This window comes from Trichomycterus rosablanca, chromosome 19 (genome assembly GCF_030014385.1).
Source record: "Trichomycterus rosablanca isolate fTriRos1 chromosome 19, fTriRos1.hap1, whole genome shotgun sequence".
NCBI classification, from domain to species: domain Eukaryota; kingdom Metazoa; phylum Chordata; class Actinopteri; order Siluriformes; family Trichomycteridae; genus Trichomycterus; species Trichomycterus rosablanca.
The window spans coordinates 13,087,034-13,147,981 of record NC_086006.1 but is presented as its reverse complement, the minus strand read 5'-3'; the positions used below and the strand labels follow the sequence as shown (position 1 = coordinate 13,147,981).

Genomic DNA, 60,948 nt, shown 5'->3' with positions numbered 1-60,948 from the left:
TACCTTACTTTAATGCTAAAACCTTGCACCTTACAAACCTAAAATATTCCATAAATTGAAACTCTGTTTTAAACAGGTATGATTATGATTCATGCAGGCATGTGTCACTGAAAAATGATTAAGTAAAATTTAGCACATATAAAATTTGTCCATATTTATTTATTTTAAGCCTGGTGTTTTCTGTTTTATCTAATTTTAATGACGATGTATATATAAGTAGGAATCAAATAAAAATAAAACAAGTTGAAATACAATAAAATTTAACACAGTGATTTAAAATTAATAACCATTCATTAGAAGCTTATAAAACTGTTACAAACTATAAAGATTCTTGGTGTCAGAAAGGAATTGAGAAAGGAAGGTGTATTGAGAAAGGAATATAAGGAGTGTATTGAAGTGGAAAGTGTGAGCATATTCATGACTTTTTGTGGAGTAGTTATGAGAAGTTAACATCAGGGGTTTGGACCACTCACCATGTACCCCCTTTTTTCCATTTCAGCCAAGGAGTGACTCAAGGCTGGTAGCCACAGCGAAACTTCAGTGGGGCTGGTTTCTGGGGCAGTGAGGAAAATACATACCAGTTAAACAAAAGGTCACAGTCATCAATTTATTATATGTAAATACTATACTGATTGTTTTTTGAACTATCCTTAATTGTCATGGCACTCTCAGTTGTCAGTTTAACTTTCTTTGGACTCAGATTTTCAGGTATCAACTACCATATAGATGTATTTTTCACCAATATGCTTTCTTAAAGGTGCATCCATAAACTAAAAATGTGAAACACTTAAATGGTTTTACCGTTGAGCAGCAAGAGGTAGTTAGATGTCTATTAAACAAGAATAGGGTTAGTAAACACGCAGTAGTGAAGAGTGAAAGTGCACAATTTCCCCATTTTTTCCTTCTTTTGCATTTTCCCAATTTGTGTGTATGCAATGTTTCTCTTTCCACATGTGTCAAGCTGGCAGCCATTTCTTTAAACAAACTGGCATTGGATTTTTTGTATTAAAATGAAAAAGATCTAAAACAATTAATTGTGACAATCAACTGGTACAAGATTGTCACAGCCATTAACACATCTTTTCTGTGTAAGTGAAGTTTTGAGGTGCTTCTTGTTCATGATCTTTTTTGCCTTTTTGTCAGTCAAAAAGTAATTAACAAATGTAAGAACAGTGGTATATAGCAGCTGTAATATATACACTTGCCAACCACCCATCTGCTGCTATGCAAAATTTGTGAGCCTTCTCCTTATTCCCATCCATCAATAAAAATGGACCACTATAGTACCACATTACTTAAGTGGTAGACCATTCTTAGCACTGGTGTGACTCATGATTTATAACTCATAAGTTATGATGTATTAGTTTGTGTTGTATTTGTATGTGTGTAGCAGATACAGCAGCATATCTGGAGTTGGTATATCTGGTTTTAATTCAATGTACCTACATTATTGGTCACTTTAACAGACACGCCTATCTTGTAATAGTAGGTTTTGTTTTTCTCATGCACCACATATGTTAATGTTCCTCTGGCCCTTCAGTATCAGTATCTCATCAATGAACCACTATTAGTTTAAATTTTAGTAAATTTTTAGTTAACTCTTCTTAACCCGGAGTCAAACACATAACTATAACACCATAATAACAAATAAAAATAATTGTTTATTTATATGAACAAGACTTTATATTTTTATATGAACTGCACTTTTACTATTGCTGTAATACTGAATAAGAACTGTGATGCATCATATGCAACTAAAGTACATGTTGAGAATATATGCAGAAAACAGGTTTTGGTGTTGCTAGCTTAGTCCTTTTAATGTTGTCTTTTTCAGTCTCCTACCTTAAGCTCTCCTTCCATGTTAGAAACCCTCTTCTCCAATGCCTGTTTTTCCTAAGCAAAAAACAGCTTTAGTTTACAGCTTCAAATTAAAATAATTTATCAGATGGTTTATGTATAGTTGCTAAACATGATGAAAAATACAAAAATATTAATGGGACTTTTTTAATGCAAGGTTTTGTATTACACAGATTCATATTAGAATAAGATATAGTTAATATAGACAAAAATACCCATTTCTCCGATTCGCATGCACAGGATTTTTCTGATATTCTGTTCTGCGTCTGAAACAAAATGCAAAGTGTATGATTGTAAAACAGCATAATATAAACAGTCAATTGTAGAATTACTAACACTTTTTTTAAATGAGCAAAAAAAATTAATATTTTTTGCTTAAATGGCTATGCAGGCCATACAGGCTTTTAAACATTTTTATACTTTTTTTCTCAAAACATTGTTTTTACAGTTATTAGCACTTTTACAATTATGATTTGGAGGGGAAAAACCTCTGGGAGGAATAATGTAGTGTCTTACAAGGTTAATGGACACTTGTAGTGGTACTTTGGACCACTCCTCAATAAAAAAAATGTAAGATTTGTTTAATACTGAAAAATGAACCAATAATGATGATTTAATTTAGCCTCAAAAACATTAATTGGGTAGGGCACTGGTTTTGAGCCTGGCTCAGGGTTGTCATTTTAGTTTACCACTGGATTGGAATAAGAACTTTATAACGGCAGTGAACTATTTCCACTCTAAACTCAGTTCATTGCTATGACTCGTTTTTCATCAAAACAAACATTTTATTAGATATTGTTATACACCTGTTAACCGTGGTTGTGCTAAAACATTGCAAATTAAGTAACAATAGACAGGGAGGGGATGCAGGACAAGTGTGCAGAGGTTAAAAGCATATTTAGATTTAGATTAAACAAACAAAACTAGAACACAGAACTAACAAAGATGACAAGAAATGAAGATAACAGAAAAATAACACAGGAACACAAATCAATGAACACTAAGAACATGACATGAATACACAATGGAACAGGGAAGCAAGGCCGAGCCATCCACAGGTGGAAGCAAGGATTTAGGTGAGCCATCCAGAGGCGGTGACAGGAGTTCATGTGAGAAAAGGCCATGAGTCCTCTGGAGTGCATCCGGAGGCAGCGGCAAGATCTCTTGAGAGCCGTCTGGAGGCAGCAGCAAGATCTCTGGAGAGCCATCCTGACGCGACAGCAGGGACCAGCTGTACCAGCCAAGGGACCACCCGGAACCAGCTAGGGATCCAGAGGACCCCCCGAACCAGCAAGGGAGCCAGGGGACAGGCTAGAACCAGCACTGGACACAGGAACTCGAGCAACATCCCTACCTCAATTCTTAAACCTGTTCTCACTTGGGAACCACGGGGTCTTAAATGGATTTTATTTCTGATCTCCTGTTGCACCATATCCTCTCAGCCCCTTGTGTGCTGTGCCCATTGGGAAAGTGGTAGCCTAGTGGGTAGAGGTTTGGACTATTAGTCAGAAGATTGTCGGTTTAAATCCAGGCTTTGCTATGCAACCACTGTTGGGCCCATGAGCAAAGCCTTTAGCCCTCACTGTTCCAGGGGTGCTGTACAATGGCTGACCCTGCGCTCTAATCCCAGCTTTACAACATGCTGGGATATGTGAAAAAAGAATTTCATTGTACATGTGTACAGTGCCTTGCAAAAGTATTCAGCCCCCTTAAACTTTTCAACCTTTTGCCACATTTCAGGCTTCAAACATAACGATATGAAATTGTAATTTTTTGTGAAGAATCAACAACAAGTGGGACACAATCGTGAAGTGGAACGAAATTTATTGGATATTTTAAACTTTTTTTAGAAATAAAAAACTGAAAAGTGGGGCGTGCAATATTATTCAGCCCCCTTGCGTTAATACTTTGTAGCGCCACCTTTTGCTGCGATTACAGCTGCAAGTCGCTTGGGGTATGTCTCTATCAGTTTTGCACATCGAGAGAGAAATTTTTGCCCATTCTTCCTTGCAAAACAGCTCGAGCTCAGTGAGGTTGGATGGAGAGCGTTTGTGAACAGCAGTTTTCAGCTCTTTCCACAGATTCTCGATGGGATTCAGGTCTGGACTTTGACTTGGCCATTCTAACACCTGGATACGTTTATTTGTGAACCATTCCATTGTAGATTTTGCTTTATGTTTTGGATCATTGTCTTGTTGGAAGATAAATCTCCGTCCCAGTCTCAGGTCTTTTGCAGACTGCAACAGGTTTTCTTCCAGAATGGTCCTGTATTTGGCTCCATCCATCTTCCCATCAATTTTAACCATCTTCCCTGTCCCTGCTGAAGAAAAGCAGGCCCAAACCATGATGCTGCCACCACCATGTTTGACAGTGGGGATGGTGTGTTCAGGGTGATGAGCTGTGTTGCTTTTACGCCAAACATAACGTTTTGCATTGTGGCCAAAAAGTTCGATTTTGGTTTCATCTGACCAGAGCACCTTCTTCCACATGTTTGGTGTGTCTCCCAGGTGACTTTTTATAGATATCTTTCAGAAATGGCTTTCTTCTTGCCACTCTTCCATAAAGGCCAGATTTGTGCAGTGTATGACTGATTGTGTCCTATGGACAGAGTCTCCCACCTCAGCTGTAGATCTCTGCAGTTCATTCAGAGTGATCATGGGCCTCTTGGCTGCATCTCTGATCAGTCTTCTCCTTGTTTGAGCTGAAAGTTTAGAGGGACGGCCGGGTCTTGGTAGATTTGCAGTGGTCTGATACTCCTTCCATTTCAATATGATCGCTTGCACAGTGCTCCTTGAGATGTTTAAAGCTTGGGAAATCTTTTTGTATCCAAATCCGGCTTTAAACTTCTCCACAACAGTATCTCGGACCTGCCTGGTGTGTTCCTTGGTCTTCATGATGCTCTCTGCGCTTTAAACAGAACTCTGAGACTGTCACAGAGCAGGTGCATTTATACGGAGACTTGATTACACACAGGTGGATTCTATTTATCACCATCAGTCATTTAGGTCAACATTGGATCATTCAGAGATCCTCACTGAACTTCTGGAGTGAGTTTGCTGCACTGAAAGTAAAGGGGCTGAATAATATTGCACGCCCCACTTTTTAGTTTTTTATTTCTAAAAAAAGTTTAAAATATCCAATAAATTTCGTTCCACTTCACGATTGTGTCCCACTTGTTGTTGATTCTTCACAAAAAATTACAATTTCATATCGTTATGTTTGAAGCCTGAAATGTGGCAAAAGGTTGAAAAGTTCAAGGGGGCTGAATACTTTTGCAAGGCACTGTATATGTACATTTGACAAAGGCATTCTTCTTCATTAGTAGGAACATCATAAACAGTCATTTTTCAGTTTCAGCAGACAGGGGGGTCACAAAGATACTGGAGGTAGTGACGAGACATCTAGAGAACCATTCGGAGGTGGTATCGAGACCACTGGAGAGCTGTTTAGAGGCAGCAATGAAACCTCTAAAGAGCCATCCAAGGGAGCCAGTGGACTGGCTGGAAACAGCTGGAACCGGCAAGGGAGCCAGGGTACCATCTGGAACTGGTAAGAGAGCCAGAAGTCTGTCTAGAACCAGCAGGGGAGCAACTAATTATGGATGCATGGAGAACATCCTTATAATCTTAGTTGTGCGCTAGTGCTGGGCGGTATGATGGTAATTTCGGTATACCAGCTTTGATTCCTAGTACAATATGGATTTTTCATATACCGCCATAGCATAGTTAATACAACAGCAGTAGGCTTCAATAGGACGCAAATCATGTTTTTAAAATACAACTCCAAATCAGAAAAAGTTGATACAGTATGGAAAATGCAAATAAAATAAAAATACAGTGTTCCTTACAATTACTTTTTGTTTATATATCTCTATATAGACCTGCAACACATTCCAAAAAAAGTTGGGACGAGGGCAATTTAGGGCTAGTAATGAGGTGAAAAAATTAAATAATGATGTGATTCCAAACAGATTATGTTAGCAGGTGACTGTACTCATGGTTTGGTACCAAAGCAGCATCCAAGAAAGGCTCTTTGGAAAGGAGTCTTTGATGAGCGAAGATCTCCAGTTTGTCAACAAATGTATGACAAAATTATTTAAATGTTTAAAAACAGTGTACCTCAAAAAAAGATTGGAAGGGATTTGCATATTTGTCCCTCTACAGTGCATAATATCATTAAATAATTCATCAAGGAATCGGGAGGAATTTCAGCACGTAAAGGCCAAGGGTGCAAGCTTAAGCTAAACGCCTGTGATCTTCGATCCCTCAGACGGCACTGCATCAAGAACCGCCACTCAACAATAGCTGATATAACCACATGGGCAAGGGATTACTTTGGCAAATAGTGCTTCAAGCACTACAATACAGAGTTACATGAACAAATGCCACTTAAAACTTTACTGTTTAAAAAAAATTAAGCCTTATGTTAACCATGTCCAGAAGCGGCGTCGACTTCTCTGGGCTCTGAGGCATCTAGGATGGACCATCACACAGTGGAAACGTGTATTGTGTTCAAATGAATCAGCATTCCAGGTCTTTTGGGGGAAAAAATTGACACCTTGTGCTCCAGATCAAAGACGAAAAGGACCATCCAGACTGTTATCAGCAACAAGTCCAAAAGCCAGGGTCTGTCATGGTATGGGGCTGTGTCAGTGCCCTTGGCAAAGGTAATTTACACTTCTGTGATGGCAGCATTAATGCAGAAAAGTACATTGAGATCTTAAAGCAACATATTCTGCCTTTAAGACGTCATCTTTTCCAGGGACGTCCATGCATTTTTCAACAAGACAATGCAAAACCACATGCTGCACACATTACAAAGGCATTGCTGAGTAAGAAGAGGGTACAGGTACTGGACTGGCCTGCCTGCAGTCTTGACCTGTCTTCAATAGAGAATGTGTGGAGAATTCTGAAATGAAAAATGCGACAACGACGACCCCATACTGTTGCACATCTTAAGACGTGTTTGCAGGAAGAATGGAACAAAATAAAACCTGAAACACTAAATCGCTTGGTATTCTCTGTGCCAAAACGTCTTTTAAGTGTGGTGAAAAGGAATGGCAACATTACAAAGTGGTAAATGCTTTACTGTCCCAACTTTATTTGGAATGTGTTGCAGGCCTGAAATGCAGGAATGGATGTTTATTAATAAATGAAATGAAGTTGACCAGACAAAACATGAACTATCTCAGGATCATCCTGTCTGCAATGAAATCAAAGTCAAAGTAAATGTAAGAAACTCTGTGTTTTTTTATTATTTGCATTTTCCATGCCATCCCAACTTTTTCTGATTTTTAAAAATTATATATAAATATATAACACTATATTGCCAAAAGTTTTCGCTCGTCTGCCTTCACACGCATATGAACTTGAGTGACATCTCATTCTTAATCCATAGGGTTTAATATGATGTCGGCCCACCCTTTGCAGCTATAACAGCTTCAACTCTTCTGGAAAGGCTTTCCACTAGGTTTAAGAGTGTGTTTATGGGAATTTTTGACCATTCTTCCAAAAGCGCATTTGTGAGATCAGACACTGATGTTGGACGAGAAGGCCTGGCTTGCAGGCTTGCAGTCTCCGCTCTAATTCATCCCAAAGGTGTTCTATCGGGTTGAGGTCAGGACTCTGTGCAGGCCAGTCAAGTTCTTCCACACCAAACTCACTCATAAGATAAGATAAGAGATAAGATAACACTTTATTGATCCCAAAGGAAATTGCAGTGTCACAGTACTTTACAAATAACACAAGGGAAGACATAAGGGAAGACATTCAACACAATTAGACATAACAGGGCATAGGCAAAAGACAAGACATGAGCAAAAACAGCAGCATATGTAATTTTTTTATATTATTTTACAAAAATATATTGCACTAAAAGAGATATTGCACAGAAATAAAAAAATCAGTCAACACTGTTTGGGCGGCAGGAGATCCGTAGTGTTCCTGGAATAAGGAGAGGGCGGCACGGTGGCTAAGTGGGTAACACTGTCGCCTCACAGCAAGAAGGTCCTGGGTTCGATCCCCAGGTGGGGCGGTCCGGGTCCTTTCTGTGTGGAGTTTGCATGTTCTCCCCGTGTCTGCGTGGGTTTCCTCCGGGTGCTCCGGTTTCCTCCCACAGTCCAAAGACATGCAAGTGAGGTGAATTGGAGATACTAAATTGTCCATGACTCTGTTCGATATAACCTTGTGAACTGATTAACCTTGTGTATAAGTAACTACCGTTCCTGTCATGAATGTAACCAAAAAGTGTAAAAACATGACGTTAAAATCCTAATAAACAAACAAACAAATGAATAAGGAGAGACATTGTCTTACTGCAGTGGGAAGGAAAGATCTCACACTGCGCTCTTTAGAACAGCGCAGCTGTATCAGTCTACCACTGAACGTGCTTCTCTGTTTCTCCACTGTAGTGTGCAGGGGGTGTGATGTATTGTCCATAATGGTAAGCAGCTTATTGAGTGTCCGTTTTTCTGCCACTTCTTCCAGAGAATCCAGTTTGACTCCTACAACAGAGCCAGCCTTCTTAATTAGTTTGTTCATTTAGTTCATTTAGCACACAACAGCATAGAATATGGCACTAGCAACAATAGACTGGTAGAATGTCCATAGGAGTTTAGTGCACATTCCAAAGGACCTGTTTCCTGAGAAAGTACATACGACTCTGTCCTTTCTTGAACACTGCACAGGTGTTAAAACTCCAGCCCAGTTTATTGTCCAAGTGCACACCCAGGTACTTGTAAGTGTCAACCACCTCCACTTCCGCTCCATTGATAGTGACTAGTGACAGAGAAGGTCTGAGTTTCCTGAAGTCCACCACCATCTCCATATTTTGTTTATTGCACTTTTGTTGATGCTGTTGCCCCAGCACACAACAGCATAGAATATGGCACTAGCAACAATAGACTGGTAGAATGTCCATAGGAGTTTAGTGCACACTCCAAAGGACCTCAGTTTCCTGAGAAAGTACAAACGACTCTGTCCTTTCTTGAACACTGCACAGGTGTTAAAACTCCAGTCCAGTTTATTGTCCAAGTGCACACCCAGGTACTTGTGTCAACCACCTCCACTTCCGCTCCATTGATAGTGACTGGTGACAGGGGAGTTTCCTGAAGTCCACCACCATCTCCTTGGTCTTACTTACGTTGAGCTGCAGTTTGTTCAGTGTACACCAGTCAACAGAGTCTGAAACCAGCTTCCTGTATTCAGCCTCCTGCCCATTCCTGATACACCCCACGATGGCCGTGTCATCGGAGAATTTCTGCAGATGGCATGTGCCAGAGTTGTATCTGAAATCTGAGGTGTAGATGTTAAACAGGAACGGTGCTAATACAGTCCCCTGGGGAGCCCCCGTACTGCACATGACCATGTCTGAAACACAGCCCTGCAATCGCACAAACTGGGGTCGACCAGTCATGGGTCCATTACCCATGAGATGATAGACCCATCCACCTTTATCTGCCGAAGTTTCTCCCCAAGTAAGACAGGCTGTAAGGTGTTGAACGCACTGGAGAAATCAAAAAACATAATCCTCACAGTGCTGTCTGTAGTATCCAGATGGGAGTACATTCTGTCCAGCAGATAGACAACAGCATCATCCGCTCCAATGCCATCCTGATATGCAAACTGCAGGGGGTCCAGGTCAGCTCCTACCAGTGATCTCAGGTGGCCCAGCATCAGTCTTTCCAGTGTCTTCATCAGGTGGGAGGTCAGAGCAACAGGACAGTAGTCATTTAGCGCCACTGGTTGCTTCTTCTTGGGGACAGGAACCACACAAGAAGTTTTCCACCCGAGTGGGACCTTTCCTAGGCTGCAGCTCAGGTTGAAGATGTGCTGAAGGACTCCACACAGCTGCTCAGCACATAGTTTTAACACCTTAGGCTGAATGCCATCCGGTCCAGCCGCTTTACACTGCTTGAGTTTCTTCAGCTCTTTCTTCACCTGGTCAGCAGTAAAAGTTGGTACCCTGCCGCTTGACTGGTCCGGAGTGTGGTTGGGGGAAGGAACATTCATGTCAGGTGAGGTGTAAATGTTCGGTAAGGTGGAGTATGGGCTGTGAATGATGATGGCTGTTGTTGTGCTGGGGTGTTAAGGTGCAACATGGCTGGAGACAATGGACAATGGGGCAGAAGGGGAGTCGTTGTCAAACCTTAGAAAGAACTGGTTTAACTCATTCGCCCATTCATGACTGCCCTCAGTGGATGTTAATGTTCCCGAGCTCCGTTGATTAAAGCCTGTGATGTTTCTCAGGCCTCTCCACACCTCACGAGTATTGTTTTTCTCCAAATTGGCCTCCAGCTTAGCCCTATACTCGTCCTTGGCCTCCTTAATCCTTATTTTGAGCTCTGCTTGCACCCTCTTTAGCTCATCCTTGTCCCCTTTAGCTCATCCACGTCTTTATGGACCTTGCTTTGTGCACTGGTGCGCAGTCATGTTGTAACATGAAGGGAAGCATGAAATTGTCCAAAATCTCTTGGTATACTGAAGCATTAAGAGTTCCTTTCACTGGAACTAAGGGGTGGTGCCCAACTCCTGAAAAACAACCCCACACCATAATCCCCCCTCCACCAAACTTTACACTTGGCACAACGCAGTCAGACAAGTACCGCCAAACCCAGACTCGTTCATCGGATTACCAGACGGAGAAGCGTGATTCGTCACTCCAGAGAACACGTCTCCACTGCTCTAGAGTCCAGTGGCGGCGTGCTTTACAACACTGCATCCGACGCTTTGCATTGCGCTTGATAATGAAGGCTTGGATGTAGCTGCTCGGCTATGGAAACCCATTCCATGAAGCTCTGTATGCACTGTTCTTGAGATAATCTGAAGGCCACATGAAGTTTGGAGGTCTGTAGCGATTGACTGCAGAAAGTTGGCAATCTCTGCGCACTATGCGCCTCAGCATCCGCTGACCCCACTCTGTCATTTTACGTGGCCTACCACTTTGTGGCTGAGTTGCTGTCGTTCCCAGTCACTTCCACTTTGTTATAATACCACTGACAGTTGACTGTGAAATATTTAGTAGTGAGGAAATTTCACGACTGGACTTGTTACACAGGTGTCATTCTATCACGGTACCATGCTGGAATTCACTGAGCTCCTGAGAGAGACCCATTCTTTCACTAATGTTTGTAGAAGCAGTCTGCATGCCTAGGTGCTTGGTTTTATACACCTGTGGCCATGGAAGTGATTGGAACACCAGAATTCAATGATTTGAATGGGTAAGTGAATACTTTTGGCAATATATATATATTAGGGCTGTCACACGATTAAAAATTTTAATCGAGATCAATCGCAATTAAAGAACAAAATTAATCTAGATTAATCTCGATTAAATTTTTTAATCGTGTGACAGCCCTAAATATATATGTATTCATCTCAATTAATCGCAAACTAATAATTAAGCAAAATTTGAACAGTTATGCACATTGTTATTGCAAGAACGTGTTTACCAATAAAACATTCATAAAATATGATAGAATTATTAAATCTAAATTCATTGTAGAAAGCACATTATTTGACAAAAGTGAGGATCTTTTCCTGTTCATGACCCTGACACTGAAAACAGGTGCACCAATCATAATGTTTTGAACTAATATAAGGCATCAATAAAGCATCAAAACACAGATATGATTATTTCATAGATCTAGTAAGAAAACCCTTTAATACTGTGTTTGTGCAGAAAGAATACTGGGAAATACTGTTCTAAATTACCATTTAAACATCTATAAATACCTGAAACAGTCAAGTTAGCAGACATTATCTATAAGTAATTGACTGTAGCTATATAAAAAAAAGTGTTAATTAAAACAGTCCATGTAAACGCTTAGTCCATATAAATATCAGATACGAATGTGTTTTTAGAAAACTACAAACATCACAAATATAAATCATGTTTATAACCACGTGATAGAATAACCTGAATGACCTGTAGAGATGAAACATCACGCAGAGTTTTACTTTTTACCGGAGGGGGAGGAGGCGGAGCTACGCGGTTTTGATAGACAGCGCTAATGCAGCCAATGGAGATACTCGTTACAAAGCTTGCGTGATTTAATTCATCTTTTCAACACGTAAAAAAAGTGAAAACCGCTAAAAGTACTTTATCATCGGACAGTTCATGTGCTTTACATCCTAATTCATCTGAAATACAGATAATTACCACAGAGACACACATGTATATGCCAAATAAAAATAGTTAGATTAAAAATTTTAATCTTGATTAATTTTTTTAATCGCGATTACAATTTTAACGCGTTAATCGCGTTAATTAACGTGATTAACGACAGCTCTAATATATATATATATATATATATATATATATATATATATATATATACAGTGTATCACAAAAGTGAGTACACCCCTCACATTTCTGCAAATATTTCATTATATCTTTTCATGGGACAACACTATAGACATGAAACTTGGATATAACTTAGAGTAGTCAGTGTACAACTTGTATAGCAGTGTAGATTTACTGTCTTCTGAAAATAACTCAACACACAGCCATTAATGTCTAAATAGCTGGCAACATAAGTGAGTACACCCCACAGTGAACATGTCCAAATTGTGCCCAAATGTGTCGTTGTCCCTCCCTGGTGTCATGTGTCAAGGTCCCAGGTGTAAATGGGGAGCAGGGCTGTTAAATTTGGTGTTTTGGGTACAATTCTCTCATACTGGCCACTGGATATTCAACATGGCACCTCATGGCAAAGAACTCTCTGAGGATGTGAGAAATAGAATTGTTGCTCTCCACAAAGATGGCCTGGGCTATAAGAAGATTGCTAACACCCTGAAACTGAGTCATGGTGGCCAAGGTCATACAGCGGTTTTCCAGGACAGGTTCCACTCGGAACAGGCTTCGCCAGGGTCGACCAAAGAAGTTGAGTCCACGTGTTCGGCGTCATATCCAGAGGTTGGCTTTAAATAATAGACACATGAGTGCTGCCAGCATTGCTGCAGAGGTTGAAGACGTGGGAGGTCAGCCTGTCAGTGCTCAGACCATACACCGCACACTGCATCAACTCGGTCTGCATGGTCGTCATCCCAGAAGGAAGCTGACGCACAAGAAAGCCAGCAAACAGTTTGCTGAAGACAAGCAGTCCAAGAACATGGATTACTGGAATGCCCTGTGGTCTGACGAGACCAAGATAAACTTGTTTGGCTCAGATGGTGTCCAGCATGTGTGGCGGCGCCCTGGTGAGAAGTACCAAGACAACTGTATCTTGCCTACAGTCAAGCATGGTGGTGGTAGCATCATGGTCTTGGGCTGCATGAGTGTTGCTGGCACTGGGGAGCTGCAGTTCATTGAGGGAAACATGAATTCCAACATGTACTGTGACATTCTGAAACAGAGCATGATCCCCTCCCTTTGAAAACTGGGCCTCATGGCAGTTTTCCAACAGGATAACGACCCCAAACACAACCTCCAAGATGACAACTGCCTTGCTGAGGAAGCTGAAGGTAAAGGTGATGGACTAAACCCAATTGAGCACCTGTGGCACATCCTCAAGTGGAAGGTGGAGGAGTTCAAGGTGTCTAACATCCACCAGCTCCGTGATGTCATCATGGAGGAGTGGAAGAGGATTCCAGTAGCAACCTGTGCAGCTCTGGTGAATTCCATGCCCAGGAGGGTTAAGGCAGTGCTGGATAATAATGGTGGTCACACAAAATATTGACACTTTGGGCACAATTTGGACATGTTCACTGTGGGGTGTACTCACTTATGTTGCCAGCCATTTAGACATTAATGGCTGTGTGTTGAGTTATTTTCAGAAGACAGTAAATCTACACTGCTATACAAGCTGTACACTGACTACTCTAAGTTATATCCAAGTTTTATTTCTATAGTGTTGTCCCATGAAAAGATATAATAAAATATTTGCAGAAATGTGAGGGGTGTACTCACTTTTGTGATACACTGTATATATATACAGTGTATCACAAAAGTGAGTACACCCCTCACATTTCTGCAGATATTTAAGTATATCTTTTCATGGGACAACACTGACAAAATGACACTTTGACACAATGAAAAGTAGTCTGTGTGCAGCTTATATAACAGTGTAAATTTATTCTTCCCTTAAAATAACTCAATATACAGCCATTAATGTCTAAACCACCGGCAACAAAAGTAAATACACCCCTAAGAGACTACACCCCTAAATGTCCAAATTGAGCACTGCTTGTCATTTTCCCTCCAAAATGTCATGTGACTTGTTAGTGTTACTAGGTCTCAGGTGTGCATAGGGAGCAGGTGTGTTCAATTTAGTAGTACAGCTCTCACACTCTCTCATACTGGTCACTGAAAGTTCCAACATGGCACCTCATGGCAAAGAACTCTCTGAGGATCTCAAAAGACGAATTGTTGCGCTACATGAAGATGGCCAAGGCTACAAGAAGATTTGCCAACACCCTGAAACTGAGCTGCAGCACAGTGGCCAAGATCATCCAGCGTTTTAAAAGAGCAGGGTCCACTCAGAACAGACTTCGCGTTGGTCGTCCAAAGAAGCTGAGTGCACGTGCTCAGCGTCACATCCAACTGCTGTCTTTGAAAGATAGGCGCAGGAGTGCTGTCAGCATTGCTGCAGAGATTGAAAAGGTGGGGGATCAGCCTGTCAGTGCTCAGACCATACGCCGCACACTACATCAAATTGGTCTGCATGGCTGTCACCCCAGAAGGAAGCCTCTTCTGAAGTCTCTACACAAGAAAGCCCGCAAACAGTTTGCTGAAGACATGTCAACAAAGGACATGGATTACTGGAACCATGTCCTATGGTCTGATGAGACCAAGATTAATTTGTTTGGTTCAGATGGTCTCAAGCATGTGTGGCGGCAATCAGGTGAGGAGTACAAAGATAAGTGTGTCATGCCTACAGTCAAGCATGGTGGTGGGAATGCCATGGTCTGGGGCTGCATGAGTGCAGCAGGTGTTGGGAAGTTACATTTCATTGAGGGACACATGAACTCCAATATGTACTGTGAAATACTGAAGCAGAGCATGATCCCCTCCCTCCGGAAACTGGGTCGCAGGGCAGTGTTCCAGCATGATAATGACCCCAAACACACCTCTAAGACGACCACTGCTTTATTGAAGAGGCTGAGGGTAAAGGTGATGGACTGGCCAAGCATGTTTCCAGACCTAAACCCAATAGAACATCTTTGGGGCATCCTCAAGCGGAAGGTGGAGGAGCGCAAAGCCTCGAATATCCGCCAGCTCCGTGATGTCGTCATGGAGGAGTGGAAAAGCATTCCAGTGGCAACCTGTGAAGCTCTGGTAAACTCCATGCCCAGGAGAGTTAAGGCAGTTCTGGGAAATAATGGTGGCCACACAAAATATTGACACTTCAGGAACTTTCACTAAGGGGTGTACTCACTTTTGTTGCCGGTGGTTTAGACATTAATGGCTGTATATTGAGTTATTTTGAGGGAAGAATAAATTTACACTGTTATATAAGCTGCACACAGACTACTTTTCATTGTGTCAAAGTGTCATTTTGTCAGTGTTGTCCCATGAAAAGATATACTTAAATATCTGCAGAAATGTGAGGGGTGTACTCACTTTTGTGATACACTGTATATATATATATATATATATATATATATATATATATATATATATATATATACTGTATATATATATATATATATATGTGTGTGTGTGTGTGTGTGTATATATATATATATATTTTTTTTTAATATATTTTTTTTTTTTTATTATTATTATTTTATTATTATTTGTTATTATTATTGTTTGTTATTATTATTTGTTATATTGTGCACTGAATTTTAAGTGTTTGCTTATTGGTGAGGGTGTCCTGGGTGGAATTCCACCCCTTTTCACATTTCCTACACAGGCGGACAAAGGAAATATTAGGACAAACATCCATAATGAAAGTGTGGCATGGTGTACATTTATAAAATCTTTTATAAAATATTTACAAATTCTTTGCCTAAAATCTTTGTTTTATGATTATAGCATGCATTTAAGACCAGATTTCCTGAACAGTTCATACAAATAGAGAAATGACACAACTGTGAAATATATAAAAAGACATTGTAAAGCCTAGGGAGTAATGAATGTCCTGTAAAGTTTCTTTGATTCAGATTTTAAACAGAAATTGTTTTAGATGGTATTGCTTATACCACAGTTCATTTGTGTCTTTTCCAGAGATTCTTTATATATATTTTGACAAACACAGCTTCATACAGTATATAACCCACAGTGAAATGTACAATGAGGCCCAATTCCTTAGATATTCCTTAGAAATTTCTAAAATAAAAAGACAAATAGGTAAGAAACACATAATGGGAAAGAAAATTTAACGAATCAGTACAGTACAATAAAATAAATCTGATCAGTGTGCAAAACTTAAATATACAACGGAATATGAAAGTGCATGTGCAAATGACAGCAGAACAGCCACATCAGTCCAAAGAATGATGTGTATAAAATTGATGTGGTCAGCATGTCTGTGTTAATGAGTCCTGGGGAAAGAAGCTCCTTCTGAGCCTCTCATTTTATTAATTAGGCTGCCAAAGTGCTTGCCTAATAGCAGAAGGCTTAGCAAGCAGGGATAGGTGGAGTCCTTGATCATTTTTATTGCTCTTGTTCTGCATCACCTGATGCAAATATCATGAAGATAAGTTATTTGTGGTCTTAAAAAAAGTTTAAGTTGAAAAATTTAATTCACGGGGTGAGTAGAATGGTTTACAGCTAATAGTAAGAGTTTCTAGGTCTTTATAAAGTCAAGGAGAGCATGTCCTGGCCAAAACAGTCAAGTCCCTGCACCATCCATGGTTAATATAAAAACACACTCCTCCGCCTTTAGTTTTCTGACTGAGAACAGGTTGGCGGTCTGTGCAGTGATAAGCTGGGAATCTCCACCGCAGCGTCGGGAATTGCGTTGTTTAACCACGTCTCACTGAAGCATTAGATAAGTCTTTAGTCATTCTTAGCAGCAGTTTTAATTCGTCAAGGAAACGATGGTCTAAAGTCACACAAGTGCACCGCCCTCATCTTCCGCCAGCTCTCTGTTGCCGCAGCTCATTGTAAAGAACGATCTTTTTCAACTTAAGGTACAAACAAATTTCGGATTAAGAACAGAAATTCGCGAAACACGTGACGTCACGAACAAGTTGACTCCAACCGTCTCTCTCTCTCTCTCTCTCTCTCTATATATATACAGTATATATACAGTGTATCACAAAAGAGAGTACACCCCTCACATTTCTGCAGATATTTAAGTATATCTTTTCATGGGACAACACTGACAAAATGACACTTTGACACAATGAAAAGTAGTCTGTGTGCAGCTTATATAACAGTGTAAATTTATTCTTCCCTCAAAATAACTCAATATACAGCCATTAATGTCTAAACCACCGGCAACAAAAGTGAGTACACCCCTAAGAGACTACACCCCTAAATGTCCAAATTGAGCACTGCTTGTCATTTTCCCTCCAAAATGTCATGTGATTTGTTAGTGTTACTAGGTCTCAGGTGTGCATAGGGAGCAGGTGTGTTCAATTTAGTAGTACAGCTCTCACACTCTCTCATACTGGTCACTGAAAGTTCCAACATGGCACCTCATGGCAAAGAACTCTCTGAGGATCTTAAAAGACGAATTGTTGCGCTACATGAAGATGGCCAAGGCTACAAGAAGATTGCCAACACCCTGAAACTGAGCTGCAGCACAGTGGCCAAGATCATCCAGCGTTTTAAAAGAGCAGGGTCCACTTGTCAATGATCTCAAGGGAGCTGGGAGCAGAGAAATGCTGGATATGACCCCAAGAACACCATCCCCACTGGGCATTTCTCTGCCTCCAAACACGGAGAGTGGAGTTGATGCCAAAGAGCTCAATTTTGGTATCATCTGACCATATCACATTCTCCCAAGCTTTCTCTGAATCATTCAGGTGTTCATTGGCAAACTTCAGACGGGCCTGTACATGAGCCTTCTTGAGCAGAGGGACTTTTCCGGCACTGCAGGATCTCAATCCATTACAGCGAAGTGTGTTACTAATGGTTTTCTTGGTGACTGTGCTCCCAGCTCCCTTGAGATCATTGACAAGCTCCTCCCGTGTAATTCTGGACTGACCTCACCTTTCTCAGAATCATTCTTACCCCACGAGGTGAGATCTTGCATGGAGCTCCAGAGCGAGGGTGATTGACTGTGATTTTGTATTTCTTCCATTTTCGAATGATCGTGCCAACAGTGGTCTCTTTCTCACCAAGCTTCTTGCTGATGGTCTTGTAGCCCATTCCAGCCTTGTGCAGGTCTACAATCTTGTCCCTGACGTCCTTTGATAGCTCTTTGGTCTTGCCCATGGTGGTCGAGAGATTTGAACGAAAGACAGGTGACAGGTGTCTTTTATACAGGGACAGGACTAATTTGTGTTCCTTTTGTGCACATAACCCTTCTATGGGGGTCAGAATTCTTGCTGGTTGGTAGGGGATCAAATACTTCTTTCCCTTAATTAAATACAAATTAATTTATAACTTTTATTTAATGTTTTTTTTCTGGATTTTTTGTTGATATTCTGTCTCTCTCTGTTAAAATAAACCTTCCATAAAAATTATAGACTGTTCAAGTCTTTGTAAGGGGGTAAACTTACAAAATCAGCAGGGGATCAAATACTTATTTTCCCCTTACAAAGACTTAAAACATTAAATAAGTATTTCATCCCTTACCAACCAGCAAGAATTCTGACCCCCACAGACCGGTTATGTGCCCATGAGGCACACAAATTAGTCCTGTCCCTGTATAAAAGACACCTGTCACAGAATCAGTTTCTTCCATTCAAATCTCTCGACCACCATGGGCAAGACCAAAGAGCTATCAAAGGATGTCAGGGACAAGATTGTAGACCTGCACAAGGCTGGAATGGGCTACAAGGCCATCAGCAAGAAGCTTGGTGAGAAAGAGACCACTGTTGGTGCGATAATTCGAAAATGAAAGAAATACAAGATCACAGTCAATCGCCCTCGCTCTGGAGCTCCATGCAAGATCTCGCCTCGTGGGGTAAGAATGATTCTGAGAAAGGTGAGGTCAGCCCAGAATTACACGGGAGGAGCTTGTCAATGATCTCAAGGGAGCTGGGAGCACAGTCACCAAGAAAACCATTAGTAACACACTTCGCCGTAATGGATTGAGATCCTGCAGTGCCCGCAAAGTCCCTTTGCTCAAGAAGGCTCATGTACAGGCCCGTCTGAAGTTTGCCAATGAACACCTGAATGATTCAGAGAAAGCTTGGGAGAATGTGATATGGTCAGATGAGACCAAAATTGAGCTCTTTGGCATCAACTCCACTCGCCGTGTTTGGAGGCAGAGAAATGCCCGGTGGGGATGGTGTTCTTGGGGTCATATCCAGCATTTCTCTGCTCCCAGCTCCCTTGAGATCATTGACAAGCTCCTCCCGTGCAGGGGCGCCGCCCCCCTTAAAATTATTAAGATGTTAAAACAAGCAAATTATATACTGCAAAATAGTTATGAAATTAATTAGTCTGTTTATCTAATGGTCTAATTAACTGTTTGTCTAATGGTCATGATAGCATTTTTAAAATAAATAAATATTTGTATTTAATTGTTTACATCGTGCACACGTCCCATGCGCGGGGCGCCGGTCTAACGAGTGTCTATGTACGTGCACGAACTTTTGGCAAGCACGTGGTCTGAGGCTGCTCTTTAATTGGTTGTTTTAAATTTTCCACAGGGGCGCAGCTCTCTGCGCCCCGTATCAACCCACTCTTATTAGAAGTGTGTCACTACTGGCTTATTTTTTTTAAACGCCGTGTGATTGGACAATCCCCGAGTCGACTCATTAACTGATTCATTCAGCTGCGGCTCCTCAGCTCGGTTCACGTTAAACAGTTAGTTGCAGATTGGAGCAGCATTTCTTCCAAAATGAGAGATAATTCAGTCTTGTCTTTACAAAAAAACGCTTTCACAAGGCGTTCACTTAAAGAAAAAAAGGAAAAAATGGCAAAATTCATGTTCAAATAGTGCTACTTTTAAAGGCTTGTTTTTTTATTATTGTTTTGTTTTTAATTTGTTGTTTTGTTTGCGCCCCCCTCAAATTTTTTAGCACCAGCCGCCACTGCTTATATCTCTATTCACAATACAGTGAGACCACAACAGGACAGTTAGGTGATTTATTTTTTTATTTTTTTTCTGTCAAGAGTATGCTTTCATCTAGTAGTTGTAGCTCATGCTGACACGAGGGCTGCGTCTGAAATCGCATACTTCCATACTAAACATTACATGAAAGCAATATGTATGAGTGGGTAGTGTGTCTGAATACATAGTATTAATCGAAAAGTACCAGGATGACAGCTTGCTTAGGCAGCCATTTTGAGTATGCAAACTAAGCACACTTAGCTCGTGTCAGCATGGGCTACAACTAATATTTGAAAGAATACTCCAACAGAAAAACGAATTCAAATTGCAGGACTGGAATATGGATTCAAGTTTTAGACTTGAAGACCTCTGCATTATAAACGCTGCTTTAAAGTCTGTAAATTAGAGCACAACAATGAACTGACAGAGAAGTGTTAGGTTACGTCCACACTAATGTGTTTTAGTTTTAGCTCCTTAAATGAAGATTTGAAAATGCTGTTTTTGTCATGGAGGGAAAACAACTGGCATTTTGCTGATATGCTTGTTGCCGGCATAGGTGCTTGGGTTGCTGACTAATTTCCCTGACTGTAATGTGTCTGCTGAGCTTTCCAAAATTGTTGAAATATTTTCCTGAATGACGGTTTAAAAATATGTTGTTTTGTGTAGTCCTCAGATTTTCTGTACATGTGGACAAGCAAATGTAATATTTTAGAGTTTGTTTAGGTTCTACAAATGTATTATGAGTGTAAAATATGAAGCTGTCTGATTGATTTAAAGCAATTTTTTCAGGTGCATGAAGAATCTTTGAAATCTCAGTTTATCAGACAGGTATGTGTCACACACTACAAAATATGCAGAGATAGAGATTTCATGTACATTATATGTGTAAAAGTTTGTACACAGTTAGTTTACAAATTTAGATGAGTTAGAAAAAAGATTTTGGTGATTTTCAACCTGAATTTAAAATTAAAGCAACAACTGATTGCATATTATTTATATACAAAATTGTGTGATGCACAGTTTGAACATAATTCACCATACCTAATTTTCCATTTACTTGAATTTCATCATGTTGACATTAAGTCAGTGATATCAGGCCTGTTACAGGATCAGTGATTTCTCAGGTGAACAGCTACAGATCTAAACTTGGACTCCAAATAAAGTGAATTATATTTATGCAGTTAATTAAAAGTCTCTTGATCATCTACTGGTGCTTCAATGCTGCTACATTATTGATATGTTGTTGATATGTGACTAAGAGTCTAATGAGCATTTATTTCATCTATAAAGAACCACTCAACATAAAGTATCAGTGCAGAGCCAATGGATAATTATAATTTTTTGTAATTTCAGGCTTCAAGCAATCCTATCATCGACATGTCAAGAGAAGTTGTCATTCGATGTTTGATGGTGTATCTTGGGGATTTTATAGATCACCTCTTAAAAGAGTATAATGTAAGTTGAAGCACATGCTAAAAAAGTGATCTCTCTTTCACCTTTCCTTAACCTACCTAATGGGAAGGTCGAATTACACAATCAGTAATAACTACAATACATTTGGAAAGTCTTCAGACTCTTTTACTTTTTTCACATTATGTTATGTAGATGCCTTGTTCTAAAATAAAGTGTGAAGGCACAGATCTGGTAAAGGCTACAAAAAATGTCTGCTTACTTGTATTATCAAGACCCTTCTCCCTGATTGCTTAGGTTGCTTAGGGGGCAGCCAGCTCTAAGAAGAGTCCTGATTGTTCCAAACCTCTTCCACTACTGCTACTATTTTTTTCTGTGTAATTCCTGTACTGTTTGTGTGTAAAATCTGTTTTTGTTTTCCCTTAAGGATTTTTTTTATTTTATTTTACTACAGCAAATATACATGTTTTTTTGTTCAAACAGTTTCATAGTCCAAACCTTTGTCTTTACAGTCTGAGGTACATAATGTTTTTATTCTTGCTGTTTCAGGACAATGATGGAGACACAGAACCTTGCTGAAGAAAGGATAAAAATCTACAAAATCATAAATGAAATGTCAGCAGGACCTGACAACATTGGTTTTCTTCCTGCTCTGGGTAATTTTGCAAGGGTGTGTAAGTGTTAGTGTGTATTGTGCTGGTATGAGTGGATCAGACACAGCAGCACTGATGGAGGTTTTAAACACCTCACTGTCACTGCTGGACTGAGAATCATCCACCAACCAAAAATATCCAGCCAACAGCGCCCCGTGGGCAGCGTCCTGTGACCACTGATGAAGGTCTAGAAGATGACCAACTCCAACAGCAGCAATAGATGAGCGATCGTCTCTGACTTTACATCTACAAGGTGGACCAACTAGGTAGGAGTGTCTAATAGAGTGGACAGTGAGTGGACATGGTATTTAAAAACTCCTGCAGTGCTGCTGTGTCTGATCCACTCATACACACTACACACAACCACCATGCACAACACACACTAACACACCACCACCATGTCAGTGTCACTGCAGTGCTGAGAATCATCCACCACCTGAATAATACCTGCTCTGTAGTGGTCCTGTGGGGGTTCTGACCATTGAAGAACAGGGTGAAAGCAGGCTATAAATGTATGTAGAGAAATGGATGGACTACAGTCAGTAATTGTAGAACTACAAAGTGCTTCTATATGGTAAGTGGAGCTGATCAAATGGACAGTGAGTGTAGAACCAAGGAGGTGGTTTTAATGTTGTGGCTGATCAGTGTAGTTGCACTTGTCTTTTAGAAGAACACATTGCAATGTTTGTTGGTGCATGTAATAAATAAAAGTGTTAATATAAAAATAGAAAAAGTTTTGCATTTGTCATTGTTGTTATTAAATGCCCCAGTGTGTCTGTAATGCCAGTAGTTGATGGACAGAGATCGTAGGTTCTTCATGCAGTTTTGGCACTTTTTTACTGTCTTTTTTTAATTACAAAAGAGCATATACAGTGCTGGCCAAAAGTATTGGCACCCCTGCAATTCTGTCAGATAATACTCAATTTCTTCCAGAAAATGATTGCAATTACAAATGCTTTGATATTAAAATGTTCATTTAATTTGTCTTCAATGGAAAACCACAAAAAGAATTGTCAAAAAGCCAAATTGGATATAATTCCACACCAAACATAAAAAAGGGGGTGGACAAAAGTATTGGCACCCTTTGAAAAATCATGTGATGCTTCTCTAATTTGTGTAATTAACAGCACCTGTTACTTACCTGTGGCACATAACAGGTGGTGGCAATAACTAAATCACACTTGCAGCCAGTTAAAATGGATTAAAGTTGACTCAACCTCTGTCCTGTGTCCTTGTGTGTACCACATTGAGCATGGAGAAAAGAAAGAAGACCAAAGAACTGTCTGAGGACTTGAGAAGCAAAATTGTGAGGAAGCATGGGCAATCTCAAGGCTACAAGTCCATCTCCAAAGACCTGAATGTTCCTGTGTCTACCGTGCGCAGTGTCATCAAGAAGTTTAAAGCCCATGGCACTGTGGCTAACCTCCCTAGATGTGGACGGAAAAGAAAAATTGACGAGAGATTTCAACGAAAGATTGTGCGGATGGTGGATAAAGAACCTCGACTAACATCCAAACAAGTTCAAGCTGCCCTGCAGTCCGAGGGTACAACAGTGTCAACCCGTACTATCCGTCGGCGTCTGAATGAAAAGGGACTCTATGGTAGGATACCCAGGAAGACCCCACTTCTGACCCAGAGACATAAAAAAGCCAGGCTGGAGTTTGCCAAAACTTACCTGAGAAAGACAAAAACGTTTTGGAAGAATGTTCTCTGGTCAGATGAGACAAAAGTAGAGCTTTTTGGGAAAAGGCATCAACATAGAGTTTACAGGAAAAAAAACGAGGCCTTCAAAGAAAAGAACACGGTCCCTACAGTCAAACATGGCGGAGGTTCCCTGATGTTTTGGGGTTGCTTTGCTGCCTCTGGCACTGGACTGCTTGACCGTGTGCATGGCATTATGAAGTCTGAAGACTACCAACAAATTTTGCAGCATAATGTAGGGCCCAGTGTGAGAAAGCTGGGTCTCCCTCAGAGGTCATGGGTCTTCCAGCAGGACAATGACCCAAAACACACTTCAAAAAGCACTAGAAAATGGTTTGAGAGAAAGCACTGGAGACTTCTAAAGTGGCCAGCAATGAGTCCAGACCTGAATCCCATAGAACACCTGTGGAGAGATCTCAAAATGGCAGTTTGGAGAAGGCACCCTTCAAATCTCAGGGACCTGGAGCAGTTTGCCAAAGAAGAATGGTCTAAAATTCCAGCAGGGCATTGTAAGACACTCATTGATGGTTACCGGAAGTGGTTGTTCGCAGTTATTTTGTCTAAAGGTTGTGCTACCAAGTATTAGGCTGAGGGTGCCAATACTTTTGTCCGGCCCATTTTTGGAGTTTTGTGTAAAATGATAATTGATTTGACTTTTTTTTCATTCTCTTTTGTGTTTTTTCATTGCAAGCAAAATAAATGAAGATATTAATACCAAAGCATTTGTGATTGCAATCATTTTCTGGAAGAAATTGAGTATTATCTGACAGAATTGCAGGGGTGCCAATACTTTTGGCCAGCACTGTACGTAGTCTGTCAGGTAGAAAAAAAGTTAACAATTTAAGCACTATGATCAAACCTTTATTAACATGGATGACTAATAGATTGTCACTTAAAAAAAGATTTGTTTTATGCATGGCAATCTGTTATAAAAAAAATAAATCTTGCCACAAAGAAGAGATATTATTGGGTATAAAGTTAGTGAAAACATTTAGTCATGTGATACCAATTAAAACTTAAATTTACACAATTTAGGTAGGATAAAAAGGAATTGCAATGTAAATGTGTTCAGTTATGTAACAGTTTGCTAAATTTGGTTTAAATAATTATTTAATTTAATGAATCCAAACCATCTTTATCCAGACATTTAATAAACTTAATTAAATTTAACTCAGAATATTAATAAATATAAATCAAATTTTACTATAAAAATGTTTAAACATGGATCAGTTTTTCTAGATATTTATTATATTTAAATTAATTCCTCCTAAATATTTGAGTAAATCTAAATTAATTTTTATCAGAATCTTACTAAATGTTTATACACTTTCCTTGTGAAATTGATTTCTATTTACTAAATATTTTTAACTATGTTAACTCAAACAAGCCATTCTATTGCTGAATTCAACACATTTTACCTGTTTCTTTTACTAACATCTACTTAATTTTTTTGTCTAATTTTAGTTGACCTATTCAGTAGATTTTACTTAAAGCTTAAGAAATTAAAATCTACTCAATTGTATTACGTGTCACTTTGTTGCCATAATTTTTTTACCAAGTAACCATTTTTTTACAGTGTAGGTGAGGACTGTTTTGAGCTCTTTCCAAAACAAAATCTCAATTTTAAGACTGCACGTAGTTTAATAGACTATCCAATTAAATCAATCTCGATGGCAACTTGCTCTACATCTTCTAAACGCAAAACTGACATCTTTCAACCACCTACTAAATCTCCACTGAAAAAGAAAGGGAAAATGGAGAAGGAGACGGCAGACAACATAATCGCTACTTTGAGAACTGCAATCCAGAAGCAGGTAGCCCCACTCAAAAGTAAATTGATTAGGGAGAAAAAGCTTGCTCCATGGTACAATGACCACACGTGCGCTTAAACAAGCAGCATGAAAATTAGAACGCAAGTGGCGGCACACTACACTGGAAGTGTATAAGATAGCATGGAAAGATGCTCTAACTGAGTGTAAACATGCACTCATGAAAGCTAAATCTTTATATTATTCTTCCCTAATAGAGAAAAAAAAGAATAATCCTAGATTCCTTTTCGAGATTGGTGTCCAAACTAATTAAAAATGTCAATAAAACTGAATCCTATATACCACCTGACTTTACCAGCGATGATTTTTTGAAAATTCTTTAATGACAAGATAGAAAGAAAACGACTTCAAAGTCAGAGTGTATCACATGTTAAGTATGAACTCACTCTGAGCAGCACTGGTGATAAGTGACTTATCTAACAAGGTAATCCAACTAAATTCCTTTAATCCAATCTCCCAAAATGAACTAACTGCGTTGATTAAATCATCAAAGTCATCATCGTGTATACTCGATCCTGTTCCAACTTGTTTACTTAAAAGATTTACTCCCAGCCATTGTAGAGCCCCTGCTTACATTAATTAATGCATCTCTTATTGGGTATGTACCTAAATTGTTTAAAAGTGCTGTTATTAAACCCCTGATTAAAAAACCTAATCTTGATCCACATGTTCTATCTAATTATAGAATTGATGAATATATAGAATATGATAATGGATGTGTCTCTTTTCTTGTTCTATTAGATCTTAGTGCAGCGTTTGATATGGTCGATCATAACATTTTACTGGATAGGCTAGAAAATACAGTAGGTGTTAAAGGAGTCGCGCTCTCTTGGTTTAAATCCTATTTGAGTGACCGCTCTCAATTCGTTTATGTAAATAATAAATGCTCGGAAACTACAAAAGTAAAATATGGTGTTCCACAGGGGTCAGTACTGGGACCTCTATTATTTACACTCTACATGCTTCCATTAGGAAAAATTATTCATAAACACGGTATAAATTTTCACTGCTATGCATACGACACACAGCTGTATATATCAGCCAAACCAAATGATACTGACACAATCAGTAAGATAGAAGATTGTGTAAACGACATAAAAAACTGGATGTCGTGTAACTTTCTTTTACTAAATTCAGATAAAACAGAGGTCTTACTTGTTGGATCTAAAGCTACAAGTTGTCTAACCTGGTGCTAAACCTAAACACTTTCTCTGTTACTCCCAGCTCAGATGTAAAAACTTGGGTGTCACAATAGATTCAGATCTCTCCTTTGATATACACGTTAATAATATTACTAGAATTGCTTTCTTTCACCTGTGTAATATCTCTAAAATAAGAAATATACTATCTGTAAATGACGCTGATAAACTGATCCATGCATTTATAACTTCTCGGTTAGATTTTTGTAATGCTCTTCTCACTGGATGCTCTGGTAGATCCATAAACAAACTCCAGTTAGTTCAAAATGCAGCAGCTCGAGTGCTAACTAGAACTAGAAAGTTTGATCATATTAGTCCTGTTCTATCATCTCTACACTGGCTGCCAGTTAAATTCCGCATTGATTACAAAATACTTTTAATAACTTATAAAGCGCTACAGGGTCTGGCTCCACAGTATTTGAGTGAGCTTATTGATCATTACAACCCAGCACGTCCACTTTGTTCACAAGATGCAGGGTTACTTATAGTTCCAAGAATTAAAAAGATCACGGCTGGTGGAAGAGCATTTTCTTACAAAGCTCCACAACTTTGGAATAATCTTCCTGCCTCTGTTCGGGATACGGACACAGTCTCAATGTTTAAGTCAAGACTGGAAACATATTTATTTTCTCAGGCTTTTGATTAGTATAGACAAAGGAGCAGAGCTCGGGGGTTCTTGGTCATAGAAACTTGTGGTGATCAGGGATGTTGGGTTGCTGTCGTTCTGCCTCTCTTGTCCGATCACTCAGGTTTGATGATGGTGGGGAGGTGGGCGCTGATGTCCTGTGAAAGCCTTCATGACCTTGTTACCTGCTCGCTCTCCCTTTTAGTTATGCTGTAATACTTAGGGCTGTCTAAAACTCTCTGTAAAACTGATATTTTTTTCAACTCGCATTTTACATTTTTAACTACAGTTTCTGTTGTTTTACCCCGAGGTCCTTCTGATGGAAACCCGTTTGCCTGCCCGAGGTTAAGGAATGAAGTCGAGACTGCCATGCCAACAATGCTGCTCCTGCCGGATGTGACGGGAACCGGGCGTGTGCCAAGAATGCCAAGAACTCACCCAAATTAACCCAAGCCCTTTAACTGACCACAAGGCCATAATACTCAATTTAAACATGTCAAATTGTCAACAAGTTAAAACTCTTAATTCATATTGGAAACTAAATAATTCACTGCTAGAAAATGAAAATGTAATGAATATAATTAAAGAAAAAATTAATGAATATCTAGGAAGAGCGGATGTTGAAAACGAATATAGTAAAAATTGGGAACTATTTAAATATGATTTAAGAAAAATAATAAGAAAAACTGGTGCAAATATTAAAAAACAAAGAAAACTAAATGAAATAGATATTGTGTCAGAAATAGTGTAAATTTCCTCTATTTTACCAGATAACCTTTTAGAAGAACAAAACACTAGAATTGATACTTTGCAGGCAAGCCTGGATCAGTTATATACATATAAAGCCAAAGTAGCTTTTGTTCAGTCTCGAAGTAAATGGATAGAGGAAGGAGAGCAAAATTCAAGATATTTCTTTAATTTAGAGAAATCTAACAATATTAATAATAGCATTACTAAACTTAATTTAAATGGAACAATTACGCAAAATCCAAAAGAAATATCAGTTGGTTGTGAATTATTTCACAAAGAACTATACAAATCCAAAATACCCCTCTCTGCCTCAGAAATTTTTTTCAGTTCACTAAAAGGAATTATACCGGTTAGTAATGACAATAGATTGCTTTGTGAAACTCCAATAACTTTAGAAGATATCAATTTTGCAATTAAAAAGTTAAAATGTAATAAATCCCCCGGCACTGATGGTTTAACTAGTGAATTTTACCAACTTTTTTCAAAAGAACTCTCACCCTTTTTACTAAAGGTATTTATAGAAAGTATTTCTAGAGGTACGCTCCCTACCTCCCTAACTCAGGGACTTATCACTTTAGTTCCTAAACCCCAGAAAGACACCCATTCTTTAGAGAACTGGCATCCAATTACTCTCTTAAATAATGATTATAAAATTATTGCTCTAGATCTAGCAAAAAAAATTAAAGAATCTTTGTGCAATATAATTGACAAAAGTCAATCAGGTTTTATATCTGGTAGACACATCACTAACAACATTAGGTTAGTCTTAGATATTATAGATTATTCAGAATTAGTTAACAATCACAGTTTTATTTTATTCTTGGACTTCCATAAAGCATTTGATTGTATTGAACACCATTTTATCTTTAAGGCTCTTGATGTTTTCGGATTTGGTAAATTAATTAGAAAATCAATTCAAACGTTATACTGTATAATAATGGTACTAGCTCCATCAAATTGCCTTGGGGTACTACTAAGAGATTTAGCATCAAAAGGGGAATTCGTCAAGGTTGCCCAATATCGCCTTACTTATTTCTTCCTGCCATGCAATTACTGTCTAATCATTACAAGAATAGGGATTACTATTGCTAACAGAGTAATTACAATTAGTCAATTAGCAGATGATACTACATTGTTCTTGAAAAACAAATTACAAGTCTGTAAAGCAATTAAAGTTGTCAACTCTTTCTCACAAGCATCAGGATTCAAATTAAATTTAAAAAAATGTAAATTATTTCCACTAAAAGAATGTTCTGATGATATTATTTCAGATATTCCTGTTAAATATAAGATAAAATATCTTGGAATTATTAAAGAAAAAGACCAGAACTCAAGAATGATAGATAACTTTACCCCTTTAATTGCAACAGTAGAAAAACGTTTCAATTTATGGTTGCAAAGAGACTTATCCCTAGTATCTAAAGTTGAAGGTATTTCAAGACTTGTTTACTCTGCCCTGGTTATTGATATATCTAAAGACCTTTGTAAAAAAAAAATTGATGATTTAATTTTTTATTTCATTTGGAAAAAAAGAACTCATTATATTAAAAAAGTGTTATGATAAATAACACAGCATCTGGAGGATTTAATGTATTAGACTTTTCTTCTTTAAACACCTGTTTTAAGATAAAATTGATTAAATCATATAAAACCGCAATTCAATATGGAATTTTATAACCATGCATGTGTTTGAGGCATTGGGAGGTTTGAATTTCCTCCTAAGATGTAACTATAAAATCCCTAAACTGCCTATAAAGCTTTCCAACTTTCATAAACAGCTCTTATTATGTTGGTCTATGTCTTATTCGCACAACTTCTCACCTCATAAATATTATATTTGGAATAACCAAGATATCACTTTTAAACACAAATCATTATACATTAAGAGATGGGTTGACAATAACATTCTTCTTGTCAGCTTTTAAATGAAAATGGACTTTTATTTACTTATGAACAATTTCTAACAGAATTCAAGGCTTCCTTTACTCCTAGAGAGTATGCTATTGTCTTTAATGCTATACCAGCTGGAGTTTTTACTCTGCTTTCAACATACCCAAAAGGGAAAAACTGTATTATTCTTACAATAACTCCAAATCAACTCTTTATAGGTAATGAATATGCGTTGCTTAATGATAAAACTACTAACCTATGTATTAGGAACATTGTTCAAAGGAATATAATATCTAAACCAGCTGCAGTATTCTTTTGGAATAACTTATATTATGGTATACTGTACATTGGAATCTATAACTATAACTTTAAATTGAAAACTGAATTTATTCTATTTGGAATAACTAAAAGTGACATATTGAATTCAGATGAGACTTATATTGTCAACCTTCTCTTAATATTATCCAGATATCACATTCATTGTTGTAAATTTATGAATAATAGACCAAATTTCAACACTTTTAAGGCATCCTTTATATCGTACATTAATACGTTAAAACTTTATTCCTTAAGGTCTTTTTAAAAAATCATTAAATGGTATTACCTATAAAATCTTGCTTTAGCTAATTTTATTTATAGTTTATTTCATTTCTATTTCTATAAGCTCGAGCAATTTTTAGTTAATAATTGTCCAATTTTCATTGTGTATGTAGTATCTTGGCTGTGATTGATGTATTCTTTTGTAATATATTTGTTGTTCAATAAAGTTCATTTAAGGTCAAAGTTAGTTGCCATGACTACGATGTCAACGGTTGCCTCTTAAAGGTGCATGTGTCCCATTAAATTAAAACTGCGTCTCTGTAACTACTCGATCCATCACAACAATCATACGTCTCTTAAGCTCTCGCGGACCACATAAAATGACATGGCGGGCAGGATTTTGCACACGGACCTTGTCATTTTATGTGGTCTGCGAGAGCTTAAAAGACATAAGAGTTTGACACCCCTGTGTTAATGCATTCCATGGTCCTGTGGAACTGCATATGTTTCATTGTATGAATATTATATATATACAGTGGGGCCAAAAAGTATTTAGTCAGCCACTGATTGTGCAGGTTCTCCTACTTAGAAAGATGAGAGAGGTCTGTAATTTTCATCATAGGTACACTTCAACTATGAGAGACAAAATGAGAAAAAAAAATCCAGGAAATCACATTGTAGGATTTTTAAAGAATTTATTTGTAAATTATGGTGGAAAATAAGTATTTGGTCACCCACAATCAAGCAAGATTTCTGGCTCTCACAGACCTGTAACTTCTTCTTTAAGAAGCTCTTCTGTCCTCCACTCATTACCTGTATTAATGGCACCTGTTTGACCTCGTTATCTGTATAAAAGACACCTGTCCAAAGCCTCAAACAGTCAGACTCCAAACTCAACCATGGCCAAGACCAAAGAGCTGTCAAAGGACACCAGGAAGAAAATTGTAGACCTGCACCAGGCTGGGAAGAGTGAATCTACAATAGGCAAGCAGGTTGGTGTGAATAAATCAACTGTGGGAGCAATTGTAAGAAAATGGAAGACATACAAGACCATTGATAATCTCCCTTGGGCTCAAGATCTCATCCCGTGGGGTCAAAATGATCATGAGAACGGTGAGCAAAAATCCCAGAACTACACGGAGGGACCTGATGAATGACCTGCAGAGAGCTGGGACCAAAGTAACAAAGGCTACCATCAGTAAACACACTACGCCGAGAGGGACTCAAATCCTGCAGTGCCAGGCGTGTCCCCCTGCTTAAGCCAGTACATGTCCAGGCCCGTCTGAAGTTTGCCAGAGAGCATATGGATGATCCAGAAGAGGATTGGGAGAATATCATGTGGTCAGATGAAACCAAAATGGAACTTTTTGGTAAAAACTCAACTCGTCGTGTTTGGAGGCTGAGTTGCATCCCAAGAACACCATACCTACTGTGAAGCATGGGGGTGGAAACATCATGCTTTGGGGCTGTTTTTCTGCAAAGGGGACAGGACGACTTATCCGTGTTAAGGGAAGAATGAACGGGGCCATGTATCGTGAGATTTTAAGCCAAAACCTCCTTCCATCAGTGAGAGCATTAAAGATGGAACGTGGCTGGGTCTTCCAGCATGACAATGATCCCAAACACACCGCTCGGGCAACAAAGGAGTGGCTCCGTAAAAAGCATTTCAAGGTCCTGAAGTGGCCTAGCCAGTCTCCAGACCTCAACCCCATAGAAAATTTGTGGAGGGAGTTGAAAGTCCGTGTTGCCCAGCGACAGCCCCAAAACATCACTGCTCTAGAGGAGATCTGCATGGAGGAATGGGCCAAAATATCAGCTACGGTGTGTGCAAACCTGGTGAAGACTTACAGGAAACGTTTGACCTCTGTCATTGCCAACAAAGGTTATGTTACAAAGTATTGAGTTGAACTTTTGTTATTGACCAAATACTTATTTTCCACCATAATTTACAAATAAATTCTTTAAAAATCCTACAATGTGATTTCCTGGATTTTTTTTTCTCATTTTCTCTCATAGTTAAAGTGTACCTATTATGAAAATTACAGACCTCTCTCATCTTTCTAAGTAGGAGAACTTGCACAATCAGTGGCTGACTAAATACTTTTTGGCCCCACTGTATATATATATATATATATATATATATATATATATATATATATACTGTATATATATATACAGTGTATCACAAAAGTGAGTACACCCCTCACATTTCTGCAGATATTTAAGTATATCTTTTCATGGGACAACACTGACAAAATGACACTTTGACACAATGAAAAGTAGTCTGTGTGCAGCTTATATAACAGTGTACATTTATTCTTCCCTCAAAATAACTCAATATACAGCCATTAATGTCTAAACCACCGGCAACAAAAGTGAGTACACCCCTTAGTGAAAGTTCCTGAAGTGTCAATATTTTGTGTGGCCACCATTATTTCCCAGAACTGCCTTAACTCTCCTGGGCATGGAGTTTACCAGAGCTTCACAGGTTGCCACTGGAATGCTTTTGCACTCCTCCATGACGACATCACAGAGCTGGCAGATATTCGAGACTTTGCGCTCCTCCACCTTCCGCTTGAGGATGCCCCAAAGATGTTCTATTGGGTTTAGGTCTGGAGACATGCTTGGCCAGTCCATCACCTTTACCCTTAGCCTCTTCAATAAAGCAGTGGTCGTCTTAGAGGTGTGTTTGGGGTCATTATCATGCTGGAACACTGCCCTGCGACCCAGTTTCCGGAGGGAGGGGATCATGCTCTGCTTCAGTATTTCACAGTACATATTGGAGTTCATGTGTCCCTCAATGAAATGTAACTCCCCAACACCTGCTGCACTCATGCAGCCCCAGACCATGGCATTCCCACCACCATGCTTGACTGTAGGCATGACACACTTATCTTTGTACTCCTCACCTGATTGCCGCCACACATGCTTGAGACCATCTGAACCAAACAAATTAATCTTGGTCTCATCAGACCATAGGACATGGTTCCAGTAATCCATGTCCTTTGTTGACATGTCTTCAGCAAACTGTTTGCGGGCTTGCTTGTGTAGAGACTTCAGAAGAGGCTTCCTTCTGGGGTGACAGCCATGCAGACCAATTTGATGTAGTGTGCGGCGTATGGTCTGAGCACTGACAGGCTGACCCCCCACCTTTTCAATCTCTGCAGCAATGCTGACAGCACTCCTGCGCCTATCTTTCAAAGACAGCAGTTGGATGTGACGCTGAGCACGTGCACTCAGCTTCTTTGGACGACCAGCGCGAGGTCTGTTCTGAGTGGACCCTGCTCTTTTAAAACGCTGGATGATCTTGGCCACTGTGCTGCAGCTCAGTTTCAGGGTGTTGGCAATCTTCTTGTAGCCTTGGCCATCTTCATGTAGCGCAACAATTCGTCTTTTAAGATCCTCAGAGAGTTCTTTGCCATGAGGTGCCATGTTGGAACTTTCAGTGACCAGTATGAGAGAGTGTGAGAGCTGTACTACTAAATTGAACACACCTGCTCCCTATGCACACCTGAGACCTAGTAACACTAACGAGTCACATGACATTTTGGAGGGAAAATGACAAGCAGTGCTCAATTTGGACATTTAGGGGTGTAGTCTCTTAGGGGTGTACTCACTTTTGTTGCCGGTGGTTTAGACATTAATTGCTGTATATTGAGTTATTTTGAGGGAAGAATAAATTTACACTGTTATATAAGCTGCACACAGACTACTTTTCATTGTGTCAAAGTGTCATTTTGTCAGTGTTGTCCCATGAAAAGGTATACTTAAATATCTGCAGAAATGTGAGGGGTGTACTCACTTTTGTGATACACTGTATATATATATACACACACATTAATAACAATATTACATTATATATTATATTAAATATTATATATTATATTCAATTCCTGTTGCAAATGTTGTTTACAATCACCACAGAAAAAAAATTAGCTTCTAACTAATTCTGATCTGTTATTGAAGTTAGAGTAAAAAGAGTTCATGCTGTTTTCCAAAGGTCTCCAAAGCTTTCAACACAAAACAGATTATATTGCAGGAAAAATATGTAAGATCAATTTGTACTTAATAGTTTAATTATTTAATACATTTGTGCCTTTTTGACTCTAAAGCTCTGTCAGATTCTGTCTATACACATGAAATTTACCCCTCCCCCATTTCTTTACGTCAGAAATTACTCTTTTCAAACGAATTATTCATTGGAATCGAATCAGGGATCTGCGCTCTTATCTTTGGTAAAGATTCATTCGTTTTGCTCACTTAATGCGTAAACAACTTTATATGGATGTGTATATGTTTCAGTCTTGGTTCAGGCTGTAAAAAACAGCTGTATAAACCAATCAGAGCTTCCGAATTCAGATTTTGGGAGGAATTTAAGTTGTTCCTCTAATCCAGAGCAATATTTGCTATTTTTTATTTATCCATTGTGTGTCATTTACCTGGCAATGAAAAACTCTCTCTTTATTGCATGTAGAGGTATAAGTGACAGCTTAGTTAACGAATGACCAGTTTCAGCTTTTTACCATGAAAGCATAAATAAATAATCATCCGACTAAGGCGGTTTTTGTTAGTTAGGTGGACAAACACAGTTGGATATGGATTTACACCAAACAGGCATAACATTATGACCACTGACAGGTAAAGTAAATAACACTGATTATTTGATTATTTGGCACCTGTTAGTGGGTGGGATATATTAGGCAGCAAGTAAACTTTGTATCCTCAAAGTTGATGTGTTAGAAGCAGGAAAAATGGGCAAGTGTAAGGATTTGAGAGAGTTTGACAAGGGCCAAATTGTGATGGCTAGACGACTGGGTCAGTGAAACCCATTTCATCGCAAATACAGCCCAATTCTTACAGAAGTCCGACCAGCACAAAGTAAAACACAGTGACGCAGAAGCATAACCAGATGAATCAGAGCAAAGACTCATGCACCCCAAGAACACACCAGTTCCACACTTACCTGTCCTTATATACTCTACAACAACTTACACCTTTGACTAATTAGTCACAAGAATATTATCCCAAATGTTTTGGGGGTCATCTACAACCCCAAATTAGAAAAAGGGACAGCATGGAAAATGCAAATAATGAAAAAACACAGTTTCTTATTTTGACTTTTACTTCATTGCAGACAGTATGAACCGGAGATTTCATTTATTAATAAACATCCAGTCCTGCATTTCAGGCCTGCAACACATTCCAAAAAAAAAGTTGGGACAGTAAAGCATTTACCACAGCTCTTTTCACCAAGTGATTTAGTGTGTCAGGTTTTATTTTGTCCCATTCTTCCTGCAAACACGTCTTAAGATGTGCAACAGTACGGGGTCGTCGTTGTCGCATTTTCTGTTTCAAAATTCTCCACACATTCTCTATTGGGGACAGGACAGGACAGGACTGCAGGCAGGCCAGTCCAGTACCCATACCCTCTTCTTACGCAGCCATGCCTTTGTAATGTGTGCAGCATGTAATTTTGCAATGTCTTGTTGAAAAATGCATGGATGTCCCTGGAAAAGATGATGTCTTGAAGGCAGCATATGTTGCTTTAAGATCTCAATGTACTTTTCTGTATTAATGCTGCCATCACAAGTGTAAATTACCTTTGCCAAGGGCACTGACACAGCCCCATACCATGACAGACCCTGGCTTTTGGACTTGTTGCTGATAACAGTCTGGATGGTCGTTTTCGTCTTTGATCTGGAGCACACGGTGCCCATTTTTTCCCCAAAAAGACCTGGAATGCTGATTCATTTGAACACAATACACGTTTCCACTGTGTGATGGTCCATCCTAAACGCCTCAGAGCCCAGAGAAGTCGACACAGTTTCTGGACATGGTTAACATAAGACTTCTTTTTTGCACAGTAAAGTTTTAAGTGACATTTGTTCATGTAACTTTGTATTGCAATGCTTGACAAAGGTTTGCCAAAGTACACTGTTTTTAAACATTTTACTAATTTTCTCATGCATTTGTAGACAAATTGGAGATCCTCTGGCCATCTTTGCTCATCGAAAACCCTTTCCTGGATGCTGCTTTTGTACCAAACCATGATTACAATCACCTGTTGACATCACCTGTTTGGTATCACATCATTATTTAGTTTTTTCACCTCATTACTAGCCTAAATTGCCCCCGTGTTGAATGTGTTGAAGGCCTGAAATGCAGAAATGGAGGAATATTAACAATGAAGTTGAGCAGACAAAACATGAAATATCTATATATATTCAGCATTTTTCGTACTTTCTCAGCTTTTTCTGATTTGGGGTTGTAGATGTTTTTGGAAAATTCAAGACAAGAATTTGCGTTCTTTTTGGTCAGCGGTGGTTTATACCTTGCAACACTCCCATGAATGCTATTTTTGCCCAGTGTCTTTCTCATTAAGAAACTGAGGCAAGTGGAGGCTGCAGTTCTTTAGGTGTTCATCTGCAGTCTTTTGTCTCCTCCTTGATGATAAGTTAATATGTTATTAATTAAATTTTGAAAGGCCCACCAATTCTGGGAAAGTTCACTTTATTGCAAGTTTTCTGCTTTTCTAGATTATGGGTCTCCGTAGCCACGTTTATAAAGCCATTTCAAATACAATTTCTATCAGATTGAACAAGGTGGGTAATCCTTTAAATAATCTGTTAGATAGAAAAATAATAGCCTTGTAAACACCGGTATCAGACTACATTACCAGTTAGAAAGCTTAGGTGCATTCTGTGCATTTTCCTGAGTTCACCATCATTTTAAAGCAATCTAAAAACAAACACATATGCTGCTGCTCCTCTTGATCTGACTGCACTCCTGTGATGCTCACTGTCATTGTAACACACTAAGCAGTCCTTTACACATGCACAATATATGGATCAGACTACTTGTAACAAGCTTGTAAACAGAGATTTTTAGTAGAGATTGTTGAGTAGAGTGTACCCCCCAGTCTTGATCTATGATCAGAATGAATTCAATTGAATTGGAGAAAATCTTTGCAGGGACAAATAGCCACTGTGTTTCACTGGAGTCCCAGAACCTTAGGAATGGCTTTGTATACCTTTTCAGATTGGAAGATTTTAATGACTTTGTTTCACATTTCTCTTTAGACCATGGTACCATGTGCTACTTTTGAGACTTTCTAGCCTGTTTCACATTGCCAGACAAGTTCTACTTAATTATCATTTAGATTCAACAGGTCTGCCAGTAATCATGTGGTGTGGCTATTGAAACTGAACCCAAGTAAATTTAGTAAATTGGTTGATTTAGTAGCTAGGATGGCAAAGCAATTCATTTTACATAGGGCCAGGTAGTACTGAACAGCATTTTTCAGGACATGAAGAAAAGCTTGGTTTACAAAAAAAACCCGGTGGCCTGCACAGAGCCCCACTGAACATCTTTGCAAAAAGGCATTCCAAAAAAGGTTGGCGCAGTACAGCATTTACCACTGTAATGTTGCCATTCTTTCTTACTTACTTGAAAGTCATTTTAGAACTCAAGATACCAAGCAAAGTGTTTCATGTGTTATTCTTCATATATGTCTTAAGGGTTGTCGTTGTTGCATTTATGCTTCAAAATTCTTTATTGGGTACAGGTCAGGACTGCAGGCAGGCCAGTCCAGTACCAGTTCCTCCCTTGCCATGCATTTTTGTGCAGCATATGGTTTTGTATTGTCTTGAAAAATGCATGGACATCCCTGGAAAAGATGTCCTCTTAAAGATCTAATATCTCAATGAACTTTTTTGCATTAATGCTGCCATCACAGAAATGTAATTTACCTTTGCCAGGGGCACTGACACAACTCTATACCATGACAGGTCCTGGCTTCTGGACTTGTTTCTGATAACCATCTGGATGGTCTAATTCGTCTTTGTTCCAGAGCACACAACATCAATTTATTTAAAAAACAAACTTGTTCGTCTGAATGTTACCACTGTGTGATGGTCCATTCCAGATGCCACCAAGCCCAGATAACTCAATTCTGCTTCGAGTCATGGTTAACATAGGGCTTCTTTCTTGCACAGTAAAGTTTTAAGTGGCTTTTGTGAATAATACTAGTTCTTGACAAAGGTTTGCCAATATAATCTTTTGCTCAAGTGTTTTTCTTAGCTATTGATAAATGATGGTTCATGATGCAAAGCTTAGGCTTACACCCATGCCCTTTACACACTAAAATTCCTCCAGATTTCTTGAATCGTTTATTGATTTTAAGCACGTTAGAGGAAGAAATATGCAAATCCCTTCAAATTTTTCTTTCAGAAACATTGTTTCTAATTAGCTCATTAGTAGCTCTAAAGTGCCTCTGTCCCAACTTTTTTTGGAATGTGTTGCAGGTCTGAAAGGTCTAAAACAGTGTGCTAAATCTGAGTTTCTTGCTCCTTATCCTTATCTGCACACGTACACACACACACACACACACACACCTACGCACACATTTGAAATGGATAGATTTCGACTAAATTCGATTTTGACAAATGCCAGAGATACTGTTTTGAGCACAGTATAATAGTATTTTGTTGTTGTTGCATTCCAACCAGGTGGCGTGTTGGCTTGGTAGGTAGCACTGTCGCCTCACAGCAACAAGGTCCTGGTTTCGATTCCCAGGTGGAGAGGTCTGGGTTCTTTTCTGTGTGGAGTTTGCATGTTCCTCCTGTGTCTGTGTGGGTTTCTGACGGGTGCTGCTCTGGGTTCCTCTCACAGTCCAAAGACATGCAGTTAGGTTAACTGGAGATACTAAAAAGTCCCCTAGGTACAAGTGTGTGTGTGAATGTATGTATGTATGTTTTCCCCATGATGGACTGGTGACCTGTCCAGGGTATTTCCTGCCATTCGTCCGGTCATTTAGACACACCACAACACTGAATAGGATGAAGTGGTGGTAAAACAGACAATGAATGCATCCCCATAACATTCTACCCTTACGCATAGCATCCACTTCTACCCTAATGCATCCCAAACCCCTACCATCATGCATCCCAACACCACTTACCCTCCTTCCTTCTTAGGCTTATCCAATTCAGATAAACATTCAAATTGCTTGAATATCTCCTTTCAGTGAATTTAGAAAATATTTTGACTCTTTGACTTTTTGTGTACTTTATTTTGTTGTAGATTTTAATTTGAAGGGAGAGAGGGATATAATCACCATTTTACTGCATTTAATACATCAATGTTCACTGAACAGTTTTAACAGTTTGAAATGTTATCAACAAATTTGCTACTCATGGAACGGTGAAGAACTATTACGCACGAACATTACAAACTGAAGCTTGTGTTAAATATGGTGTCAGACTGCATATTAAAATCTGCTTACTATCTTATAATAACTACACTAATGTTCTGAGGAGAAGCTTCAAGATATTGGCTGCATCTTTATTTTCTGATCAATATGTTTCTTTAGCCTTTGTAATAAACTGTTTGCTACTGACTTTTTTTGTTTACATAGCAATAAAACAGTATAAAACAGTTAATAAAGCATACATACTAGCTAATATAAAACTCTGTGGTGTTTAATTAGCTACCAATAACTAAAAAATAACCAAAACCTGAATTAAGTTTCCAAATATCTTAATCTTTATAGTTAGTAAAACTGTTCCTCTCTATTTGGCAAAGTGTAACTTACCTGTGTGACTTTATCTAGCTGTGAACGGATTTTGGCCAGCTCATGCTTGCTGTCTTCCAGGCAAGTTTTAAGCTTCTCATTTTCTGTCAGTGCCTTCTCATACAACTGGCAAAAAATAGCAAAGCATAAAGGTCAATTTGCTTATAAAATGTGCCCCAACACATAGTCATGTTGCTAAATTGCTATGCAGTTGCAATCAGCAATATTCAACACCATTGCATCCATTAATTTGCAAACTTAAATAATTCAGCAAATCAGCATAAATAATTTTAAATGAATAAAAATACATATTTTCTAAATATTTTATACATATTTAACATTTTATATATTTCATACATATTTTATGCAACAATGTTAAAGCAAATTTTAAATATTTTCAACTGTCCAGTGTTCACCAATCACACAAGAACAATTTAAATAGCTAACTAATATAACAAGTTATTTCTCCAAATTTAATACAAAAAGAAAGAAATTCTTTTGTGCATTTAACTTCTGTTAAAAACCAAAGTAGTCTGATAGCAAACCAAGCTGAGAATATATCCTGTAGTGTTTCAGAATATGTATCAAACTCAAGTATTTTCCTTAGTGCAGCTTAAATTATTAATGATTAAAATCACTGGTAACGTATGTTCCTAAAACTGACCTTCTTGTAGTCCCTGCTTTCAGAGTCATCTTCTGTCTTTTTCAAAGAGCCGGTATGTCTAAATCTTTTTGAATAGCCTTCCATTTCACTCACATCAGCCCTGTGACAATTAAGGGAAAACATTTGGTTATGTATACTCTGGAAACAATTTAGATGTTTTTAAGGGGCAGCACAGTGGATAGAACTGTTGCCTCACAGCAAGAAGGTCCTGGGTTCAATCCCCAGGTGGGGTGGTCCTTTCTGTGTGGAGTTTGCATGTTCTCCCCTTGTCTGTGTGAGTTTTCTCCAGGAGCTCCAGTTTCCTCCCACAGTCCAAAGACATGCAGGTGAGGTGAACTGGAGATACAAAATTTTCCATGACTGTGTTTGACATTAAAACTTGTGAACTGATGAATCTTGTGTTACGAGTATCTGTCATAATTGTAACCAAAGTGTGTAAAACGTGATGTTAAAAAATCCAAATAAATAAAAAAATAGATGTTTTTAATTTAAAATGTAATTTAATATATTGTAAATTTATTCTACTGTATATTATAAATCCAATTGGACAGTTGGTAAAAACAAAAATATTTCATCTTGTTTTACTTGAACTGATTTTTGTAATTATATACTCATTCCTCCCTTGATACCTGCAAAACATTACAACACAGTTGTTCTTCCCATGTCTGCATGGGTTTCCTCCGGGAGCTCCGGTTTCCTCCCACAGTCCAAAGATATGCAAGTGAGGTGAATTGGGGATAAAAAAATTTCCATGACGGTATGGATTTTTCATATACTGCCATACTGTAGCATAGTTAATACAGCTGTAGGCTTTAATAGGCAGTAAATCATATGATATTGTTTGCCGCTAAAAGTGCTATGGAGCGCTGTGCAGATTAGATACAGCTCACTTGTTAACCAGCTCTCTACATAGACAGCATTTTACGGCATCCTACGCGCGCTCCCTAAAAGAAGGCTGTTCAAATTCTTAGATGCCTTAAAATGCTGCCTAGTAAGGTACCTTAAATTTGAATGGTATTTTGACTGAATAACGAGGGAGCATCCAATGCTTTCTTAGCGGAAAAAGCGATCCCAGCAATCGGTGCGGCACAACTTTTCTCACAAAAAAGTTACAAATATGGCGGACAAATGCAGAATAGAATCCTTAGAATCTGAGGCAGCTGCATATTTTGGCAGTAGACCAAGCTCACTAGGTTTTGCTGACGTTATACCAACAACACCGAAGAGAGCTGGAAACATAGATATATAAAGTCGTCCACTGTTCTACAACAGACCTGTGATCAAGTTGTAAAATCAGTGGAGTCATACCTTAGTATAACGATATAACTGTGCATTTCATCAGTGGTGACTGGGAGACTGCAAATGTCGTTTTATGTGTGAAAGGGAGAGCTAAAGGTAATTGTATAATACTTAAATATTATATTAATAATAAACTTTGTATATATTGCACCTGTTTCACGCATACTGATTCCATCATATATTGTGTAATTTTGTGGGGCCAAGCAAACCTTATAGTACTCAAAACCTTCACTATATACATGGTGAAATGAAAATGTGTATATATATATACAGGGGTTGGACAAAATAACTGAAACACCTGGTTTTAGACCACAATAATTTATTAGTATGGTGTAGGGCCTCCTTTTGCGGACAATACAGCGTCAATTCGTCTTGGAAATGACATATACAAGTCCTGCACAGTGGTCAGAGGGATTTTAAGCCATTCTTCTTGCAGGATAGTGGCCAGGTCACTACGTGATGCTGGTGGAGGAAAACGTTTCCTGACTCGCTTCTCCAAAACACCCCAAAGTGGCTCAATAATATTTAGATCTGGTGACTGTGCAGGCCATGGGAGATGTTCAACTTCACTTTCATGTTCATCAAACCAATCTTTCACCAGTCTTGCTGTGTGTATTGGTGCATTGTCATCCTGATACACGGCACCGCCATTGGATGCACATGGTCCTCCAGAATGGTTCGGTAGTCCTTGGCAGTGACGCGCCCATCTAGCACAAGTATTGGGCCAAGGGAATGCCATGATATGGCAGCCCAAACCATCACTGATCCACCCCCATGCTTTACTCTGGGCATGCAACAGTCTGGGTGGTACGCTTCTTTGGGGCTTCTCCACACCGTAACTCTCCCGGATGTGGGGAAAACAGTAAAGGTGGACTCATCAGAGAACAATACATGTTTCACATTGTCCACAGCCCAAGATTTGCGCTCCTTGCACCATTGAAACCGACGTTTGGCATTGGCACGAGTGACCAAAGGTTTGGCTATAGCAGCCCGGCCGTGTATATTGACCCTGTGGAGCTCCCGACGGACAGTTCTGGTGGAAACAGGAGAGTTGAGGTGCACATTTAATTCTGCCGTGATTTGGGCAGCCGTGGTTTTATGTTTTTTGGATACAATCCGGGTTAGCACCCGAACATCCCTTTCAGACAGCTTCCTCTTGCGTCCACAGTTAATCCTGTTGGATGTGGTTTGTCCTCCTTGGTGGTATGCTGACATTACCCTGGATACCGTGGCTCTTGATACATCACAAAGACTTGCTGTCTTGGTCACAGATGCGCCAGCAAGACGTGCACCAACAATTTGTCCTCTTTTGAACTCTGGTATGTCACCCATAATGTTGTGTGCATTGCAATATTTTGAGCAAAACTGTGCTCTTACCCTGCTAACTGAACCTTCACACTCTGCTCTTACTGGTGCAATGTGCAGTTAATGAAGATTGGCCACCAGACTGGTCCAATTTAGCCATGAAACCTCCCACACTAAAATGACAGGTGTTTCAGTTATTTTGTCCAACCCCTGTATATATACAGTGTATCACAAAAGTGAGTACACCCCTCACATTTTTGCAAATATTTGATTATATCTTTTCATGGGACAACACTATAGACATGAAACTTGGATATAACTTAGAGTAGTCAGTGTACAACTTGTATAGCAGTGTAGATTTACTGTCTTCTGAAAATAACTCAACACACAGCCATTAATGTCTAAATGGCTGGCAACATAAGTGAGTACACCCCACAGTGAACATGTCCAAATTGTGCCCAAATGTGTCGTTGTCCCTCCCTGGTGTCATGTGTCAAGGTCCCAGGTGTAAATGGGGAGCAGGGCTGTTAAATTTGGTGTTTTGGGTACAATTCTCTCATACTGGCCACTGGATATTCAACATGGCACCTCATGGCAAAGAACTCTCTGAGGATGTGAGAAATAGAATTGTTGCTCTCCACAAAGATGGCCTGGGCTATAAGAAGATTGCTAACACCCTGAAACTGAGCTACAGCATGGTGGCCAAGGTCATACAGCGGTTTTCCAGGACAGGTTCCACTCGGAACAGACTTCGCCAGGGTCGATCAAAGAAGTTGAGTCCACGTGTTCGGCGTCATATCCAGAGGTTGGCTTTAAAAAATAGACACATGAGTGCTGCCAGCATTGCTGCAGAGGTTGAAGACGTGGGAGGTCAGCCTGTCAGTGCTCAGACCATACACCGCACACTGCATCAACTCGGTCTGCATGGTCGTCATCCCAGAAGGAAGCTGACGCACAAGAAAGCCCGCAAACAGTTTTCTGAAGACAAGCAGTCCAAGAACATGGATTACTGGAATGCCCTGTGGTCTGACGAGACCAAGATAAACTTGTTTGGCTCAGATGGTGTCCAGCATGTGTGGCGGCGCCCTGGTGAGAAGTACCAAGACAACTGTATCTTGCCTACAGTCAAGCATGGTGGTGGTAGCATCATGGTCTTGGGCTGCATGAGTGTTGCTGGCACTGGGGAGCTGCAGTTCATTGAGGGAAACATGAATTCCAACATGTACTGTGACATTCTGAAACAGAGCATGATCCACTCCCTTCGAAAACTGGGCCTCATGGCAGTTTTCCAACAGGATAACGACCCCAAACACAACCTCCAAGATGACAACTGCCTTGCTGAGGAAGCTGAAGGTAAAGGTGATGGACTAAACCCAATTGAGCACCTGTGGCGCATCCTCAAGTGGAAGGTGGAGGAGTTCAAGGTGTCTAACATCCACCAGCTCCGTGATGTCATCATGGAGGAGTGGAAGAGGATTCCAGTAGCAACCTGTGCAGCTCTGGTGAATTCCATGCCCAGGAGGGTTAAGGCAGTGCTGGATAATAATGGTGGTCACACAAAATATTGACACTTTGGGCACAATTTGGACATGTTCACTGTGGGGTGTACTCACTTATGTTGCCAGCCATTTAGACATTAATGGCTGTGTGTTGAGTTATTTTCAGAAGACAGTAAATCTACACTGCTATACAAGTTGTACACTGACTACTCTAAGTTATATCCAAGTTTTATTTCTATAGTGTTGTCCCATGAAAAGATATAATAAAATATTTGCAGAAATGTGAGGGGTGTACTCACTTTTGTGATACACTGTATATATATATATATATATATATATATATATATATATATATATATATATATATATATATATATATATATATATATATTATAAAATAATAAAAATAAAAATTTTATTATTTGTAATAATAAAATGTAGTGTTCCTTACATTTACCTTGATTTTTATTTAATTGCAGACGGTTTGAACCAAAGATGTTCTGTCTGCTCAACTTTATTTAATTTGTTAATCAGATTTGGGGTTGTATTATACAATTACCCTTAGGGTTCCCTTTAACAAATAAAATGATGTTTGCAATCTCCCAGTCACCCCTGATGAAGCACACAGTTGTACCGTCATACTGAGGTATGACTCCAATGTACAACCTGAACACAGATCTGTAGTTTAAAAAAAAGTCTCCATAGACTCCTCCACTATACCAGCAGATGGTAATGTAAGGGTGAATATGGAACATAACAGCATAGTCAGCCACAAACTGGTGGCCCTGCCAAATACAAAGGAGTGGGAAGGTGGACTTTTTCTGTCCATAGAGCAAGTTCCTTGGTAAACTGGTCCATAAAAGAGCACAGATCAGACTGAAAATCCCCAGTTAGTGGTGGCCCAGGTAACAGGGCAATAATATGGACATTCTTTGAGCACCTGGTGAGAAAACACAAAGGCTGGTGCTTTGAAAGCCAGTAAGAACAGCAACACAAAGTCCCTACAGTGGCCCGGTTTCCCATCAAAAGGTTACTGGGTTGAGAGCAATTTCCTGGAGGTGGCTGGGGAGCCTAATGATCAGGGTGGTTCACTGTAGCATAATGTTTATATATACAGTATATAAACGTGTGAAGCATAACATTATGACCACATTAATTCCCAGTATTGTGTTGGTCCCCCTTTTGCTGCCAAGACAGCCCTGACCCATCGAAGCATGGACTCCTAGATGTTGGCACCAAGATGTTAGCAGCAGATCCTTAACTCCTGTAAGTTGCGAGGTGGGGCCTCCATGGATCGGACTTGTTTGACCAGCACATCCCACAGATGCTTGATTGGATTGAGATCTGGGGAGTTTGGATGCAAAGTCAACACCTCAAACTCGTTGTTGTGCTCCTCAAACCATTCCTGAACCATTTGTGCTTTGTGGCTGGGCGCATTATTCTGCTGAAAGAGGCCACAGCCATCAGAGTAGTACTGTTTCCGTGAAAGGGTGTACATGGTCTGCAGCAACGCTTAGGTAGGTGGTACGTGTCAAAGTAACATCCACATGGATGGTAGGATCCAGGGTTTCCCAGCAGAACATTGCCCAAAGCATCATACTGGCCTTCTTCCCATAGTGCATCGGTGCCATGTGTTCACTGTCTGCCCCTGAGCAAAAGGCGTTGGAGAAATACATCCAGGAGGCTCTAAGGTACATTTGGCCTTCTTCATCTCTAGGTATCTCTAGGCCAGTGCTGGCTTCTTTTTTGTAAAGAAAAAAAGACAGGTACCTGTGTTCTTGCATTGACTACCAGGCTCTAAACAAATTTACCATTAAAGATTGCCACTCTCTGTCTCTAATGAATTCTGGACAGGACCTGCACAGCACATACAACCTGATAAGTGTATGGCAGGGAGATACCAGCTTTCATCACCTGGTCAGACCACTGCAAATACAGGTTAATGCCCTTTGGGCTCATTACTGTCCATGTTATCTTCCAGTAGTGAGGTACTCCAGGAAGCACTTAGGCAGTACATATTCGTCTATCCTGACAACATTCTTATTTACAGCAGGAGTCTTTAAAATTCTTTTGCTAATTTCAGGCAGTTCATCCATCACTTTAGCAACTCTTCTGAGCCAAAATGACTGCCGAGATTGTTCTAGAGTTGTTGTGCTGGTTCACATCCATGGCTTACCTAGTGATTCGGTGTCAGACTGGGGATCTAAGTTCACATGCCAGTGCTGGAAAGCAGTTCATTGTCGGCTTACATCATAAAATTTGTCAATTTATTTATACATAAATTCTGCCCTCCATTCCTTCTCAAGAAAATGGCCTGTGATCCAATCGTACCAAGTAGGCGTCTTTTCCAGGGACTTGACCTGTCCTGAAACAAATACTATGAGTGTGTTTTATTACACAATGAACAATGGAAATGGTCAAGTAATTTCACCAAGCAAATACCAAGAAATTGGTTGCAGTTTGTCTTTCAACTTCACTCGCAAAATCCGCGATGGGACTGAAGCTACCAGTGATTAAGTGACGTGTAGATCTCAAAATAGCTGTCAATAAAAACGGGATTCAGCCTTTCGACTGATCCTCCAATCATCTTGCAGAAGCTCCGCATCCAGACCCGCCCACAGCTCCATTCACCCCCAGAGATGCTTAGTGTCTGGGGGCGGGACAAAATCGTGGCATTTATCCAATGACCGGCGAGTTTCGAAGCAATGAAAAAAACCGTTCCATGCAGTCCCATTGAAGTGAATAGACGCTCAGCTTCTACGGGCAAATGCATTGACGCTACGGGAGTTAACAAAATCGAGTCAGAGATTTGTGATAAGTAGCTGATTCTGAACGAACTCGTCTTCAAGATGAACGTGTTCTAACGCATTTGTAGTCAATGAAATGTTAACACAACTGTACATATTTGACCATTTAATTGTTGACATTTTAGGGGAAGCTGAGCTTCCCTTGCAGTCTTAGAGAAATCCTGCTGTCTTTTAGGGTCCTGTGTTCAAGTTGTACAGTGGAGTCATACCTCAGTATAATGGTACAACTGTGCGCTTTATCAGTGGTGACAGGGAGATTGTAAACATCATTTTATTTGTTAAAGGGAACCCTAAAGGTAATTGTACACTGCCTGGCCAAAAAAAAGGTCACCACCTGGATTTAACTAAGCAAATAGGTAAGAGCCTCCCATTGGATAATTACTGCATTGTTGATTATGTTTCAGCTGGCAACAAGTTATTTAACCCTAACTGATGCAGTGAGTAGCTTCTCATTTGTTAAACAACCATGTCGAAAGACACATTCTGTGGTCGTGGAAAAGATGTTAATCTGTTTCAGAAGGGTCAAATTATTGGCATGCATCAAGCAGAGAAAACATCTAAGGAGATTGCTGAAACTACTAAAATCGGGTTAAGAACTGTCCAACGCATTATTAAAAAGTGGAAGGACAGTGGGGAAACATCATCTTCGAGGAAGGAATGTGGTCGGAAAAAAATCTTGAATGATCGTGATCGACAATCACTTAAACGTTTGGTGAAATCAAATTGTAGAAAAACTACAGTAGAACTCAGGGATATGTTTAATAGTGAAAGTAAGAGCATTTCCACATGCACAATGTGAAGGGAACTCAAGGGATTGGGACTAAACAGCTGTGTAGCCTTAAGAAAACCACTTGTCAGTGAGGCTAACCGGCAAAAATGGCTTCAATTTGCTAGGGAGCATAAAGATTGGACTGTGGAGCAATGGAAGAAGGTCATGTGGTCTGATGAGTCCAGATTTACCCTGTTCAAGAGTGATGGGTGCAACAGGGTAAGAAGAGAGGCAGCTGAAGTGATGCACCCATCATGCCTAGTGCCTACCGTACAAGCCTGTGGGGGCAGTGCTATGATCTGGGGTTGCTGCAGTTGGTCAGGTCTTGGTTCAGCAACGTTATGTTATGTTAACGTTATAGGATTCATCGGGCTCAAATTGTGAAAGAGTGGTTCAGGGAGCATGGGACATCATTTTCACAAATGGATTGGCCACCACAGAGTCCAGAACAGAACCCCATTGAGAATCTTTGGGATGTGCTGGAGAAGACTTTGCGCAATGGTCCAAATCTCCCATCATCAATACAAGATTTTTGGGAAAAATTAATGCAACTCTGGACAGAAATAAATGTTGTGACATTGCAGAAGCTTGTGGAAACGATGCGACAGCGAATGCATGCAACGAAATATTAGAGTGTGTGACCTTTTTTTGGCCAGGCAGTGTATAATACAACCACAAATCAGATTCAAAAAAATTTGGGACATCATGGAAAATGCAAATAAAAAAAAACACAGAGTTTCCTACATTTGCTTTGACTTTTGTTTAATTGCAGACAGTATGAACCTGAGATTTCATGTTTTGTCTGGTTAATTTCATTTATGAATAAACATCCATTCCTGCATTTCAGGCCTGCAACACATTCCAAAAAAGTTGGGACAGTAAAGCATTTCCACTTTGTAATGTTGCCATTGCTTTTCACCACACTTAAAAGACATTTTGGCACCGAGGATACCAAGTTATGTAGTGTTTCAGTTTTTATTTTGTTCCATTCCAAGATGTGCAACAGTTTAAGAGCGCAATTTGGCCATATAGCCAACTCTTTAACAGTTGTGTCAAGCTTCTTCTTTTCTAAAATTGAAAGTCAATTTTTGAATTTAAAAAAAAAATCTTACTTAACTACAAGACATGATTTGAAGATGTGGCAGGTAATTTCCTAAAAAATTTTACAGAAGTGATTATTTAAAAAAAACTATATGTATATGGGCGATGGGTGAGTGGCGAACCAGCAAGTGTGGATTCACTCGAGCTGCAGTCACAAACCTGCACACAGGTAGCTCAGAGCACATGTCCTGCATCACCCGAAGCTGCTTCCGGACTTTGGAAAGCATCCTTTTTGGAGGTTGATGCAGTGTCGTTCTGGTGTGCACAGAAAACACATTGCTTTTAATAAGAAAGCAGATGAGATTCATGGCTATGACACCTTCAACACTGTCTATGGACCTTGCCTCTGGATCCTCACCCCTCCTCAGCGCAGATGGGTTACAGCTCTTGACAGAAAAGAAGCTGATCCTGGAACAGTCGCCCTGCAATCATCAATGATGAGGCCATTGCCCGCCTGCCTCAGGTGGAAGTCAACCATAAACTTGATGTTCCACCCACTGAGCACGAGCTCAGCTGTGAAGCAACTGACCAGCGGCAAAGCACCTGGACCAGACGCCATTCCTGCGGAAGTATAAAAGGCAGGAGGCCCAGTCATGACGCAGCAGATCACGCTCCTATATCTATAAGGGGAAAGGTAACCGCCAATCCTGCAACAACCACAGAGGAATATCCCTCCTGTCCATAGCTGGCAAGATCCTGGCCCATGTGCTCCTCAACCGCCTCCTGTCCCACCTCGAGTGTGGCCTTCTTCCCGAGAGCCAGTGTGGATTTCGCGCTGGCCGTGGTACAACCGACATGATCTTCCCAGCTTGCCAACTCCAGGAAAAATGCCAGGAACAACACTTGGCTGTCCCCCAAAGTTCATCACACTTGTCCAGCAGATGTGATGAACTTTGGTTCTAGAGCTGGTTCTGTTCAGGTTTCTTCGAACCTTGGTGTTTTGTAGAGAACTGACCCGCGTTTCCACCAGTTTTTGGGAACCAAGCCTGCGTCATCAACGGTGGGCGTTACACAACGAAAGTAAAGAGTAGTAACATGATGGCGGATTGTGTAGATTACCTGCGAGTATTTGTGCTGTTGTTACAGATTTTTATGCAAAAAGCATTGCTCATCTATTGGTGATAAGAAGATGTTGACGTGTTTGTTGCAGTTGTTGTTTTCTTTAGTTCATTGACATGAGAAGCATTTTGCGCTTCGCTCTCACCACAACCCTTGGCGCAAATAGCCGATTTGCTCAGCGCTCGGATTGAGCGATAAAACATCACTAAAGTTCCACGACACGAACATCCATTTGTGTGAAATAACTATCAAATCCACTCTAAAAGCTCAACATATATCTGTGTTTAGCCGTATTAACTTCACGTGTGTTGTTTATGCAGCTCGGGGTTCTGAATCCGCAAAAAGCTTCACCTAAAAAAATATAATGTGGCTTATTGTACTAAAAGTACTACACAGAAACACTAAACTTCTCTCTGTTTTTACTGGTTATAAGTGCTCTGCTGTCTGGAACCTCTTTTTTTCGGTGGAAACACGCGGAACCGGTTCAAAATCAAGTTCGCGAACTGGAACGGAGCCGGATCCGCCTTGGTGGAAAAGGGGTATCTCTGTCCTCTCCTTTACTAATCTCTAACATCTTTCTTACCATTAAAGGAATTAAGGGCAGCTTTGAGATAGTGGAGGAAATTTAAGCTTAATGCTGATTTCCTCTCCTACCACTCACTACTGTCCAGGTTCTAATCTGATGTGACTGCTGTAAAAACATCTTTTTACAAAACCAAACTCGAACAATTTGCTACTGATCCATGCAAAGTTCATGCTATCTTTTCTTCATTTCTAAACCCTTCTCCTTCTCCCCCATATGTCTCCCTTACTGCTACTGACTTTGGAACATTCTTTCAGGAAAAGATTGATAAAATCAGTCAATCCTTTTTTCCGACTGTCACACTTTCAACTAACCCTCAATCCACTAACACACTCACCAGCTTTACTCCACTCACCACCGATGAGGTTGAACAGCTTCTCTCATCCAGCAATCCCACTACATGTACACTTAACCCTATACCATCTACTCTCCTCAAAGACATCTCACAGGACCTAATAGCCGTCATCACACCCATTATCAACAACTCCCTGACATCAGATGTTGTCCCTACAGCTTTCAAGAAGGCACAGGTCATCCCCCTTCTTAAGAAACCTACAATAGACACCACAAACATTAACAAATACAGACCAATTTCACTCCTCTCTTTTCTATCCAAAATTCTTGAACGAGCTGTCTACAACCAACTATCTCTTTTTATCATTCAGAATGACCTCCACGATCCATATCCGTCTGGCTTCTAGGCAGCACACTCCACAGAAACAGCTTTTGTGGCTGTTACTGAGAAGCTTCATGCAGCCAAAGCAGCTTGTCTTCAAAAGACAATTAAAAACCTTCTTTACTGACATGACTTAAGCTGACATGTACTCATTCATTTTTTGCACAAAAAAGATTTCTATTCTTGGACTGTTGTCTACTTAAACTAGAGTAATATAATGTCTGCTTTGGAAGCACTTCTGTAAGTCGCTCTGGATTTCTGCTAAATGCCAAAAATCTAAATGTATGAAGTAAATGTATTTATTTGCATTTTCTATACTGTCCCAACTTTATTCTGATTTGGGTCAAGTCATAGATATAGCCCAAAAACCTATAACCACTGAATCTTGGCGGAATTAATTAATTATTAATTCATTAATAAATAACTTTGTTGAGAGTTCAACAAAACATATGACACTTTTAAAGACGTGCATTTTCCTGAATAGCATGAATCTTTCCTCTGCCGGTTTAATACATAAGTTACCTGAAGAAATATTTGTCTGCAGGTGGGTTTTTGAAAATTATGGACATGTCTTCAAGAGTTTTGCACTGAATTAATTCCAACAAAATGAAGTGGAACATTATATATGTCATTCGAATGTGATTGAAAATGTTAGCTAGATATCTGAACAATCTTAATGCTAATCATTAGAAATAAAAACTATGATGCAGCGGCTTCACTTGGTTAATCAAACTTACATCAGTGTGTTTCTTGAGGTTAGATGGGGAGTTTAAAAATGTTGCCAATGGTCCAATCATGTTGAAAGCCAACTTTGGGTCATACAGACTTTGCAGTAGGTTTTAAGATAAGTAATATTCTGTAGGGATTAAATAACTGTGGCATGGTAATATTAACAAAATATCATGCTACTCTAAAATGCTACATCATCCATTTTCTTTGTTTATATGCTATATCATGCAACTAATAAAACCTTAATTTAAAGCAAAATCTTGCTCTGCAGAAAAAAAGTCATTTCTAATTTGCTTTGGGGGTTTAATATGTTTGCTTGCACCTGTAACGTTACAGACAGGAGTTTAAAATTAAGAGATGTTTTAATACAGCAAAGGGCAAAACCAGAAGATGTAGTCAGAGTACAAGCATGAGTCAGAACCAGAAAGAAACTAAAGCAGAACATCTATGCCAAACAACACAAGCCAAAAGAGTAACCAGAGCCGCTTCAGACCTGCAACATAAAAGTTAGACCAATAAAGCATTTTGTAACTTTGTAATCTTGCCATTCCTTCTCACAACACTTAAAAGACGTTTTGGCACAGAAACGTTATTTTGTCTCATTTATTCTGCAAATGTGTGTGCAACAGTACAGGATTGTTGTTGCATTTTTTCTTTTAAAATTTTCCACACATTCTTTGTTGGGGACGTGTCAGGAGTGCAGGCAGAGTTGAGTAAGTGTTCTTGGCAAAGATAATTTACACTTCTGTGATGACAGCATTAATGCAGGAAAGTTCATTGAGATTTCAGAGCAACATATGTGCCTGCAAGACAGCAGGGATGACCATGCTTTTTTATAACAAGACAATACAAAATCATATGCTGCACACATTACCAAGGCATGGCTGGACTTGCTGATAACAGTCTGGATGGTCCTTTTCATCTTTGGTTCAAAGCAGACAGCATCCTATTTTTTCTGAAATACTGATTTGTCTGACCACAATACATGTTTTTACTGTGTGCCACTTCTCTTTTTGTTTTAGGAGGTATTTGTGAATGTAACTCTGTATTGTAGTGCTTGAAAAGGTTTGCCATAGTAATCCATTGCCCATGTGATTATATCAGCTATTGATGAATAAAGATTTGTGATGCAGTGCCATCTAAGGGAGCGAAGATCACACGTGTTTAGCTTAGGCTTGCACCCTTGCCCTTTAGTGTTTAAAGTTCCTCCAGATTCCTTAAATCATTTAATGAAATTATGCACTGTAGAAATCCCTTTTCCAATTTCTTTCTTTAGGAACATTGTTTTTAAACATATCAATATTTTTTAAGCATTTGTTCACAAACTGAAAATTATCTGCCTGTCTTTGCTCCCCAAAGACTCAGCCTTTTGTAGATACTGCTTTTGTACCATCATGATTCCAATCACCTGTTGACATCACCTGTTTAAAATCACATCATTATTTAGTTTTTTAACCTCATTACTAGTCCTAAATTGCCCTCATTCCAACTTATTCTAGAATGTGTTGTTTACCTGAAATGCAGTAAATTAACAAATGACATGAAATTGGCCAGACAAAACATGAAATATCTTTATACCATCTGCAATGAAATAAAAGTCAAAGTAATTATAATAAACACTGCCTTTTTTATTTTCCATACTGCCTCAGCTTTTTCTGATATGGGGTTGTATTCGAACCCCTTGAAGTTTTGCATACTTTACTGTGTTGTGAATTCGATTTTAAATGTGTAGAATTGCTATTTTTAATTGCTATTGCTATCAATCTACACTTATTTACCTATAATTTTTTTGTACTTTCAGCTGCTCTCAGGGTTCGGGGTCACCACAACAAACCTAGTCTGCATACCAGACTTTTTTTATTTATTTATTTAAATAAGCACACAGACAAGTGCACCTGCTAATAGCTAGTCTGTATAAATTCAAGACCGTCTAGTGTGAATAATATGACCTTTTTAGTTTTAAAGCCTTAGAGATTGCTTTTAAAAAGACACATAACTGAGTATTAAAAAGGCAAAACTTTTGACCTGAGAATTAAAACAAGAGCAAAAGTGACATATTTTGTCTTAGAGCTTGTGGTTTAAAAAGTTAAATACACAAGGTCAATAGGCCAATAGTTTATAAAGGGTTAACCTTTTTAGTTTTAAGGCCTTAGAGATTGCTTTTAAAAAGACACATAACTGAGTATTAAAAAGGCAAAACTTTTGACCTGAGAATTAAAACAAGAGCAAAAGTGACATATTTTGTCTTAGAGCTTGTGGTTTAAAAAGTTAAATACACAAGGTCAATAGGCCAATAGTTTATAAAGGGTTAATAAGTTTAAAATTTGTGAGAATAGTATTAGCTCCTGCTGACACTTGCTGTAGGCTAGTACCTACACATGTGCATTTAATACTTTCGGATAGAATCTATGTTTTACTTCTCTTTAACTACCTACTTTATTAGGTCAGCTCTAAGATAGAATAAGTAGCAGGGAAGTGACGCAGGCCTTTTTATTCTTGTTTACACAGCTCTGGCAGAGAGGCCTGTCCTTATGTGGTCATTCACTATGCTGCTGCAGCTCGTTTCCTTACATATGCTGTCCACTAACAGAAGCACAGATTAATTCCTAAAGAGGGCATATACAAAAGGATCTAAAATGACAGGACAGACAAGCACATTCACACAAAATAAATGCATATATCTATACACTAAGGGTTGAGGTGAGTCACTTTAAGTTTTATTTTAGTCAGCTGAACAATACCTTATACAAACATACTTACATATCTAAAAGCTATGGCACTTGGCACTTCTGTCAAAAGTCTGTGGCCACAGAATAAAATCTCTTTGTCATTTGGACTCAAGACCCAAATACAACTTTTTTTAGCAGCAGTATACAAATTGATAATTGTAGCAAAGAGATTGTGCAACCGATTTAGAACAGCCACAACCAGTACTTTTAAAATCATAATAAGCATAAGTTATTTTTATATGCTTTCAGTGGTAAAAGGTTAATGTTAATGTTAATGTTAAATAATGTCAGATAAGACATTAGAGGCCATGCTAAGAAAATATTGAGAAAGGCCTGAACAGAAAATGAATCTTATGTTTCTGTTGGCAGAGCTGTTTATTATAAACAATTTAATATGATGAATTCAACTATTTTAATCAGACTGTTATCAACAAAGCAAAGCTTTGTTGTTGACTTAAGAATTTACACAGTTTAGAAAATAACACATGCTTTTTAGCATTTTTGCCGGCCTCACAGACTTCCCCTACACACATTTCCCTTCCTCAAAAACAGCAGATTGGATGACCTACTAGCTTGCAAAATGGTAAATGTCAACACCAATTTCCAAAAAAATTATACTAAATAAATAACAACTTTTGTGCTTTCCATGCTCTAAAGACTTCTTCCAAAATTCATTTACACCTATAATATAGCTTTTTATATATTGTTTTTAATCATGACTATTTCTGCAAGCATGTATTTGGATATGATCAGGGAAATCCATAGAATTTAATTCTTAAACAAAATAGTCTCATAAATGTAATTTTTTTATTGAAATGTTAACAAGAAAGTAGTTTAAGTAGATATATTTACTGTTTCTGTGTCATACTTTGATATGTATTGCAAGTACAGCTTTGACACTTTATTACTAAAATACTTTTTTGTTAAACAAACATTTAAAGATTTTAGGTATTATACTTTAATAAGGGAAATTATTGATATAAGGAGTAGGAAAGTGGAAATACGTCTATTAGACATGCAATTTGACAATTTGTTAATAAAAAAACATTTGTAATATACGGTATTTAATGTAACCCTAATAAGTAATGCACCTCATTGTTGTTACTGTTCCATCAGTTTGGAATGTGCTGTCTGTTTTAATTAGTTCATATTGCTAGCAGTAAAGCATTAGTGCATGTTAGCAGTAAAGCACAACCTGAAACAACTGTTACCATTTTCTAATAATGTTTTAAATATAGAGCTGGTTCTTACTTTGAAGGTTTTGTTGCTGCAGGATGGGAATAAAGGTGTTTAGTCTGACTTCTTAGTGGGTGAAGACAGGTCCTTGTTGCGTTAACAACATTGCTCCAAAACACTGACGAGGACGACAGCGAACAACGTACACTTAGAGAACTGCTGCCAAATGGCCATATAAGCAAGAGAGGTGTGTGTGTGTGTGTGTGTGTGTTGTGTGCAAGAAGATACCACAGATGAATACAGTGAAACTGTGCTTCAACAGTCTTTTTGTGCTTCGACTCTTCAGTATTTGGCACCTCCTTCCTCTTTATGAGAGACTAGCCCTTTAAAAAATAAAGACAAGCAAAGGAATTGCTCCACACCACACAGTATCTTCACTTTAAGCTATGTGCTTCAGCACATCTCTCATTTTTTGGTAACATTCATAAACTCTCTTTTCTTCTCTTACATACACACAGACAGTGGTGTAATGTAACAAAGTAATAATACTTCGTTACAGTACTTAAGTATTTTTTGGAGTATCTGTACTGTGCTTGAGTTAGGTCAATTCCGTCAACTTTCACTTTTACTCCACTACATTTCCAAAATAAATGTATACTATATTAAGCTAGTGTAACAGACTTTTCTGTGGTGTAGTGTGCTGACAATGTTTGATGCATGTGTTTCCATAATCAAAGGAAAAGTGTGCTTCTCTACACACATGATCATCTATGTGCTGCGCTTCAAAGGAACAAGCCAGTAAAGTATTAAGCTCAAATTATGATTTAGTCTAAAGCAGCTAAAAACACTACTCAGGTAACTCCCAACCAATTCTGTGGACGCAGAGAGGGGGGTGTGAAAACCCGTGAAATCTGTGATTTTTGAAAAAACGTTCGTTAAATTAAGCAAATTTTCCTGTGAATTTAGTGGAGCCCTACTGATAATGTAATCTATCTTCTTGTCAATCCAGCTCATTCCTGGTCTGCCGTTCATCGGAGTCCTTCCAAAAGTCATATCGTAACACTGCTAACACTGTTATGAGGGCGCCTCATCACATGTTCAAAGTAATGTAACTTGGGGGTTATGTGGTTTATTATCTCCTTTTCTGTTCTGGCCAAAATTTGCAAATTTGGTCAGTGGTCATCATTTTCCTCTGTGAAATTTTCAGCAGTTTCCTGATGCACTTGTTTTTAAAAGCCTAAATCCCTTTCTTCAGTGTCAAGGCTTCACAGTCATATGTGGCTACTGGCTACTGGCTTTCATTAATCATAGCTTGGTGATAGTGCTAATTCACTTGTTTTTTCATATCCTTGCTAATTTGACCATCACCATTCTCATTGCCATTCTTGACTTCATTTCACCAGCACATTCAGCAATACTTGATACTGTATTTCTAAAATATAAGGAGTCTACTTGTTCAAATCTTCTACCTTTCACCATAATCTCCAGTACTTCTTCAAAGTTGATCATTGCTTTAGTTTTTGCTGCAATTATCAGTATGGTATATTCCTTCACAGCTTTCTCAAAAGACATACCAGCTCCTGTAGTTCTTATGATGATGTGAACAATAATATAATGTAATCAGCATACATGAGATTGTTACCTGCTCACTCTCCCTTTTAGTTATGCTGTAATAATTAGGGGTGCCGGAGTCTAAAACTCTCTGTAAAACTGATATTTTACTCAACTCGCATTTTACATTTTTTAACTACATTTTCTGTTGTTTTACCCCGAGGTGGTTCTGATGGAAACCTGTTTACCCACCCAAGGTTATGGAATGAAGTCGAGACTGCCGTGCCAACAATGCTTCTCCTGCCTGATGTGACGGGAACCTGGCATGTTTGCACCAAGAATGTCAAGATCTCACTACAGACTTTATTACAGACTGGACTGAATAATAACTCTATTATTATTTACTTATTTATCTATTTATTTATTGCTATAAATAGTTCATTTTAATTCTGTGTTGTATGATTTCTGTTAATCCTGTTTATTTAAAGTATCCTCCAGGCTACCCAAGAGGGATGGGCCCTGCTGAGTCTGGTTCCTCTCAAAGTTTCTTCCTGTAATTTTAAGGAAGTTTTTCCTTGCCACTGTCGCCCTCGGCTTGCTCAACAGGGGTTTTTGTATCTGCTGGTCCTGGATTTTGTAAAGCTGCTTTGAGACAATGTCTATTGTAAAAAGCACTATATAAATAAATTTGACTTGACTTGACTGACATGAGATTTCTAATGGTCTTTTCATCAATCCTGAGTCCTCTGGGAAATCCATTGTAGTGCTTTTTCATAACTTGTTCTTTAAAGATGTTAAACAGACATGGTGAGACATTACATCCCTGTCGGATTCACTTTCTTACCGTGAGCCATGCTGATGTGTAAATGGCTGTCCTGACATCAGTTGAATGAAGACTGATTGTGTCCATTTTTCTGACCAGATTCAGTGTCCCAGACTTTTCTATTAATGAGACTTTTAATGGTTTGGGACCTGAGGACACTAATTGTTGCAGTTTTGCAAATGGATTTTTTGTCCATTCTTTCTTGGTACAAGAACTGCTTAACAGTCTGTGGTCACTGTCGTCTGATTCTCCTCTTCATGCTGCATCATACAATTTTAATAAGAGACAGATCTGGACTGCTGGAAGGCCAGTCAAGCACATGCATTTTGTGTCCACAAAGCCACACTGTTGTAGTGCGTACAGAATGAGAACTGGCATAATCTTGCTAAAATTATCATAAACTTCCCGCCTTGATGGCAGAATAAGTCTCTCTAAAACCTCAATATATGCCTCCCCATCAATGGTACCTTCACACATATGCAAGTCACTGATGCCATGGGCACTGATGCACCCTCATACCATGACAGATGTTGGCTTTTGCACTTTCATTGATAACTGTCTAGATGGTTGTTTTCATCTCAAAAACTCAATGTCCGTTTTTCCAGAAAATAAGCTGAACCCTGGACTCATCTGACCACAGCATACATTTCCACTGTATTTCAGACCATTTTAGATGATTGTGGCCTAGAGAAGTGTGGTGTTTCTGCACAGAATAGATGTACAGCTTTCTCTTTATGTAACAGAGTTTCAGGTTGCATTTCTTGATGCAGTGGCGAACTGAGTTAAGTGACAGTGGTTTTCTCATGAGCCCATGTGGCTATATTTATAACAGTAGCATGATGGTTTCTCATGCAATGTTGTTTGAGAGCTCAAAGGTCATGCATATTCAACAGTGGTTTCCGGCTTGCCCTACATAGACTGAGATCTCTCCAGATTCCCTGACTCTTTATACAATACAACACTATGATCATTATATCGACTAAATTACTGACTAAATTATTGCAATCTTGCATTAGAAATTTTTTTTAACTGATTTGCAATTCTCTACTGAAGTTTGGCACAAGTGCTTAGAAACAACCCATCACTGTTCATAAAGAATGATCCTTTTGTGGACCCTCCTTTTATACCCAATAATGATTTCTTCACATGTTACCAATTCACCTGCTTATTGTGGAACACTGTAATTTGAATATTCTATAAATGTCTCTTATTTTGCCTAATTTGTTTTTGTTTATAAAATACAATGAAACTGATTCTTCTTCTTAATACAATGATATACAACTGAAATACAACTTTTCTTTCTATTTTTCTTAGTTAAATACAGATTCAAGAGATAATTCTTATAAAACACAAATCACATATTTTTTTACTACATTTTACACACTGTCCTAACTGTTTTAGCAATCAGATTTGTATATTATTAAATGGGTGAACATTATCTAAAGCTGCATTTTCTGTTGTCTTTATCCCATATTAAAATTTAGTTTTAAGATCTGATTTAAATGTGACAACGTAGTAAAAAAAAATAGAAGAAATTAGGTGAGGGGAAAATACTTTTTCACAGCACTGTAAAAAACTTGAATATTGTCTGGAAAAACATCATCACATCAAAAGAACGTTTCTTGTGAGGGCGTTTTAGCCCTGTCACAAAATGACCTGCTAACATAATTTCAGTGATCTTCTCATTAGCTAAAGAGACAGTGTTAACGAGGACAAAGCAGCTGATATCACACATGCTGATTGAATTAGAAGAGCAGACTAGCTGCTTTAAATGTGCTTAAAATCATTGTCTTTTTCTGTTAACCATGGTTATCTCCAAGAACCATGTGCAGTCATCATTGCTTTACATAAAAAGGCTTCACAGTCAAGGACATTGCTGCTTGTAAAATTGCACCTAAATCAACCATTTATCAGATCATCAAAAACTTTAAGGAGAGAGGTTAGTTGCTGTGAAAAAGGCTTCAGGGCACCCAAGTAGGTACAGCAAGTGCCAGGACCATCTCATGAAGAGGATTCAGCTACGGAATCGGGTCAG

General features: G+C 39.0%; 1 protein-coding gene across 1 annotated transcript; it reads right to left on the bottom strand.

Moving 5' to 3' along the window:
* Window positions 1-293: 293 nt before the first annotated feature.
* On the bottom strand, window positions 294-56,797 carry LOC134333974 (protein phosphatase 1 regulatory subunit 12B). Its single transcript, XM_063016147.1, has 6 exons — window positions 56,615-56,797; window positions 40,808-40,907; window positions 40,165-40,269; window positions 2,073-2,123; window positions 1,843-1,893; window positions 294-553 (listed from the first exon to the last, which is right to left on the bottom strand). The coding sequence occupies exons 2-6, from the start codon at window positions 40,889-40,891 to the stop codon at window positions 512-514; spliced, it is 333 nt and encodes a 110-aa protein (XP_062872217.1). The 5' UTR covers window positions 40,892-40,907; window positions 56,615-56,797; the 3' UTR covers window positions 294-511.
* Window positions 56,798-60,948: the final 4,151 nt, after the last annotated feature.

Bases quoted from the DNA above. Each gene is read 5' to 3' on its own strand.
- LOC134333974 (XM_063016147.1), bottom strand. From the start codon at position 40,891: ATGGAAGGCTATTCAAAAAGATTTAGACATACCGGCTCTTTGAAAAAG. The intron at 2,124-40,164 runs GTAAGTTACACT...ATTTTGTTTCAG, and splicing joins AGCTAGATAAAGTCACACAG to ACGCAGAACAGAATATCAGA. The intron at 554-1,842 runs GTAGGAGACTGA...TCACTGCCCCAG, and splicing joins ACATGGAAGGAGAGCTTAAG to AAACCAGCCCCACTGAAGTT.